Source organism: Lissotriton vulgaris, chromosome 3_1, assembly GCF_964263255.1.
Source record: "Lissotriton vulgaris chromosome 3_1, aLisVul1.2, whole genome shotgun sequence".
Taxonomy (NCBI): domain Eukaryota; kingdom Metazoa; phylum Chordata; class Amphibia; order Caudata; family Salamandridae; genus Lissotriton; species Lissotriton vulgaris.
The window spans coordinates 690,847,777-690,919,865 of record NC_141689.1 but is presented as its reverse complement, the minus strand read 5'-3'; positions in this window follow the sequence as shown (position 1 = coordinate 690,919,865).

Genomic DNA, 72,089 nt, shown 5'->3' with positions numbered 1-72,089 from the left:
CTTGTATACACGGTTTTTAACTAACGGTAGGGAATTCTCGACTAACTTTGATACAAAAAGATGCGGGTACGACTCGCTACTTGGTTTGAGGCCACTATTGATAATAAAACATTTCTCAAATCTTGAATAGAAGTCACTAGTATCTTCATCATGTTTTTGTTTACAGGACGAGATGGCGTCCCAATCTTCCTTTCTAGTCGTCAATAATCTGGGCAGGACCTGTACTATCAAACCTGGTAATGCTTTAGTTTTGTCCCCAAGGCCTACCCCCGGGACCCGTTTTCTTTCTTCGTCCTCTATTTCTGCCCATGCAATCTTTGTGTCCCCCACCTCCCATTCCTTTTCCTTCAATTTCTCGAAGATACCCGTGCGCAACAGTACTTTTAACATTTTCATGATGTCATCATATGTGTAATCCCCCATTAGTAACATGTCTTTAAGCTCTCTGTGAAAACCTGCAGGGTCTTTATCATGACACGGGACTAGTTTCTTCATTTCTAATAGTTCTAGCTTGGTCAATGGCGTGTGTACATATACACGTTTCAAGGTATTATCTGTACCGATAACTGGGTGTACTTCTCGTAAGGGGTTCTGACTTTCAACGCCACTCAGGCGTTGCATGTGATACATTTTCCTTTCTGGGGGCGGGGCGGGAACATATTCAGAGCTGATGAACGTGTCATATCTACGACGTTGTTCTAGAATTATTTGTATTAACTTGGTACTTAAGCCTCTCCATCTATCCATGAGTAGCGCTTCTAGTGTTTCGTGTAAGGGACCTGGATCAGAATAATGTTTTCTATATTTGATGAGGAGGTGCTGAATCATGTATACACCTGCTAATTTCTGTTCGTCGGGAGAGAGGTTCTGAAATGTCTGTGCTACCGTGTCATCATTATATATGTCTGCATTTTCGGCCCATGATACAGCTGATCGGGCTAGTTCTTGTTCATCCATAGAATTGAGTACGTGGTACCCAACTCGATCTCGAAGCCTTTTATCAGTTTCCTGGAACTGATGTTCAGCAGAATTCGGATTTGTTAAGGCAGAGAAGAAAACTCTCTTGCTTTCTGGACGGATGCCTTTCCTAAGGTAATTTCCCTTACCTACATATGCTATAGTATCTGCAGCTTTTGCTGGTTCTTCAGATTCTTCTTCCTCCTCGGAGGGAGCTTTGTCTTTCTCTTTTTCGTGTATCTCTATTACTGTCTTTCTTATTTTCTTGTACATGCTAGCTATGCAATTCTGTCTGTCATGTTTTCCTTCCGATATATTTTGACCCCACTTGTGGAGTGCCTCTATTTCATCCTGATCTGTCTCAGGCCTGTCTCGTTCTCTTATTAGGCAATTTATGAAGAAACGTAATATATATGCTTGAGTGTCAACTTTCTGATGCTCCAAGGCATCTTTAATGCTTTCGGGATCTTTTCCAGTCTGTATAAACCGGTAGATTCTGTCTAGGTGCTCTTTCATACCTGGGAACATTAACAGAAAATCAGTAGCGGCACGTAACCGTAATGATGCCATCATCATTCTATCCTCTTTTCCGGGTACTGGATCATATCTGCAAACTGTAAGTTGTCCTTTGAGTATATCAAGACGGGGTGATTTGTACATGGTGGGACTCCGCAAGTCCCCTAGTGATAATCTATGCATTAAGGGCGGGGTCCGAGGACCCGCGGTCGCACCTCCTGAAGCGGAAGCTTGGGCATCATCTCTGTGTGGAGTCTGTATTTGAATTTGTCTTTTAGTAGGATCTGGTAGACGTGGTTTCGGTAGGTCAATTTTAGGTGCGGGAAGTGGCGGGGCTGGCGGAACAGGAGAAGTCGGTCGTGGTACTGGCGGGGTATGACCTGGGGGTGGAGTGCCACCCCCGTCCCTGTCAGTAGGCAGGGCACGAACAGGCATATTGGTGTAAGCTGGGGCTACATCTTCTAGGTAGGAATTCAGGAATATATCTTTAGTGGCCCTATGAGTTACTTTAGTTGGAACCAATGGTGACGGTAAGTTTTTCGGTATTTCTGATAGGGCCTCAGGTGTACCCTCGGCCATAAGATACATGCCGTTTACTTGGCTATTTCGGATGCGATCTATTTGTTCTGTTTTTACTCGTATTCCTTCAGTAACTAATTCGTTTTCTTGAGCTTTATCTGATTCTTTAAGTCTGTCTTCTCTACGGAGTGCTTTTTCAGTACGTTTATGTGATTCCTTACGCCAGAATTCTATGGCGTCTTTCTGAGATTGTCTGGCTTTCTTTTTCCATAATGCCTCTTCTACCTTCATGATGCACTCGGCATCCCATGTTCCATTAACTGGCCATCTGTGTCTCTCGTCTAGATGTTTCGTATAATCGGCCCATAATTCTAGATACAATATGGCATCTATGCCATGCTTGTTATACATAAAGTTACCTGGAGTGTCCCTAGGGGGGATAGGAATTTCTTCCTCTAGTATCCCTTTCCTAGTTCCTATCTGCTTTAACTTGTTGAAAAACGGCATTTTGCTTACTTAATACTGAATGCTCGATCCTTGATACTCAATTCTGAATATAACTAGTTATACAAGAAAAATACACAATAATGCACAAAAAACGGTCACATTCATACCACAACATTAATCACATGGAAAGACATTGGAGACATAGATGACTACCCCCTATACCGGATGTACTGCTAAACAGTACAGATACACTGCTGTAACAGTGCAGAAATTCAGAAATTCAGAATACTAGATATACTGCTAAACAGTACAGATACACTGCCTAAAAACAGTGCAGACCGGACTTGTGTACCCAAACCCGTCTAGATACGTCCCAGCAATGGTACTCACCGGGAAGCACGGAAAACAGAAGGCCTCGGAAAACTCGACTGGACTCGACTCGAAACTTCGGAAAACTTCAGGAAACTTCGGAAAACTTCGGAAACCTGGTGGGCCTCTTGACACCTCGGACCTTGTTTCTTTCGGCTAGGCTCTGGTCGGGATCCTCCGCACTCCTCACCGCCTCGTCTGGGCACTGATCGCAGTCTTCGTCACCTCCGTGGGTCAGAGGGAGATGCAGGAAATCCTGCCGGTACGCGTATGGTCCATCTAACTGATGGCAGGGGACAGAGCTTGCAATGCGCCAACCGGCGCGTGAGGTGGGGGAGGGGTCCCTATTCGGGCGCCAAAATGACGTAAATAATTAATTTACTCTCTTAATTTCTATGCAGGTAAGTACTTAATCAATAATAACTCAGATCGGAAGAAAAAGACAGAGTCCGTGGTGTTAGAGTTCTAAGGGGTTTTATTCCTTAAAAAGGAATGGTCGTGACCAGGATATCGTGTTCTGACCACCACAGGGGTGTCAGAAGGGATAGAGCGCTACATTTTATTAACAGTACATAGCTTATATACTTAATTCATGCCATAAGCAACAGTGCAGGAGGCGTAACAGCCGAGAGAAGACAAGATAACAGTATACACGTGTTACAAGTGCGTAATCAAGAGGCGTGAACTAGAGGTGTATGCTAGAAACGTCACAGGTAGGTGTCACAGAAGGGGTGGCACTAACAGAAATGTTGCAATGTCAGCAGAAATCGGAAGCTTGGATGCGCGCGCAGCTGCATGACGTGTGATTGACGTGAAGCTGGAGGGTGCAGGGGACTTGACATTTACACTGACGGAAAGAGACAGAAGTCTGGCATGTCAGATCAACTTGTGCTTCTATCATATCTGGTATCTGATGTTTAGGAACTAAGCTATCTGGACGGAAAGGTCTCTAGGGCAGAAGCTATTCTATACTTGCTGTGAGTGCGCGTATAAGCGCCTGAGTGTCTGTATGAGAAGCGTGGGGGCATGGGCCTTCCATGGGAGCATGGCAACAAGGGCTATGAATTACTTGAATTACTTGCACAGAGACAGGCCGGCCCTTTGGCTCTGCAGCTGAGGGGAATGTTTACTGAAACTAGCAGGCAGGAATGTATTTTCGGGGAGCGGAACAGATAACTCGAAGGTTATAGTCAATCTTGGCAGGCAGCAGGCTGAGCTGAGCGCGAGGGGCCGCGCTAGAAGTAAGTCAGAGTTCACTGGTACAGAGGCAGCCTGGGCAGAGGCCCTTGGAGTCAGAAGCCAGAAAAGAGGCTCGGTGGCAGAAATTCAGGGGCCTACTCAGCTAGAGCTGAAAAAACGTAGAAGTACACTACAAAAAGACGTTGGCATAGCATACTTAGGAACGGACCATTCAACCCATTCATGGTGGGTCTGAAAGAGGACATGTTAACGTTGGACGCAAATGTATTTGCGTCTTCATAGCTGATACAGGAGGGAAGTTACATGCACTTTAACTCGTACATGGAGACGGTGGGGTACGCGCTAGGGAACACATCTTGACCATAAAATTTATATTTCCTCAAACTGACCCTGAACCCTAAAAATGCCCCTTTACCCAAAAACTGAAAACTGACCCTGAACCCTAAAAATACCCCTTTACCCTAAAACTGAAAACTGACCCTGAACCCAAAAAATGCTCCTTTACCCAAAATGTATCAATATTATTTAATTACCAATTAATTATTAATTAACAATAACAATAAAGTAAATATATTAGCACATTAGCTGTAATTATTTTAATAATTAATATTATTTTTTCCCAATTAATTACTTAAAAATAACACAACATTATATATATTAAAAATTTACTCTAATTAATGTAATTAACTAATTACAATTACTTAATTACCAATTAATTACTAATACAAAATATGTTCAAAATTATATTAATTATTTAACTAATTAATATTAATTAATTATCAATTAATTATTAATTAAAAATATTAACAAACATATATTAATTAATTAATTATTATTAAATTACTTCCCACCCTATTCCCCTATAAACCCACAACCCGCTACAGAATTACATTACGCAATTATTATAAAAACAAAATTCATTTAATAAAATATTTTATAACATTAATACACACTTTTCACACATATTATTACATAAAAATACACTATAAAATATTATATATTATTAAAAATTCGATATTTTTGCTATCTATATTTTATACAGTCGATATTACTTCACTTACCTGAAAAACGATATTTTTGTAGTCGATATTATGTCCAGTCGATATTTTGTCCAGTCTATATTTAAAACTCGATATTATGTCCAGTCGATATTTTGGAGTCGATATTTTGTCTGTACACCCACTGTATCCTGATGATATGGTTCTCTATACACAATAGCCAGATCACAATTTAAACTCACTAATTAGAGAATACATAAGATTTGAACATTACTGAGGACTCAGCATCAATTGGGACAAATCAGTAGTAATACTACTTACACCAGCCACAACACAGCCCAATCTGAAATTCCCATTACAATGGCAGACTGAACCGGTAAAATACCTTGGCATATGGATACACCGCAATCCAGAGACGGTGATTAGAGAGAACTATGGTAGAGCAATAACAAAAGTAGAGGTCCAGATTGATAGGTGGGTCAAACTACCACTTTCACTGGCTGACAGGATAGCCATACAAAAAATGGTTGTATTGCCAACATTTTTGTACTTGTTTATGATCATCCCGACCTGGCTCACACAATCGGTGTTTGCTAAACTGCGTTCAGCCATGCTGAGATTAACATGGGCGGGGAAGCAGACGAGAGTGGGATGGAAAGTTCTGACCAGACCTTATCACCAAGGGGGCTTTGGAGCAACAGACCTCCAATTATATTTTTATTGCGCGCAAGCACAACATGCCCATTACTGGCGACATCCACATGATCATATACTGCACATAGCAGTGGAACATTATAGCGTGCAGCCGACCCCACTGATCACTTTCATATCCGACCCGAGGAGGAACACTCCGAGGGATGTAATACATCCAGTAAATTGCACATCGAGAGCATGGTATACTTTAGCACAACATGCACAGAAACTCTCAATATATGCTCCAGCGCTGCCCATCTCCCTTCACCCACAGATTTCTATCTTTATGTTTATGTTTAAGGATTTCTAGAGCGTCTGGCTGCCCGTGAGCGTCCCAGCGCTGATGATGAGAACAGGCGTGGACAAATGAGGAGAGTTAAGGGAACAGCCAAGTCTTTAGGAGTTTAACAGCGATTGTTGGTGCCTATGAGGAGCCGGGCCGCAGTGTTTTGCACAACCTGCAGTTTAGCTGTCACTTTCTTCGGTACCCCAAGGTAGAGGGCGTTCCCATAATCCAATCTGGACAATATCAATCCCTGAACCAGGAGTTTCCTGGACTGAAAGGGCAGGAGTGGTAGGATTTTGCAGAGGAGACCATAACAAGCTCCGACTGTTTTCCTTGCTTGAGTACTAAGTATAAGATCTTGGCCCAGCCAGATCCCAAGGCTTTTGATGTCAGACTTTGGTATGGGAGGTGTACCCATACAAGGGGGCCACAGAGTCTCTGGACAATAATGGGACTGATTGCCCATGACCAGGATCTCTGTTTTGTCACTATTCAATTTTAGCTGGGACCTGTCCATCCAGCTAGTTATATGCCCAAGGCAGGAATACAAATCGGTGGCAGTGTTGACCTTTTGTTTTAGGGATATGACGAGCTGAGTGTCGTCAGCGTAGGTCAACAGTTTAATTCCATAGGGAGCGACAATTTTTTCAAGGGGAGACATATACACGTTGAAGAGCGTAGGGCTCAATGAAGAGCCCTGCGGGTCTCCGCAGTGTATTGGGGTCACTTTGGAGATGTAGTTAACTTTACTGAAGGGAATGGGTTTAGGCACTATGGGAAACACATTTCCGCAGTACCAATTTATACCACAGGACGACGCGTCCCTCTGTGCGCACCCCACGCCATTAAAGATATTTGCATAGTTGTGACTGCGTATGTCAGTTAGGGACTTATATCAATCATTCCCAGATGACCCGACAGAGCTAAATGCACTAAAAATCCTGTTGACAGCATCCACATGCCAATGTTTAGTAACACGTTTGTACAATGCAACTCAGGGCGAACAGAGCCAGGCCTTAAATAAATCCCTTCAAAGGTGGGAGCAGGCAGTAGGCAGCCCTATTGCTAATGAGGATTGGGATTATAACTGTGCGCAAACGCAGATGCTCCACTGAATTACAACTTGTGAATCATCCACTTAAAATGTATACACCAAACGTATTACACTCCGACAAAATTGCACAAATATGGACTGCGACTAGAGGACAAGTGCCACAGATCGCGCTACTAATGCTACTAATGCGGATTTTCAACACATGGTGTGGTCATGCCCCCAGCTACAACCATACTGACAAGACGTCACTAGCACACTTACGCTCATGTTGTCAAAGCAGGTACCTAACGATCCACTGGTTTGCCTGCTGGGAACACACAGGACCTGACTGGCTAGGAGAAAAAAGCTTCTGGCTGTGGCACTACTCCTGGCTAAACGCTGCATAGCTTTACGATGGGGTAGTAAGCGCCCACCACGATACAAGGACTGGGTCACAGACATGACCTACTGTAAAGAGACACTAGAGACATATGCAGAAGAACTACCGCAGGCCTCTAGGCCTAGGGATTTTTGGGAACCCTTTGTACAATACCTTAAGTCTACACAAATCAACGGCTGAATATACAACATAGTACATCCATAATGCTTTAGTTAAGTGGGCCTTCTCAGAATAGTTGAGATGATGACATTTTAGCAAAATTGATGGGGCGGTGCAGTATGGGTGCAGATAGTGTGCAACATGGATATAACGTAATATGCAATAAAGATGATGTTCGGTAACGACTACATAAAATAATAATCATCATACAGGCTGTACATGTCAATGAATGCAAGGTCTTTGTAATATGCAGTTGTGTGTACACTAAAAATATGTATGCTGTGCAACTCTGTATTTTCTTTTTGCTGACCAGTATAAATAAAATAAATTTGAAAAAACTATTTGTGCAACACTTAAATCCTGGTTGCGGAGTGTTGCATGAATCTGCGTCAAAGCACGTCGCACAGCAGAGGCAAAGCGTTAATTACGAGGTGCAACGAGGCTACAGTACAAGGCCCTGATGCATCGCTGTCGAGGACCCTGTCAACGGAGTTTGCGATGCTAAGCTCGGGGTCAAGGATGTGAGGGGCTGCAGAGGTGGTATGTCGATTCCAAATTGAAGTGAAGCTGTCAGTGTCATCGTCGAGGCTGCCGTCAATGAGGGATGCAAGGACCTTGCCCCGGGGAGAGTGTCTCACAGCAGCAGTTCTGAAGGCAGTACATCAGTCCCATGATGCAGGAGGAGGTGGCATTGTGAGTGCTTTTTTAGTTCGGTCCAATACACGCAGCTGCAGAGATGCATCGGTTCTGCTCCGGGATGCGCTCCGTAGCCAAGGAGCTACATCAGTCCTGCTTAGGGATAAGTTGCTTAGGCCCACTTCCAAGGGTCCATGACTGGGGTGGCACCACATGATGTGGTAGACTCAAAGATGGCAGAGTCCAGGTGCTGGTGATTGAAGCCTGTTATGTCCCTCAGACGTCAGATCAGGAAGTCAGCCAGGAACCCCTTGGGTTTTGAGGTCCAGTGATGCAACTCTCTTCCTTCTTACCAAGGCAGGAGGGCAGCAGCCATAAGACTAGCACAGCAGAGCAAGAGTCCAGCAGAGTTTCAGCCCATCAGCAGCCAAGCAGTCCTTTTTCCTGGCAGAGTATTCTCAGGTACAAAAGTGTACTGACTTGGTGGTGTCCGAAGTCCTGTACTTAAACCCAGTGGTGCCTTTGAAGTGGGGGAGACTTAAAATACATGATTTTGAAGCCCACTGAGGTCCTCCCTTCCAGTCCCAGCTCCGGACCCATTACAGGGGGATATTCTTACTTTTGTGTGTGGACAGGACACAGCCCATTCAGGTGTAAGTAAGGCTGTGCCCAGCTCCACCCTCATATCGTGCCAGAGATGGCCTGTTGAGACACACCTAAGCTCCCAATGAGTGTGGCTATCTAGAAGTAATACACAAAGCCCAACTACCTTAGTCATGTGATCAGAGATAGGAGACAGGCTCCAAATGGCTAAAGCAAGAAAATGCCAAATTTCAAAAAGTGGTATTTCAGAATTGTAATTTAAAACACTTCACCATAATTTAGGAGTTTAAATTAAGATACCAGAAACACCAGACTTGAAGGGTTTATCTCTTCCCATTTGAAAATTAAACTTATAAAATGTAAAAGAGTAATTACAATGTTATCCTAGGGGAGGGATAGGCCTTGCAGTAGTGAAAAACACATTTGAGAGTTTTTCACTACCAGGACATGCAAAGCTTAAAAGTACATGTCCTACCTTCAAAATACATTGCACTCTGCCCTCTGGGTTGTCCATTGCCCACCTTAGGGGTGGCTTATGTGTGTAAAAAGGGAAGGTTTGGGCTTTAACAAAAGGTTTATTTTGCCAGGTTGACATGGCAGTGTAAACTTCACACATTGGCTCAAAAATGGCAGGCCTGAGATATGTTTAAAGGGCTACTTAAGTGGGTGGCACAGTCAGTGCCGAAGGCATACTCGTAGCATTTAATTTACAAGCCCTTGCGACATGTACTGCACTTGACTAGGGACTTATAAGTAAATTGCATATGCCAATTGTGTATAAGCCAATTCTACCATGTTTTAAGGGGAGAACAATTTAGCACTGGTTAGCATTGGTCAGGTGCACAAAGTCCTAAAGCTAATAAACATTAATTCCGCAAAATGTAGCCAGTAACAGCAACAGGTTGGAGGGTGACCCTGCAGAAAGAGCCATTTTCAACAGTGATTATAGGACTGGGTTGTTGACATTGCATAATCTGTAAAACAATTCGGACCAGGTACCTTATAAGGAGGCCACTGCAGCAGCCACAGCAGCTTGCACCATCTATTGCCCACAATGACTTTACCAACACAACTACCAGCCATCACACTCCTACAAATGTGAGAGTTCTGAAAATGTCATGCCCCCAAAGCTGCAAGAATGGCTTGGGCAGCAAGTATTAATAATTTTTAATGTATGTTGTGCTCTTATCTAAATTAGACAAACAGAGCCACCATGTGGTAGACTATCATAAGTGTCGGTGTTGACAATTAAGTGCTGGTGCCAAGCACCAGAAACCACATGCTCAAATTAAGCATTGGTTGTTTCGGCAACAAGAGGACGGTGAGGATCAGCCAGGGAGACAGGAGGTCACATCGCAGGCTGGGAGAAGTAGGACATCGGGCAAACTATGGCCCCTCAAAGGTTGCAGAGGAGGAGAGGAGAGGCTATGCTTCAGAAAGGCACTGAACCCCTGAAGGAGGAGGCAAAAGTGGAAAGCCAGCCCTGCAATATGGACAAGATCAAGGAGAAGATGATAAAGCATCTAGAGTAGGGCCAAGAAGAGGAGACAGAAGAAGATGAATAGTAGCACCCACACCTCCACTAGCAAAAACCTCAGCACCCTCTTACACGATCAAACGACAGGTCGTGGGCAGGTAAGTTGTTTGGACAAGGGCTTTGGGAGAAAGTGGGCATGCCACTTAGAAAAGTGGACATCCAATGCTTCATTGAAAAAAGGTGAGAGTCAGTACTTCATTAAAATAACGGAGAGAAGGGGCACTTTAAAGAAAGGGGGAAGAAACCAGCATCCTATGGAATAAAAGAGAAGGAATGGTTAAGCGAATGTAGACTATGTTAAGTTAGGTTACGTTATGTCTATTTGTATAGGACACTAATCACCCATGAGAGTACCCAGGCGCTAAGTGAGGTGTGTAGGTTGTGTGGTCTCTTTGGTGTTTTATTTAATCACTAGGTCCTCAGTTTGTTGTGCAACTCAAGAAGTGATGAGGAGGTTCTGGTGTGTTGAAGGAGGTTGCTCCCTATTTTTGGTGTGATGTAGGAGAAAAAGCAACCTCCTGCTCTGCTTTTACAAATGCAAGGGTTGTGTGCAAGTAAGAGTGAGGCAGAGCATAGTTGTCCAGTGGGCAATGTTCCCTCTCATTTTGTTCCTTGGTGTGCGACAAAGAAGGGTGTCTATGCATCACAGCTAAGACTGCGTGCACCGACATGCAGGACATCTCTGGGCAAGAAAATGCTTTGTATAAGCTACCATGTACTCAATGCGTGCTTTGATTTGATTCTAATTACCCTCTCAGAAGCCACAGAGAGGCAAAAATATTTGAATTCATTTGCTGTCTGGTCTGTCACTTCTAGTGGTCTCTGAACTTGAACAATGGATTATTTAAGATCCCCCAATGTGAAATCCATTTGAGAAATATGATAGCTTCATTACTTGCTCAACTTTAGAGAATCTCAAGCTCTGGTACACTATCCTGACACAAATAAGGAAAATCAACAATTGTCAAGATCACCAAAAAGTAAAAGAAGAGCTAACTGCTCCTTCACAAAATGGTCCATTGGGTGCAGGTGACAGAGTATAACAGGAGGCATGAGCAACTGGATGTGCTATTTCTCACTCATATTCACTTCCACGCATAAATGCTCCTATAAACTAACTGCGTCTCAATTGTAGCGCACATTCAACCTTATTTATGACACCAAACATATCACATTCAAGTCACTGCAAACAATCACTCACTAGAACAAAGGTATTTTCTCAAACAACCAGAAAACTCTTTGGAGCCTTCCTTAGGGTTATCGATCATTGTACAAATGCTACAGTACAATAATATATAATAAAATACTTATGTCTTCAGTTCTATCAATTTAATGAGATCACTTGAGAACTAAGGTGTATTTCTGTGGAAGAAATTGAGGATAGGGAATTAAATATCCATGAGTGCCTAGACTATTTAAGGAGACACTGATTTTGGCTATAAATATCAGTGCAAACCTTAACTAGGAGACAATGTCCATCTTTATCAAGCCCTTAACTGATATTCTGTCCTACATGTATGAAGTCATAGCTGTATGAGACAAATAACTGTTATTCTATTGGAAGTAGTGTCTTAGGTCCTCAGAGATAAGCAATACGCAACACTATCAAGCACAGATTCAGAGAGTAACCACTGACAGATTTGGTTTCCAAATTTCAATGTTCTGTCATTATTCCTTTGTCTCCAACAGAAAAAGTTATTTGTCATTGGCTCAATTTGGGTACCATATGCTGTAAAACAACCTTCACTGGAGTCCTCAAAATTTTAGCAGCACAGTGGTGTTGACATATAACCCCCTGACAATATAGGCCTCCCCATTTTGCTAAATGATATGCTCTTGGGTAATCACTTCTTCTGTTCCCATTTTGCAAAGTTTTGTGGTACTTAAAATCAGCCTAAAAGTTGCTAGTCAGTTTATAATAAAAGCTACTATGTACTGCCGTAGTTCTACTGTAACAAACTCTGTTCCCTAATCTGCAAATATGTGGGATCTTTGAACTAAGTTTAATAGATTAAATGCTAAAAGCTATGTGCGGATTTTGATAAACACTTACATGTTCCCGGGAAATGCTATGGGATATTTGAAAATCCATTTTGATATGTTTGTTCAAACCATGTACCAGTGACATCACATTAATTGGGACTATTAATTCCTACTTCATGCTATTTTGCACAAATCGATTTTATTTAATTGTTTAATCTTTTAGAGTTGTTTTTAATTCTTTTCATCTGTAGAGTTTTTTGACAAAACGTCGAATAAAGCATTCTTCGACTTGACTTAAGAATGAATTAGTGATATGATTTATTGCCAGGACATATTCCAAGCACAGTTTATGTTCATGCATCTTTATGATTTTATCACATTTTCGTGGCTAAATAGGTGTAGTTCACAGACAGTAACTACCTTGTCTGTCACTGTAGCCGATCAAACATCACTGTAGCTAATCAAACACTAGTTGGCCTCATGTTTGGCCATTGATCTAACATGATTGCAATAAAGATTGGTGAAAACAAAAATCTTCCGATACATCCCAATTGATTACAAAGATTCCTGAAACCACGAAATTGTGTTTCTTTTTTATATATATATATTCACTGAAAAAAACATTGGTTATAGACCATATATAGTTAGGGATTAGCATTTACAAAACCTTATTTTACTCGCATATATAGTTAGTTGCACTAACTATATATCGCGCACCCGCAATCCACTGCTGATGATGTCACATATTACATTATTCATGACATGGTCAGTGACATTACTGATGACATCACTGATAACAACATCCAGTTACTGTATGTTTCTGTAAAGTTAAAATATGTCTTACATATTGAAGAATGAGTGGATGTATAAGTGTCTGGATGAAGGATTTAGTAGGTGCATGACTGACTGTATGAGTGAGTGATTAAATGTGTCTCACTGAGTGCATGGGTTAGTGACTAAACTGTCTTAATTTGTGCATCATTATGTCTGTTGTTCTGTAAACTGCTGCATGTGTTGATCAGTAGCTATATGAGTAACTATATGGGTTATCGATTGGTTGCCCAAGTATTTGTATGGGAGACTGAGTGTGTGTGTGGGTGGCTGGGAGGTGTATGACTATGTGCATAGATGTGTGAGCAGTTGATTCACTAGATGTATGGGTTCAAAAGTGCATGTGGAAACAGCTGTATGGGCGGTTGACTGTGTGCATGAGTGTATTGGTGAGTGAATGGATTTGTAAAACACAGTACATGTGAGAGTTGACATATATAAATAACTGTGCATAAGAGCCAGTGAATGTGTGAGTGGCTGTAAGGATCATTGTGAACATGTATCAGGGATTGTATAAGAGAGTAAATATGTGTTAGTATATGTTTGAATAAGTAAGGTGTGTATAACTGTATAGTTGAGAAAATGGAGGTGTGATTGATTTTTTGCATGACTGACTAGGTGTGTGAGTAACTCCATGGATAAGTGACAGTCTGTGAGTGTCTGTTTATACTGAATGTATCTAAGGTTATATTAGAGTCTGAAAATGTTCATTGTATTATCACATAAATGATATCATCAGTGATGTGATCAGTAATGTCAAATGAGATGTCATCAGTGATGTCATCAGTGATATCATTTGAGATGTCATCAGTGATGTCATCAGTGATGTCATTTGAGATGTCATCAGTGATGTCATCAGTGATGTCACTGACCATGTCATGAATTATGTAATATGTGACATCATCAGCAGTGGATTGCGGGTGCACGATATATAGATAGTCCAACTAACTATATATGCGAATTTCAATGGTTTTGTGCGAGTAAATTAAGGTTTTGTAAATGCTAATCCCTAACTATATATGGTCCGTAACCTATGGTTTTTTCAGTGAATTTTCAAGGTTTTGTAAATGCTATTTCCTAACTATATATGGTCTATAACCTATGGTTTTTTCAGTGAATTTCAATGGTTTTTTAATAGCAAATATCAAAAGCTGTAAAATGTCAAATACGTGGTAGGTAAAAACATTTTCGTATTTATGCACGCTGATGTACTTTGAACGCTGCCCCCCCCCTCCTCTTTTCTTTTAGGAATATTCTCTCTTTACAGATAGTGAAGGGTAGGTAACACAGGCCTTTGCCCCCGTTGTAATCCGTCGTGCCTGCTTCCCTCTCCATTTGATTGATTGTTATCCTAGCATTTATTGTTTTGGAATTGGTTCTCTTTGGTTCATTCTCTATTTACAAACAAGCACAGAGTCGCAATACTCTGTTTAGTCTTTGCAGATAGTGAAAAATCGTTAAAAAACAAAAGGAATCAAGCAAAATCAGTAGGCCACTAATGGGATCTCTTTTTGACCTCGCTAAAATAGAAACACTATGAACAACCCCTCATGACAAATACGAAACTAGTGAGAGGAACTGAGCTCGACACCATGATGGCTGCAAGACAGCTCGGCTCCGCCGCCCACCCCACCCAAAATAACGACAAACACTATGCAAATATTATAAATATATACAACACACCAGCAAAGTAACAGGGTAAAACTTTTATTAAATAACTATTTACATGGCAGCCTGCTGCAACATCGATCCAAACAAGCCTTTGTATTTTGGGCTCAAAATAAACCATCAATAGTAAGATTTTCATAGGTGAGTGTAGGTTCATGGTTTTCCATCCACAGACTAAAAGCCTGGAGTGGGAGTGAAAGAACAATAACTAGGTAAGAAGGAAGGCAGAGGTTGTGGGAAAGACTCTGGACTTGGTATGTTGCTTGGTCCCTGAGATGCTTCGATGTCACTGCCTTGCACAAATGGCATAAGTCCTGGATGTTGGGTGCCATAGTTGAGGGTTCGGAGCAGCGCTTGTAACACTGCCTGAAGCTTATTTGCACCTGCTGCAGCTTCACTATTCTCAAAGTAAGTGGGGCCTGATTGTGGACCTGACTGCATTGGAAAACAATGTGATGCGGTGCCTCCCTGAACCGCTTGACGGAGGCCCCCAAGATAATTGCGCCTGCTCCACACCTTGTCCCACAATCCGTTTGACCTGAAGACACGTCCTGCGGTGCCCTGGTCCGACCATCACATATACCTGCGCCAGGAGACGGCGTGGGGTGCACTAGAAGGGAGAGGCGGCACGAACGAGCCTCCCCCACCTCCCCAGGTGGAGGTTTCTCAGCTACACCCCAGCGCGTCACTCGACCAGCTGACTTGCGCCCGCTCTTGCGACACAGTGCCTCGCTCGGCCAGCTGAATTGCGCCTGCTCTTGCTATTACAACGTCTCACCCGCCATCCAACGGAATTGCACCCAATCTTGCGGTACAGCGACAGGCGGCTGCTACGGAGCTCACGAAATGGCGGTCGGCTCCACAGACTTGGGCCTGGCCTGCAAAGATGGCTCTGGGCAACCGTGGAACTCGGACGCTTCTCTGCTAGGGCATGGGCCCCATTCCCAAAAGAGTCCCCTCAGCCTTGAAGATTCTACAACTGTCACCAGGACCCCCGACTCCCGTAGACTACCGATGGGGAGCGACTGCCATGATTGCTCGCGGAATGGCCACAACGTAGCCACGAGATGGTGGTGCTCTCATGCTAACGCCAGCTTCAGTCTGAAACTTCCAGAAACACTGTAGACTACCAATTCGATCAGTTCCGGTGGAGCCCCAACGTGACCCGGTAGAGAAGAACTTGCCCTCCCCTCTTTGATTGATAGTTCTTGTTGCCTGTCCCTTCTCTTGTCATTTAACAGAACTTTTTGGACTGCTGAAAGGGGTTGTGTTCCGACCGCTGGTTGGTGACATTTTGACTATATTCTGGACCTGCGTTGTCGCGTAATGCGTCATGTGACGCGCCGCGTTAGCGCACCCGGAAGTGCTCCGGTGCGCGAGGCGAAGCTTCCCGGAAACGATCCAGAGCGCGGCGGGCAGCGCGTAACGTAAGCATAACAGGTCATGTGACTTGTTGATAAAACTTTTCATTGGTTCATTTTACTTTTGTTATTCTAATGATGAAAGGCTTGGTCATATGACCTAAAAATAACACTTTTCATTGCTTTCGAACATTTTTTTTTCCCAACTGATGAAAGCCCCACCTTTTTTTTCTCACTCTGACTTGTAAAGCAAAGGACCCAGATGCATTTACAGTTTATCACTAACAATGTTCCAGGCTAATGTATTTTCCCGGGAAATTTACAACTGTCCTGTAAGTAAAATATTCCTATTTCGAGAAAATGGCGGTTCTTCGTCCCATGAGGGAGCCGTTGAGCAAAAGAGGCTCGGCCTGCTGTCTTAGTCGCTGATAGGCATGAATATCGGATTCTTATCGATCACTTTATGTTGCAGGAGTGGAAAACACAACAGCCCTTGACCATTTATCTTTACTGCGTTCCTGCGTATTATACCTTTTAACCGTCATGTAATCGGGCTGCTTTATTTCACTTGCCTTTTACTGATTCGAAAACAGTGGCTATTATTCAAAACTTTACCAAAAAAGGTACTACTACCATGTTTTGTTTTAAAAACCTTTATTGTGAAAATGTCAGTATACAAATACGGGCCTATAACCACGTGGGCCGGCCACGGAGCAAACTGGAATCGTATATGATGAGGGGACATTTACACTGTAGAAGAACGTAACGGGCGGGCCATTAGGTTGCAAGAACTAAGGTGTCTAACAGTTGCGGAATCGGTGGACGTACATTTTATAATTAAAGTACGACAGGGCCAGTTACAATAAAATTAACGAGATATACATTTGCGGGCAAGTACCATGAGTGACGTTAATTCGATCTTTCAATAGTGCAGTAATCAATAACACATCAGAACTTAATATCAATAGGGATGTCCAAATGTTCAATCAGTACTCGTCCCCGCCCGCCATGTGCTTCAAAACTGCATACGTATCTCGTGATATCAAGGTTGGGCAACCAGTACACAACAAGGAGTTACGAGTCCCATTTATACCGGCGCCATTTTGGGCAAGGCCGGGCAGGTCCAGGATATAGTCAAAATGTCTCCACCAACAAGCGGTCGGACCAGAACCCCTTTCGGCAGTCCAAAAAGATTCCGTTAAATGACAACAGAAGAGACAGGCAACAAGAACAATCAGTCAAAAGAGGGGACGCTTTCGTGAATGGGGCCCATGCCCTAGCAGGCAAGCGTCCGAGTTCCAAGGTGTCCCAGGGCCATTTTAGTGGACCAGGCCCAAATCCAAAGAGCCGGCCGCCATTTTGAAAGTCTTGTTGCAGCCGCCTTTCGCTGCACCGCAAGAGTAAGCGCAAATCTCGGCGCGTTGTGCTGCCTTCGGCCTACTGTAGCAGCAAGTGCGGGCGCAACTCTGCTGGATGGCGAGTGAAACGATAAGGGGCGCCGCACTGCACATGAGATGCCTCCACCTGGGGAGGCGGGAGAGGCCCGTTTAAGCCGCCCCCCCGCCCCCCCCGGGCACCCCCCGCCATCTTTCGGTGCAGCATTGTAGGATAGCCACACCAGTGCGGCAACTTGCTGGACACCACCTCGGTGCCATCTGGATCTCGACGCGTTGTGCTGTTTTCGGCCTACTGTAGCAGCAAGTGCGGCCGCAACTCTGCTGAACGGCGAGTGAAACGGCGTGGGGGGACAGGCCAGTTCGCGCCGCCTCCCGTCCCCGTCCCCCCCCCCCCCCGGGCACCCCACGCCGTCTTTCGGCTCAGCATTGTAGGATAGCCACACTAGTGCGGCAACTTGCTGGACACCACCTCGGTGCCATCCGGATCTCGATGCGTTTTGCTGCCTTCGGCCTATTCGCACATCGGTCTGCTACTGATGCCGCCTCACAGGCCAACGGATTTTGTAGGCTTTTTATAGCCCAAAGCCGCATAACAGGTCATGTGACTTGTTTATAAAACTTTTCATTGGTTCATTTTACTTTTGGTTTCCTAATGATGAAATGCTTGATCATATGACCTAAAAATAACACTTTTCATTGGATTGAAACATTTTTTTTTCCCAAACGATGAAAGCCCCACCTTTTTTTTCTCACTCGGCAATCCAAAAAGGTTCCGTTAGATGACAACAGAGGGGACAGGCAACAAGAACCATCAGTCAAAAGAGGGGAGGTTAAGTTCTTCCCTACCGGGTCACGTTAAGGCTCCACCGGAAGTCATCGAATTGATACTCTACAGTGTTTCTGGATGTTTCAGACTGAAGCTGGCGTCAGCATGAGAGCACCACCATCTCGTAGCTCCGTCGTGGCCATTCCGCAAGCAATCATGGCATCCGCTCCCCACCGGAAGCCTGCGGGAGTCGGGGCGCCCCCAAGACTTTTGTAGAATCTTCAAGGCTGAGGGGACGCTTTCGAGAATGGGGCCCAAGCCCTAGCAGACAAGCGTCCGAGTTCCAAGGTGTCCCAGGGCCATTTTAGTGGACCAGGCCCAAATCCGAAGAGCCGGCCGCCATTTTAAGAGTCCTGTGGCAGCCGCCTATCGCTGCACTGCAAGAGTGGGCACAATTCAACTAGATGGTGAGCGAGATGCTGTAGCCGCAAGAGTGGGCGGTAAGCAGCTGAATGGCGGATGAGGCACAGTGCAGCAAAAGCGGGCGGAAAACCGCTGAATGGCAAGTGAAACGCTAAAGGGGCGCCCCACTACAGCAGACGAGCCTCCACCTGGGGAGGCCCGTTCACGCCGCCTCCCCCCCACCCCCCAGGGGCGCTCCACGCTGTTTTTCGGCGCAGCATTGTTGGATGCCAAGACCAGTGCGGCAAGTAAAGGACATCACCTGGGTGCCGTCCAGATCTCAGCGCGTTTTGCTGCCTTCGGACTATTCGCACAACAGACCACTACTGACGAGACACAGTGCAGCAAAAGCGGGTGGAAAACCGCTGAATGGCAAGTGAAAAGCTAAAGGGGCGCCCCACTACGGCAGACGAGCCTTCACCTGGGGAGGCCCGTTCACGCCGCCTCCCCCCCCCCCCCCCCCCCCCCCGGGGCGCCCCACGCCGTTTTTCGGTGCAGCATTGTAGAATGCCAAGACTAGTGCGGCAAGTAAAGGACATCACCTGGGTGCCGTCCAGATCTCAGTGCGTTGTGCTGCCTTCGGACTATTCGCACAACAGACCGCTACTGACCATTGTTGCTTTTGTTTAATTTTTTTTTTTTTACGTGTTTACTGTTTTTGGTGCGTTGTATATATTTATAAGTTATTAAAGTGTAATAATCCTACTACTTTGTTGGAGTGCTATATATTTTTAATGTGACACACAATTGTGAAGACTTTGATGTACAAAAAGGCATCCCTGGAATCTTCCGCTTCAGGCTCGGTCCCACACACCCTCACAGTGAGAATCCCCTCCCCAATCACAATACAGGATCGTTATCAGATAGTAGGAACGCGTGTGGTGTGACGGATCTCATGGGGTGGGGGCCTTGATCTACTGTAACTCCTTTGAAGAGGGGTGATTCTTTACAGTTGGGGCCATAAACTACATACACAGGGCTAGGTGATAGCCTGGGACCGGCCTGGACAATCAGACACAGAGGAAGAGGAGTGTCAGAGGGTGCGGTAGTGAATAGGGTGAAAGGGAGGTGTCAGGCGGGCACAGGGTGTGATTCTCAGGGAAGAGCAGCGCAGATGGGGGGAGGTTTATGGCCCATGCATAAGACAGAGAGCGGGGGTGACCAGTGCGTGGGGGAGATGCTTGCGAGGGTGGGGAGCCATGCTGAGGATCGGCGGCGTGCAGAGAGTGGGTCTGGTCAAGGCATCTAAAATGGCTGCCGTGCACGACAAAAGTGTGGCATTGGAAAAAAAGCAAGATGGCGCAGACAATGTTTATCAATACGGATTAATTTATAACAATTATTTTTAACAATATATTTACTCGCAGTGTCAAAGTGGCGGTCAACACTTCCTGATTTCCTTCGAATCGAACGTTAACAGACGTCACGCAGCAAAAAAAAAAAGAAAAACGCTCACGTGCAGCCGCTGGAAGACAAGTATCAACATATATGAGCATCCTCAGCCACCCTCAGAAAACATAGAGGGTCAGGGTACATCTCCCATACCCCCTTATACCCATTTCTCACATTGTTTTTCCTCCATCTTGTAATTTAATTAAAACGAAACACAAAATGGCGAATTCCCGTTTCACATCCCGGTTCGCTACCCGGTTCGCGAACCGGAAAGCGCTTCTACCGCAAAAAAACAATTTTTTTTTATTTGCCCCACGGGACCCTTTAATAACCCCAACATCATTCCTAGGGGGTCAAGAAGGGTCTACCTTGCCCCCTTTCATTAAATTCCCCCTTCGTTTTTCTCCTCTTCTTGTCTCTCGATCCTACCGAGAGACAAGATGGCGGCCGCTCTGGACTGTTTAGAATGTTGACAGACACCGGAGAGCCAATCAGCTTCGCTTCGCAAAGTTCCGTTACGCGAAAAGTTCGCGAACCGGAGCGCTATCCGGGACGCTGTCACAGATATATCTGTTTTTTAAAACGTTAATTTCTCAAAATCCACTGGAGCACATATATTGAGACCCAGCAAAGGCACATCGGGCTAACAGTCCCTACAATTTTGCCAAGTTTGGTGCAAATCCATTCAGCCGTTCGAGCTAAAAGTGAGGCCAAACGCCCTATGGAAATATGAATGGGAAAAACGCGTTTTGGGACCCCCCTTTTTTCTCGGCCCCCCCTTGACGAAACCCCCCCAAATTTTCAGGGGCTGCTCAGAAACAAAATGTGGCATTTTCCTGACAAGTTCAGCCGATTCCGTCCACAAACGCCAAAGTTATTAGACATAGAATTTTCAAAAGTCCCATAGAGAAAAAATCCTAACTATATATACCTATGCATATATGGATATATATATATATATATTCACTGAAAAAACCATAGGTTATAGACCATATATAGTTAGGAATTCGCATTTACAAAACCTTATTTTACTCACACAAAACCATTGAAATTCCATATATAGTTAGTTGCACTAACTATATATCGCGCACCCGCAATCCACTGCTGATGATGTCACATATTACATCATTCATGACATGTTCAGTGACATCACTGATGACATCACTGATGACATCTCAAATGACATCACTGATGACATCTCAAATGACATCACTGATGACATCACTGATGACATCTCATTTGACATTACTGATCACATCACTGATGATATCATTCATGTGATAATACGATGAACCTCTTCAGACTTTAATATAACCTTAGATACAATCAGTGTAAACAGACACTCACAGACTGTCACTCATCCATGGAGTTACTCACACACCTAGTCAGTCATGCAAAGAATCAATCACACCTCCATTTCCTCAACTATACAGTTATACAAACTTTACTTATTCAAACATATACTAACACATATTTACTCTCTTATACAATCCCTGATACAAGTTCACAATGATCCATACAGCCACTCACACATTCACTGGCTCTTATGCACAGTTATTTATATATGTCAACTCTCACATGTACTGTGTTTTACATATGTACTTACTTTGACATGTAGCACTGAGATATCCATTCACTCACCAATACACTCATGCACACAGTCAACCGCCCATACGGCTGTTTCCACATGCACTTTTGAAACCATACATCTAGTGAATCAACTGCTCACACATCTATGCACAGTCATGCACCTCCCAGCCACCCACACACACACTCAGTCTCCCATACAAATACTTGGGCAACCAATCAATAACCCATATAGTTACTCATATAGCTACTTATCAACACATGCAACAGTTTACAGAACAACAGACATAATGATGCACAAATTAAGACAGTTCAGTCACTAACCCATGCACTGATTGAGACACATTTAATCACTCACTCATACAGTCAGTCATGCACCTACTAAATCCTTCATCCAGACACTTATACATCCACTCATTCTTCAATATGTAAGACATATTTTAACTTTACAGAAACATACAGTCGCTGGATGTTGTCATCAGTGATGTCATCAGTGATGTCATTTGAGATGTCATCAGTGATGTCATCAGTGATGTCACTGACCATGTCATGAATGATGTAATATGTGACATCATCAGCAGTGGATTGCGGGTGCGCGATATATAGTTAGTGCAACTAACTATATATGGAATTTCAATGGTTTTGTGTGAGTAAAATAAGGTTTTGTAAATGCGAATTCCTAACTATATATGGTCTATAACCTATGGTTTTTTCAGTGAATTTTCAAGGTTTTGTAAATGCTAATTCCTAACTATATATGGTCTATAACCTATGGTTTTTTCAGTGAATTTTCAAGGTTTTGTAAATGCTAATTCCTAACTATATATGGTCTATAGCCTATGGTTTTTTTAGTGAATATATATATATACATACATATATAAACATATATCATCTGTATATCTATATAAATACAAACATAAATGCATGCATACATATACTTATATGCATACAGATGCATGTTATTTACATGAAAGTTGAAAAAACACTAATAAAAGCAAAGCTAAAAAGCCACCTCATTACAAACAGAATGGCTTTAACTTAAACGAGGGCGAGATCTATTGCATTTTCAATGCTTGTTTACTTTGGTTCCATCAAGAAGGCATTCAGATGTGTCACACATTTGCCATGAATTCTGAATGTTAGCACTCTAGTTGCACATTAGATCACTGTAGTAAAGCTACTGCTCACCAGGGACGTCTGCTGCTGGTATTCAAAGTGCATGTTTCAGTCTGCATGTCAGAATTTTTTTAATGAAATAGAAGAGGATTTGAGAAGTCACTCAAAATGATCCCTAATTTTTCTTTCTGAAGCACTAATCATACTTTCTATGGCAAAATTAACCCCCTCATGTTGTTCCTTTTTAAATTGAGTGTTTTCAGACTTACCACTTCATTCCAAACAAGATGGCTTCTGGTGTGCCATACTTTTGTCATAAGTAAGACTGTTAGCGCACTAGTTGTTCTTTAGAACACTCTGGGACATTCTGTCATTGGGCTATACTTGGGCTACATCTGGGTGATATTTGGGCTACATTTGGGCTCTTTTGTCTCTGGTGGCCATCTTGGGAGACTGTATGTCAGAATTTTTTAATGAAATTGAAGAGGGTTTGAGAAGTCACTCAAAATGTGCCCTAATTTTTCTTTCTGCAGCACTAATCATAATTCAAATGGCAAAATATACCCCCTCATTTTGTTCCTTTTTAAATTAGATGTTTTAAGAGTTACCACTTTATTCCAATCAAGATGGCTTCAGGTGTGCCATACCTTTATAATAAGTAGGACTGTTAGCGCTCTAGTTGTTCTTTAGAACACTCTGGGACATTCTGTCATTGGGCTATACTTGGGCTACATCTGGGTGCTATTTGGGCTACATTTGGGCTCTTTTGTCTCTGGTGGCCATTTTGGGAGACTGCATGTCAGATTTTTTTAATGAAATAGAAGAGGATTTGAAAAGTCACTCAAAATGTGCCCTAATTTTTCTTTCTGCAGCACTAATAATACCTTCTATTGCATAATATACCCCCTCATTTTGTTCCTTTTTAAATTAAATGTTTTAAGAGTTACCACTTTATTCCCATCACGATGGCTCCAGGTGTGCTATACCTTTGTAATAAGTAGGACTGTTAGTGCTCTAGTTGTTCTTTAGAACACTCTGGGACATTCTGTCATTGGGCTATACTTGGGCTACATCTGGGTGATATTTGGGCTACATTTGGGCTCTTTTGTCTCTGGTGGCCATTTTGGGAGACTGCATGTCAGAATGTTTTAATGAAATAGAAAAGGATTTGAGAAGTCACTCAAAATGTGCCCTAATTTTTCATTCTGCAGCACTAATCATACTTTCTATTGCAAAATATACCCCCTCATGTTGTTTCTTTTTAAATTAAATGTTTTAAGAGTTACCACTTTATTCCAATCAAGATGGCTTCAGGTGTGCCATACCTTTGTAATAAGTAGGACTGTTAGCGCTCTAGTTGTTCTTTAGAACACTCTAGGAGGCTGCAGTAGAACACAAAGGAATCAACTGACAGTCTCTGTCCTTGTTGGATGTACATGTTTTACTGAGAATGTCAGACTTCATTTTCACATGACTGAGAAAGATAATGTGAATTTACAGAAAATATGCTTTCAGTTTAGCTTATAGATCCCCTTCCAAACCACTGTGGGAAAATCATGAGATATTAGTTTTCTTTCAAACAATATTCATGATATCACAGCAGAAGGTTTTTTCACATGGTAAAATCACCTTAGAACCCACCACAATTCCTAAAACGAGTATGGTACCATCAACAAATGATTTATAATGTAACTAAAGTCCTAAAACCCTCTATTAACTACAATGCTTTGTAATGAGGTGCTATCATGTATATTGGTCCCAAGATGGCTGCCAACACTTCTTGGATGAAGTGCTGACAGCCAATCAGATCAGATGTGTGGTTAGGCTCCGCCCAGATATATATCTTTTTTTGAACCTAAATTACTCAAAATCCACTGGAGCACATATATTGAGACCTAGCAAAGGCACATCGGGCTAACAGTCCCTACAATTTTGCCAAGTTTCGTGCAAATCCATTCAGCCGTTCGAGCTAAAAGTGAGGCCAACTGCCCTATGGAAATTAACATGGGAAAACGCGTTTTGGGACCCCCCTTTTTTCTCGGCCCCCCCTTTACGAAACCCCCCCAAATTGTCAGGGGCTGCTCAGAAACAAAATGTGCCATTTTCCTGAAGATTTCAGCCGATTCCGTCCACAAACGCCAAAGTTATTAGACATAGAATTTTCAAAAATCCCATAGAGAAAAAATCCTAACTATATATACCTACTGGCGACCGCCAGTAGGTAATATATATATATATATATATATATATATATATATATATATATATATATATATATATTGTGGGTGAAGTGTTCTCAGATTATTGTTGTTTCCAAAATATCACTCACTGTTACCCCACACTGTTTAATACTCAAGACCTTGCCAAAATGCCAGGAGTAGCAAAAGTAACATTTAGCACTGTTTCACCGAAATTATATCATACAAAGAGATATTACTTAAGTTACAAATTAACAATTAGGTCAACAAAACAACAATGGTTAAGGTAAAAGGGTTGTAGGAGGTATAGTTCTAAGATAAAGTTACATGGTTAAGCTTGATACTGAACTTCTAGCTTGAAAAAGGATATAAATTAACATCTTGCAAAAATTAAAAACAAACACTTTCCAGACACACTTATTTGAAGCACTGTGTTTGTTTCTGAAGCATATGTGCTACCGGCTGAGTACACTGATGGAGCATCAGATCCCTTCCAACTCCTTCATAGTGTATAATTTATTGTTAAACAGACACACAGCAACAGCCCCTCTCAGAACCGGTGAAATGTCCAAACAAATGACCTTTACATTAATATTTCTATCTCTGTATAATACACAATCAACAATACAAACAGACATGCAGCTGGTGCACAGCTAGTAATGACATTACCAATTTGCTTGCACATCCTGCTTAGAGCTTTGAACATGATAATGTATGGCTCCACAAGCAAAGGGTGATCTTGAATTTTCCAATAAAATGGACATAGAACTTCCTGCATTTACAAGAGTAACTAGGATTGGCCTGGCCTATAGGGCAATCAGGAAGTGCCCGATGGACTGGCCTGACAGGTCAGTGTTTAAGCCAGTTTTTTGGCTGTTTTTGGGCCTGCTTTATGGTGTGGTGGGTCGAATATTACTATTTATTTCCCTGATATCAAAAACCATTGCCTGCAGCAAGTTCACACCCATAGAGTCTTCTATACTTTGCAAAACAGTTTTACAGCATGATCTAAAAAGTTAAAAACTGCCTCAATGTTTATGTTTATGGACCACAGTTTTAGCTATCTAATTTAACCTATTTTCTGTCCCAGTCCGACCCTGAAAGGAAACACCTTTGGTAACAGAAACAAAAATGGCTTTCATTTGAAACTCAGAACAATGCTGCTTGAAGGACAAATATAATTTTCCTGCTTCATTAACTGCCACAAAAATCTCACAAAACTCAAACCCTTTGCTCCCATGCTGTTCTCATGCTTTCTAATGGTTTTGTAATAAAATACCTTTGGTTATCTTGCAAGTAGTCCCTCAGTCAGGAAACACAATTATATATTTCAAATAAATTACTGTTTGTTTTCCAAAAAGTTAACAATATAAACACATACAGTTAAAAAAATAAGAGGGAGTATGATTCTAAACGCTAAATAGATGGTCTGCATTCAGAGGAATTATTGGGAAGGGAGGCAGTGATAAAGTAAAACAGGGAAGTTCTGTCAGTGAATAATTTAGGTTGTCACCTGTTTCAAATTAACATCTCACCAGCTGACAAGAGCGCTCGGTGCAGTGCCTACTCTCTGTAATGGGTGCTGGTCACTGACCTAGAAGTCAATGACAGGGCAACTGGAATTGTCCGGCTGCAGCTTTTTCGCATAATCATGGATTTACTGCAGTCATCACAATCCATCATCTGCTGCATAATCTGCAAATGTTAACATAACAAATTAGTTTCTAGCTCAAACTGTTCAAATGATACTGAACACGCAGCAACATGTTTTACTTGTAGTGGAAGGCCCTTTCCAAAGGTTGAATGGTCAATTTTCTGTTGCTGGTTGCCAAATGTGTTAAACCGCTACAAATGAGGTGCTGAAGTACCGAAAATTATTTACAAACCCCTCATTATAGTCTTTACCATGAGCAATCCCATTCCCATTACCAATCATCAGTCAGTTGGCAGTGTAGAAGGTCCAAGCATTTATTAGAACAAACAAAACTCTGCCAGAGGAGCTCCTTGCGACCTAACCCACGAGGTCCGCCAAGAAGACTGCTGGCACATTGTCAGAACATCACATATATACAGTTGCATTGGCGAAGCCATGGCCCAACATGGAAAAGTACAAGCTGGTACAGGTTGGTTCAAGGAGGAAAAGACCATATATGGCACAGAAAGAACTCATGGTTTAGCTCATCTTAGTTTAGCAAGGTCGAATGGGTGACTCCCTTCTGCCGGCTCCGACACAGCCCACCCCGCTCCCTTCTGGAATGTGCTTATCGGGCCCTCCTCGGCTACCTACAACCTTGACAGGCCAAACGAGCTGAAACAGCATTTCTGCAACAGTTGGGTTATTTCTCAGGAGAACACCGACAAGGCAGAAAGGGATGAGTGCGGTCTGTTAGTGTAAGGCTTCCAGCAAGGCCACAAAATGGCGCGGGTCAAGCTATAAAAGTGCAAAATGTGAGGAGTGGTGCAGGACGGAGTTTCTAAAATATGGCAGACGGTTTTATGCTAATGTTTGCGTGTATGTAAGGTGACATTTAGGTACATCATGCTAATTATAAAATATTGATTATGCACATGGTACAGAGAAAATAATTGCAAATTCCTCAAACCCTCCTTTTAGCGTGGTGTAGCTAAATACAATAGTCAGGCTTGCTAGTCTTCAAAAACATCAGCATTAATGGCCATCAATTCGTGAATCTCTGCAGCATCTGAGTTTTGGGTGGAACTGGGGCAGGTACACAAATAGTGGTGATCCGGGAAGCACAATAAGAGCAACACGCCGGACCACATTGTATCAGAAGGCAGCAAGTAAAAATAATACCTGCTGCCCCTGCCAGAATTAACAATAACTTCCAACCCCAGGTGGATAAGAGCCCCCAGAACCACCCAGACAATGACCAGGACCCATTATCAGTATGCATTTCAGATGCAATACGATGCAACTTTTGGATTGCCAGATGGACGGAGGGGGCGGAGTCTGGAATATACACGCAGCAAGAGCTGCCGATCACGCGGCATGCTCCACCGCGATCAGCTAAGACGGCATCTAAAACCATACGATTTTGGAGCGCAACGAGTCTCGTCGCCTGAAGCTCAACCGTTAGGTTAGTTAAAATGTCAGTAGTTATATTAATGACATTTTCTACTATCCGGGACAACCTCCTTATTTCTCTGTCATTAAAAATGGGGCCCCAGAACGGCACTTAACCTTTGCTAAAATCTGTAAATTGCTGTAAAGAGGTGTCAGTTTGGTCAACCTCAGTATTAATGAGCTGCCTGCGCGACCTTTTAGGCACCGCTGAAGGGAAGGGACCCACAGGGCGTAATCGATGTGTTCGGTGATAATCGGAAGGTGCTATGTACACAGGTGGATAGAGGAAGGACATGTAACATCGTCCCGCCCAATTACGAGGTAACCAGGCATATGCATTTTCGCCACACACGAAATAGACATTGGGTGGGGTGACCAATGGAGGGCTAATGAGTTTCTGTAGATGATAGGTGTAATTGCAGATACTTACTCCAACCTGTATACGACCTTTACCTTGCACACAGAATACTGAGGAAACATTCAAAATAGAAATGGGTACCACACGGTCTCTTGTAACATTGCGTTCAATAAAAAGCTGAAAATATCTGGAAGCATTGAAATTCTTAAAATCATCAAGTTCTTCCTCTATCCAAGCTTCGTCCCTGATTGCCAAATATCGCTGCATACAGGCCTGTGGGTCTATTGTTCCTCGCCCCCCATTACCCGATCTATTGAAACCATAGTGTGTATCGATATAATCCATAACCATGTTGTGCTCGTGGTACTCGAAATCCCTGCGCTGTTCACCCCAATGACGATATATGGCCGAAAACAGCCTAAACCATGCTTCACAGCTTCCTAAGTAAGTCAGAGGCAATGGGATGAATAAATCATGGTTATGAACCACAGAGGGTAGGAGCCCACATACCCAACAGTCAGTGGTATTAGCAACACTGTGTGTTTGGTGCAGCATTTCAACAAAAGCATTTTTAGCATAAGTCTGGCGATGTCGCTCTTTGTGGGGTGCTAACGTATACAACAAATGTTCAGATGGGGCAACAGTAGTTGGTAGGAAATTTTGCAGAGGGTACTTATGTTCCAAATATACAAATAATCCCATAAACACAGTTATTATGACAGCTATAACCACTACAAATCTTACTTTGACCTTCGTGGTCCATGTGGAAAACATTGGCTCATAAAACGGTATAAATCGTGGTGCAATAGGAATTTCTTTGTCTCGAATAATGCGGCCAAAAGGGTACATTCCTAGCTAAAGGTTCAAAAATAAACTCGGGCCTAGCAGTCCGTCCTGCCAGAGGGTTCTTCTCCCTGTGTCCGTCAGAGCCTCACAGGCAGACTCCTATCGTTCATCCAAGCAACAAAGTATTGGCAATCAAACCTTTATCCCGTTGTACAACCTGGCCTTTTCCCCTATCTGGTCTTCTTTCTGAACAGAGCACAATGATCAAAGTTCCAGCTCTCCACCTGTTCAGTCCAGTGTCTCGCTCAGTACCCCAGACCAACTAGCAAGCCCTATCTATGCAATCAAGTCTTTCCTTATCTCCTGATGTTGGGGTCTGAGGCACCTTTTTTCTGCTTTCTTGGCCGCAGGTTGTATCGCACATTACCCGGCACTTCTTGATCAGGGAATAGTACACAAGGTACCTTTTGCACATGAAAATCTTCATTTGCAGGGGTACTGAGAACAGGATTCAAAGCGCTTGCAGATTTATTTATTTATTTATTTATTTGCTGGTTTGTATAGCGCTATGAATAAACTCCCGGAGGAGTATCTCCGCGCTTGTGACAGCCAGTCCGGGGGAGCTGTAGCAGTAGCAAAGAAATTTAAAATATAAATGTACAGGACAGATGGGGAGAAAGGAAAAAATGGCTAAATTTGGCTAAACAGGAACGTTTTCAGGTTCTTTCTAAAGCAGAGATGGTTAGAACATTGTCTCAAAGGCAGAGGGAGCATGTTCCCGTAGGTGGGACCTACTACCGACAAGGCCCTCCCGCCAAGCCTGGCCTTGCTGATTTTGGGTACATTTAATAACAGCTGGTCACTGGATCTAAGGGTACGAATAGGAATGTACGGAACAAATTTGTTAGACAGGTATTCAGGTCCCAAATCATGAAGTCTTTTATGAATAGTACAGCAGGTCTTGAATTTTACTCGTAAGCGTATGGGCAGCCAATGAAGTTTACGTAGCAGAGGTTTAGATGGGGATCTGGGGGGGCATTAAGCACCAGCCTGGCCGCAGTGTTCTGTACTACCTGCAGACGATCTAAAACCTCTTCATTAGCTCCTGCTAAAAGACCGTTACAATAGTCTAGACGGCTGATCACCAAAGCCTGAACTAGAGTTCTTCTGAGAGAATCAGGAAGAAAAGGAAATATCCTGCGGAGGAGACCTATCACGTGAAAACAGGATCCCACTGTGACATTAACATGCTGTTTCATGGTCAGCTCCGGTTCCAGGCGTACCCCCAGATTCTTAATTATTGATTTGGGTTCAGGGACTGGGCCTAAGTCTAGAGGCCACCAATCAGGAGACCATTGGATCCTAGCTTTACCAAAGAGCATCACCTCTGTCTTCCCAACATTGCATTGGAGATAATGACAAGACATCCATCGCGCTACTGCCTTTATCCCATCCGAGAAAGATTGTATAATCTCAGGGGTAAGATGTTTAAAAGGGAAAAGTAGCTGCGTATCATCCACGTAGGACACTGGACGGAAGCCAAAGGCTCTGGTTATTTTTGCCAAGGGGGCCACATAGGTATTAAATAGGGTCGGGCTTAGACACGATCCTTGCGGGACCCCCTTGGTGATCTCAACCTCTTCAGATCTAAAGTCACCCATGGTGACACGTTGGGTGCGATTAGAGAGGAAGCTCTTGATCCAGTCCAGTGCCCTAACACCAATTCCACTCACAGACAGTCATTCGATCAGAATGTTATGAGAAATGGTATCGAACGCTGCCGATAAGTCAAGTAGCACCAGGACAACTGAGAACCATTGTCCTGGTACATACGTAGATCGTCCGTCATCGACAGCAAGGCCGTTTCGGTGCTATATTTTGGCCTAAAACCTGACTGTGATGAGTCAAGGCTATTTGAATGCTCGAGGTAGTTGGAGAGATGTTTGTTGGTATGTTTCTCAATAATTTTCCCTAAAAAAGGTAGCAAGGAAATTGGTCTCAGATTGGACATATTAGTCCAAGGAAGAGATGTATTTTTCCGGATAGGTCTAACTAAGGCCATTTTCCATTGCTGAGGGACCTTAGCTGTGTTAAGTGAAAGATTCACTAGTTTCTGAATATCAGGACCCAGAGTTGTCCCCAAAGGACCCATAAGCCTGGCTGGGAGTAGATCTAACGGACTCCCGCTTTTGATATCCATGGACAGCTTCTGAACCTCTTGTAAGGTAATTTCAGGGAAATCATTAAATGAATGCAAATTGGTAGGCGCAGTAGGTGCCAAAGTTATACGGTCTGAACCAGTCATGACAGGGGTGAGTGCCTTTTTTTTATCATAAATGGCCTCAATTTTTTCAGTGAAAAAGTGCGATATATTATCACAAAGATGTTGTGACGCCATGTCTGCACTTTCACATGCTGTGGGTTTTAAAAAAGTGTTAACGATCTGATATAGAACTTTAGAGTCGTTACCAGCTGCCTCCAGCTGGGTGGTAATATGGTTCTTGCGTGCAGTTCGTATAGCTTTATGATATACGCTTAAGGCCTTATGATAATTAGTTTTATCATCATCCAGATGAGATTTCCTCCATGTTTTTTCTGTCTTTCGAGCCCTTTGTTTGAGGCTGCGTAGTTCTTCCGAGAACCAAACCTCTTGTTTCCTTGCTAAACACTTTTAAAAAAATTTTAACGGGGCAATATGTTGTACCACCGTATTAATGGCTAAATTCCATTTAGTAAGAGCAGAATTTATATCATCTGTAGATTGAATGAGAGGGGGGAGGTATTTCTGTTCAAAATTGGTATTAGAAATTTTATGCCATTGCCTACGTTTGGATGGTATTTGTATCGGGGGGGATGGAGCAAACACCCTTCTCAGGCATAGAGAATTCGAGCACAAAGTGATCTGTCCAGATGCACTGCATAGAAGCATGACATTTGACCCCAGGAAAATTAGATATTATCATATCTAATGTATGCCCTGCTTGATGGGTCGGGCCAGAATTACATTGTTTTAGCCCCATTAGGGAAAGATCGGCCAAAAAGGACTGTACCTCACTATTATTTGTTTCTTCACTATAAATGTTAAAGTCTCCAACCAGCAAACAATCTTTTTCTGGGCGTACATGAGGAGCCAGTGCTTCCAATAACAGTTTAGAGACATTTTTTTATAGGGCCTGGGGGGCGATATACCAGAGCACCATTCCTACAGTGTTTGGCTGATGCGCCGAACCTAAAGATCATCATTTCAAAAGCCGTATTACAGCATTGATCAAGGACCGAGACTGTGATATTATCCTTAAATACAATAACTATACCTCCACCGACCTTTAGGGGTCTATCCAGTCTAATTATTATATAGCCCTCCAGAATGCCAAGGGTAAAAGCTGGAGTGGAGTGAGGTTTGAGCCATGTCTCCGTTAGGAAGCACATGTCTGCTTTATGAGTGAAGATAAGGTCCCAAACTTCAGTATAGTGTTTAGCCAAAGATCTTATATTACATAACAAGTTCTTTCCTCCCTGTACTGTATCAGTATGAGTAATAGCGGTATATTGTTGGGGAGATGTGTCTTTTTCTATCGTAAAATGATAATGGCAGTATCTACATGAGAAAGGTCCTTCAGGATTACAATGGTAGATTTTTTGACAGGTAGGAACGCATGAATTATCACGCAATTCCGTAAGGGCCCGTGAGGTATAAGTTAGTCTAGGTACCTTATGTTTTCGAACAGGGTCTGCCATGGCCCCTGGTCCCGTCCAGTCGCGGACGGGCACAGACGGGCTTCTCTCTGGCGCGTCTCAGGCGCTTCGCTGCGCGCGACCGCTGCGTGCTTCCTGTGACGAGGGGGCTAAATACTCCTCAGCGTGGATCAAGTAGAGCGCTGACCGTTCGATGTAGGAAGTGACCTGGCTCTGCCTGACCCGCCCTCCGCTCAACGGCACTGGTTGCCGAGTCGGACCGGGGCAGGCAGGACGGATGATCGAGCCCAATCTAAGATGTTTTAGATTTGCCTTGAGGCGCGTTATCCCTAACAGCAGCGCTATAACACAGAGCCAATATCTGTGAACAAAGTTAAAATTCGGCGCTTATAAAATCAGTACACAACATCAATTTTAAAAATCATGTGCTTTCAGATACTCGCTCGCAGCTTGAGGCGTCAGCGGGTCGGGGAGACACTGCCACCGTCCTCCTTACCGCAATTCCCGCCTGCTCCTCGCTGCCTAAATACTCCTCAGCGTGGATCAACTAGAGCACTGACCGCTCGATGTAGGAAGTGACCTGGCTCTGCCTGACCCGCCCTCCGCTCAACGGCACTGGTTGCCGAGTCGGACCGGGGCGGGCAGGACGGATGATCGAGCCCAATCTAAGATGTTTTAGATTTGCCTTGAGGCGCGTTATCCCTAACAGCAGCGCTATAACACAGAGCCAATATCTGTGAACAAAGTTAAAATTCGGCGCTTATAAAATCAGTACCCAACATCAATTTTAAAAATCATGTGCTTTCAGATACTCGCTCGCAGCTTGAGGCGTCAGCGGGTCGGGGAGACACTGCCACCGTCCTCCCTACCGCAATTCCCGCCTGCTCCTCGCTGCCTAAATACTCCTCAGCGTGGATCAACTAGAGATTCAGTAGAGACCAAGTTGTCTTGTCTCCCCACTCCCTCCTCTAGCCTTGTTTCGATCTCACAGGCGTCAGAAAGGGCACAAATGCAGCAGCTCTCTCACTTTCCTGCGTCAGAATTCCCCCCGCTTGGTGCTGATCATAAGGAAGTGGGAACGGCGCTTCTTCAGATGGGAGACATGTATCCAATGCTTTCTCCCATCCACTTTAACCGCCGTCCGGGTAGCAAGGAGGATCTGCCGGGGCTCGGACCACCTTGGAGCCAGGCTGGTGTCTCGCTCAAACTTCTTCACCAGTACCCACTGGCCGGGCTGTAGCCGATGTCCGGGTCCCTCTGGCAGTGGCTGCAGTACGGAGGCTACCTGCTGATGAACAGAACGAAGGTCTTTAGTCAGAGCATAGAGGTAATCGATCAACATTGGATATTCAATATCAGAAAAGGATCGAGGCTGTCGTACCCCCCACACATTGGCCGGCCTACCAAAGATAATTTCATATGGTGAAAGGCTGGATCAGGAATGTGGGGTAACGCGTAATGACATAAGGGCTAGAGGCAAGGTGTCAGGCCATTTTAACCCTGTGCTTTCCTGTATTTTGGCCATTTTTAGCTTGAGGATACCATTATATTTTTCCACGAGCCCTGCTGATTGTGGATGTCAGGCAGCGTGGAACTTCTGCTTAATCTGCAGGCCCTCACAGATATGCTTGACGAGGGCCCCATGGAAGTGCCCCCCGTTATCCGACCAGATCAAGCGGGGCAAACCGAAGCGGGGCACAAATTCCTTGAGAAGGGCTTTAGCTGTGGCCATGGCAGTATTTTCCTTAGTGGGGTAGGCCTCAACCCATTTGCTAAAAGCACAAACCACCACCAAAACATATTTTAAGTTGTTGACGTGCTCCATATGGATGTAGTCCATTTGGAGTACTTCAAAAGGCAGCGTCGGAGGTGCAAAATTCCCACTCAAAACATTCTCTCCCTTCCCTGGATTGTGCTGTAAACAGACCATGCAGTATTGTACCAACCAGACAGCCGTCCTTTGGATGTTAGGGTTGTTCCAAACTGGGTCCAGAAGCCCACAAATACCTTTTGCTCCTATGTGTGCAGGGCCGTGTGCCATAGTTACAACGGCCTGGACAAGGGCATTGGGCAGTAGCCATCGCTGCTTCTCTGTCAGATCAACCCAACAATTATTCTCATCCAATTTCCTACCTCCTTTTCCCATCTCTCTAACTCTGAGGGTGTAGCTTCTTTCTGTAGCACTCGCACACTCTCCATGGTGTTATCAAATAATTCAGATTCCTCCACCCATCTGGCGGAAGAGTTCACAAACATCGTTGACATTGGGGATTGTGCTTTCTGTTTGGCCACCTGGTCTGCGAAGGCATTTCCTTCCCCCACCTCGTCTACTATTGCTTTGTGCGCACTGCATTTAATGATGGCTAATTTCTTCGGTAAAGTGAGGGCGTCCAGCAGCCGCAAAACCAGGGGACCGTTCTGTATCTTTTGACCATGGGAAGTAAGAAAACCCCTCCCCCTCCACGGCCGCCCAAAGCTTTGGGCCACGCCAAAGGCGTACTGGCTGTCTGTGTATATGTTGACTTCGAGCCCTTCACTCAGCTCACAGGCTCGCAATAAAGCCATAAATTCACAGCTTGGGCTGACCGGTGAGGGACTCGGAATGTTTTGACCACTGTTTTCAAGGTCGTAATTGCATATGCAGCTGTTGTTGTTCCATCTGCTAGTTTAAAACAAGACCCATCTACATATAACTCCCCTTGGGGTTCAGCTAGAGGGGTGTCTGTGAGATCGATCCTGCCCTTAGTCTCTTCCTCAGTGCGATAAATGCAATCATGTATGTCATCATTAAGTTCACTCGTAGGGAGTGGTAACAACGTGGCAGGATTCAATGTTGCACATCGGGTGATCGTAATATGTGGTGCAAATAATGTTAGCTCATATCCAGTAAGACGTGCACTTGTGAGATGCTGCGTTTTCGTTTTGTTTAGCAATGTGTCCACAGCATGCGGCACCATCAATGTCAAATTAGAATTTAGGACGAGCCCTTCTGACTGCCGGATGGCCACTTCAACATCTGCTGTGGCCCTCAGGCAGCTTGGAAGTGCTCTTGCAACATTATCCAATGTGGCTGATAGATACGCGCAGGGTCTTTGCTTACCACCAAAGTCCTGCGTTAACACTGAAAGCGAGCAACCGTCGACCTCATGCACATATAGTACAAAAGGTTTACGGTAGTCAGGAGTGCCCAAGACAGGAGCGGAACATAAAGCAGTTTTCAAAGAATCAAAAGAGTGCTGGCATTCATCCGTCCAGGGGAGGGGTTCATGCACATCCTTAGTAGTCAGATGCAACAAGGGTTTAGCAAGAAGTGAAAAATTAGGTATCTATTGGCGACAGTAAGAGGTTATGCCAAGAAAAGCGCGAACTTCGCGTTGCGTGCAAAGAACAGACATTTTAGCAATAGTAGTAATACGTTCAGGTGTTAGTCGTCTACCCTCCTTCGATAGTAGATGACCGAGGTGGGTCACCTCCTGTCGACAGTATTGGAATTTGGACAAGGATACCTTATTTCCTTTTGCAGCTAAATGGTGCAGTAGTTTAACGGTTGCAGTTTTGCAACCGTCTTCTGTGTCCGAGGCAATCAGTAAGTCATCCACGTATTGCAAGAGGACGTTGCCCTCCGGCAATTCCAGGTCATCCAACAGGGCCTTAAGGGCTTGACTATATATGCTCGGACTTTCAGTATAGCCTTGAGGTGCGCGACAGAAGCGGAAACTGCGCCCAGATAATGAGAATCCGAAAATCTGTCTGCTATCGGGATGAATGGGGATACTGAAGAAAGCATTCTTCAGATCGATGACCGAAAAGTATTTGGCAGTCGGCGGAATCATGGTAAGGATCGTGGTGATATCTGTTACCACGGGATACTGTGGTACCACAATTTTGTTGACAGCTCTTAGGCCAATCACAAAACGATAAGCAGCACCCTGACCCTTTTCACCAGAATCAGGACTTCTTTTCAAAATCGGGAGAATCGGGCTATTACAAACGTTAGCAGCTGTTTCTTCCACCACTCCCTTGTCGATCAGATCCTGAATAATTGACAACAAAGCCTGTTCCCCTGCGGGTGCTATTTTGTACTGCGGGATGTGCGGCATTTTCGCACCCTGCTTCAGCGTGATGTGAACCGGGGGGATATCCAACTTACCCACATCAGCATCCCCCGTCGCCCAAAGCGTGGCTGGGACGCCATCAAACTCTGGGGGAAGGGGTTCATTTTTGGCAAAGCACTGTTTCATGTGGGCAGTGCTAGGTTGAATCGTCAAATAAACCCCATCAGCAGAACAGTGTATTGTCGCATTTAATTTTTTCAACATATCCAAACCCAGTAAGTTCTCTCCACAATGTGAGGTCAGCAAAAGAGGGGTGTCAATAGTGGCGGGACTGATCGAGAAGGGGAGAGGTCTGGAGATGGGGCTGACAACTGGGACTCCTGAGAATCCCACTGAGACATTATTTTGGCCGGACAGAGCCGCCCCTGGAACCAATGATCGAGCAACAGAACTATTAATTGCTCCCGTGTCAATTAGGAAATTCTCAGAAGTCCCCATCACTTCCCCTTTTACATAGGGTCCCTTTTGATTGACCGGGATTGACACTTGGCCCCTACTCTGTCCCTGGCTGTCCTATGCTTGTACATAGGTATCCTGATCTTCATATTCATAATCGTCGTGATAGTACTGTTTGCTCTGATTATTATCGAAATGATTACGTTCAGACTTTCCTGACCTCTCGTCTCTGCGCATATCATTCTGGTCGGTGCCTCCTCGTCCACGTCCTCGCCCTCGGGCTGCTCCGTTCTGGGCAAGCAACAACGGACACTGGGCTTTCCAGTGCCCCTCCTCTTTACAATACGAGCACTGATCAAACCCACAGTCGGAGCCCCGCCCTTGCCCCGGCCTGCACCCGCCCCTATGGACATGGATCCTCTAGCTCCTCTCCATCCACCTTGTCCCCGGACTACCTGTTGTTACAATACTCGTGTTTTAAGGTCTTTGGCCTTTTTGTCCACCTTTTCCTTACATTCATTTTCCCTATGTTCATAATACTGAGCCATGCTTAAAATTACGGAAGGGGTAGAGGTAGTCCAGGTACTTTCGGTTGCTTGTAAACGTGCAGAAATTTCCGGAGCCAAGTTCGTAACAAATCTATTCACGAACAGCCTAATTCCACCTTCCGTAGCCAAATCCTGCCCACTGAAGTCAATAAAGACTCCCTCAAACCTAGTGAAGAAGTCGGACACACTTTCGTCTTTCTTCTGTCGGCACGCAGTCAGTTTGTCCCAATCAACCTTCCTTGGAGGTATCAAAGTATGCATGAAGGCAATAATCCTTGCAGGCAGGGATGTTATCTCATTCCTAGGCTTGTCTCCTGGTTTACGATCTCGATCCCACCCTCGCAACTCGTCCCATGCCCCGCCCAGTTCAGCGTGGTCAGAGTAATGCACCTGCCGCCATATATCAACGGGCACAAGCAGGCCAAAGAAGAGTTCGACATCCGCCAATATCATCACAGCAGATGCCGCAGCTTCGGTCAGCTCCTTGTAATAGGCGGTAGGGTTCTTTCTGGGGTCGGGCAACTGGGATTTCAGGGAATGGACCTCACTCCTTTTCCATGGAGTGTACACCCACTGCTCCTGGAATTGGGCATCTATTCGTGCCTGGGTAACTTGTTGTTGGTCATCACGCAGTTCTGGAACTTTGGGATGATAAATAGGATGGACCTCGCGCATGGGGTGCTGCGAAGTGCACTGGGGCAGGGCGTTCTCCGTGGTCCACTGAGGACTTTTCAAGAACAACCTGCCTCGAAACTGGACTAGAGTGACTACATTTTTGTACACCTCCTGCAGGGTCAAATTACATTTATAAGCCGAGTCCCGAATCTCGTACAAAATTTGTGGAGCGCTGCCATTATGGAAGCTGGCTTCCCAAGACCAAATGAGGGAATTGGACATTTGGTAAATCACATGTTGCTGCATTGCTGGCTCTAAATCCTTCACGGTACTCCATATGTCCTCTATCGTATAGACATCGCTTCTGATCCATTAAACAGCCTGATCTACTAAGACTTCCTTCTCACCATATGCCACGGATGATCTAGTGAATAAGTTATTTCTATCTATCCCTCCAGCCGCCCCCTTTGGGGTCTGTTCTACCATAATGGGCGTAGTACTGGTTGACTGAGAGACCCCTACGGGACTCGGGAGGGTCAACTGTACGCGAGGGGATGGCAGGACCTGTCTAGGATCAACGACAAGGGTAGCCAGATCCCCCGGAGAGGGAGAAAGGATGCCAGCGTCATGTGTAGGGGCTACAGAGGCACGGTCCTCCGGCGCGGATGCTTGGGGTGCAGCCGCCGCCTGGACAGGGACCGCAGGATATATGCGCTGCGGGGCATACGGGGGAGGAGGTCTTTGATCTAACAGTTCCTCAATCTCATCTTCGGCTTCATTCCGTGTTACATAACTTTTATCCACCTGTAGCCGAAATCGCCTATTTTCCTTTTCAATATTCTTTTCTGTCTTATTCTTGTCATGGGCAATAGCTTTCTGTGCAAGTGTTTGCCCTTGCTGTATTTTAAGCAATTTCTCTGATCTAATACGTCTTCTCTTGGCCTATTTCTGCCACTGGTTAAGAGTGTCAAACATGGCCTGCCGGCTGCGCTTGATAAAGAGGCGCTCTTGTAAATATTGAATCTTTTTCTCTTCAAAGGATCCAGTTTTCGGCCACTGTAATTCTTTATTATCCTTTGTGTACTTACGCCACAAGGAATTAAAGAGAAGGGGGCCAATGCCGTGTTTGCAATACATATCGTGACTGGGTGTTCCCTCCGGAGGGGCAGGCTGGCTCTCATCCAGTCTCGGGCCCCCTCAGTGAAAACAGCCAAAGCATAATTTTCTGAAGCACGGCATATTTCTTTACGATTCTATCCTACTTGAGCTGGAAAGAAATCCGGCGTTATTAAAAACAACAATTTCCAATTTCGGCGATAACAGTTCTGTCAGACACATGGCCATGTTTCCATTCAGAATCATCCTTACGCCGCAAACAAACCACAGAACATAAAACACCAATGATACAGAAACCGCACAAACAATGAACAAAAAATGCAAAGAATAAGGTGGAGCCCGTCGACTCCCACCTTGGAGAACTCTATATGTAAATATCCGAAACTGCAAACGAACTCACAGTCTTGTCCTTAGACTGCCTGGAGATAACTTTACACAGGTTGTAAACCACAGACCAGCCTACGGGTCATCCAACAGTATTCATGGTTCACCTCCCGGATTTTGCTGGCCCAGCCCGCTTTTTCAAGCGCCGCTCCAGGTCTGTCCGAGTGCTACCCAATCTCAACCATCGGCATTCCCGAGAACAGTCCGGCCGAGTGAGAACCGCAGTTCCCCAAAGGCGTATAATCCTTATCTCCAGTATTTCTACACCAAACAAACAAGAGGCATCTGCACGTGAAATCTCACTATTGCCCCGTCAGATCCCCTATTCAGAGTTTCTCCGTGACCGCAGGCCACCAAATGCTAAGTACCAAATCCAGATCTGTAGACGTAATCCAACACAGAACAGGACAAAACACTCACCTGGTGCACACAGGTTTGATTGCACGTTCTTCACTGCCAACTTCTGGTAGGGCCAATGTGGCCGGTTCTCGGGTCACACCCGAAGGACTCCGGCGTGGGGCCACTAGCAGCTGAGGTTCTCGCGACCGGGAGGGCAGAGCAAAACTCGAAATCTTTGTTGGTCTATTCTGCAAACCCCCCCCCCCCGATCTAGAGCACCCCTTTCAATGTCCCGATTGATCTGTAGTACAGAGGGACGACCCCAACGCGGAGTCCCGGCGGAGTCGCCAACTGAAGTACCGAAAATTATTTACAAACCCCTCATTATAGTCTTTACCATGAGCAATCCCATTCCCATTACCAATAATCAGTCAGTTGGCAGTGCAGAAGGTCCAAGCATGTATTAGAACAAACAAAACTCTGCCAGAGGAGCTCCTTGCGACCTAACCCCACGAGGTCCGCCAAGAAGACTGCTGGCACATTGTCAGAACATCACATATATACAGTTGCATTGGAGAAGCCATGGCCCAACATGGAAAAATACAAGCTGGTACAGGTTGGTGCAAGGAGGAAAAGACCATATATGGCACACAAAGAACTCATGGTTTAGCTCATCTCAGTTTAGCAAGGTCGAATGGGTGACTCCCTTCTGCTGGCTCCGACACAGCCCACCTCGCTCCCTTCTGGAATGTGCTTATCGGACCCTCCTCGGCTACCTACAACCTTGACAGGCCTAACGAGCTGAAACAGCATTTCTGCAACAGTTGGGTTATTTCTCAGGAGAACGCCGACAAGGCAGAAAGGGATGAGTGCGGTCTGTTAGTGTAAGGCTTCCAGCAAGGCCACAAAATGGCGCGGGTCAAGCTAAGAAAGTGCAAAATGTGAGGAGTGGTGCAGGACGGAGTTTCTAAAATATGGCAGATGGTTTTATGCTAATGTTTGCGTGTATGTAAGGTGACATTTAAGTACATCATGCTAATTATAAAATATCGATTATGCACATGGCACAGAGAAAATAATTGCAAATTCCTCAGTGCAGCCTATGTTCAATCATTTTTAACAAGTGGAAAAGTGGAAAAAAAATGAGGTAATACTATCACAAAATTTGCAGCAGCATCCAAATATTTTGATTTTTTGTGCAGCATAATTTAGTCAACCCTGCAGCATAGTATGGCCCTCTCCGGATGCATAATTCCAGTGGCCCTCGCCATGGGTTTCCAATAACTCTTCACTCAGTCTGACCCATTTAGTAAAGCTGTTTATATTCCACAGTAGAATCTATGGGCCCAATTCACAGAATGAACTTAAGACTCAATCCTAAATTTACTAATATTTTGGTATTCACAGAATGCACTTACTACTTTTGGCATTCACAGAATGCACTTACTACTTTTGGCATTCACAGAATGAACTTACTACTTTTGGTATTCACAGAAGTTAGGATTTTGTCCTAAGTTTGTCTTAAGACAGACTTAAGACAGACTTAAGACAGACTTAAGACAAAATCCTAACTTCTGTGAATACCAAAAGTAGTAAGTTCATTCTGTGAATACCAAAAGTATTAAGTGCATTCTGTGAATGCCAAAAGTAGTAAGTGCATTCTGTGAATACCAAAATAGTAGTAAGTTTAGGATTGAGTCTTAAGTTCATTCTGTGAATCGGGCCCTAAGAGTTTAATGACTCGTCGGCCTTTGGGTTGGCTTCGTAAATACTGTACCATATGACTTTCAAGTGATGTACTTTCTTTGTGCAGGATGCATGATAGACTGCTGCAAGCGTAGCCACTTGGTTGGATTTCTACCAGCACCATCACTATTTTAATGTCCGGGTCAGAACAAATGCCAATATTTTTAGCCCTCATCTGTATAACTTCATTCAGGAATTATAAATAGAAAACACTTTCAAATGTGTTCCAGAGCAGAGTTAATAATCCCTTTACAAATAATTAAGGTATACAAAGGCGGAAAAGTCATGTTACTAATGAGCACATTCTATTTTGTTTACAGTCCTATTTAGTATCATGTCCTTGCAGGCTCTTAAACAGCAGCAAATGGCTGGTATTTTTCTGCTACAAAGGTGGTGACCTTAACTGCAGGTCCTTCTTGCCAAGAGTCCTATGAAAAAACACTGCCACTTCACAGCTCTTTCTCTTTTAATGTGTTTTAGAAACACGAGATTTTGTGCTCCATGCCACACAGATATGGCTGGAGGCAGACCTTGCAAAAGCCCCCCTCTGCAGATCTCACCCCCAGGCTAGTAGTGAAAAAGGGGTTTAAGTTAAAGCCTCTTGCTTGGGCCCTCAATAGCCCCTGTGTGCTCTGCACACCCAGGCTATTGTGCAGCTTTATCCCTACACAGGGGTCCGTTACCTTTGATTCCCTTCCCAGCTGGGATGCATAATCTTCCTTGCAGAATGCAAAGGAAGACACTACCTGCACACTGCTCGTCGTTCTAAAATACTATTTGCTAGCAATAAGCAGGCTCTCTCCTAATGCCTCGAATGATCTGTACACTTTCAGATTAATTCTGAGCGCTTGGTGAAGGCTGTGTGAGAGTGCGCACTTTCAGATTAATTCTGAGCGCTTGGTGAAGGCTGTGTGAGAGTGCGCAACTTAGAGGGAACAGCTAGCGGGCTGGTGAAAGTGTGAGACATCTAAATTGGCTGGCTTTTGAATGGGGCGCAGTGAAGCTTTTTGAGGTGTTGTGTGATGTGGGTGAGGTGTGGGAGTTTGAGCATGAGTCTTGTAGCAGCATTCTGGATGGCCTGGAGTCTAAGATTTAGGTGTAGAGAGTGTTGCTGTAGTCCAGCCCACTGGTGATGAAATCTTGGGTGAAATCCGTCTGGTATCGCAACCATTTGAAGATCTTTTGCAGCATGAGTACGATGTGAAATCAGGAGTTGCTCACTTCTTTGACTTATGCTGTCATGGTGAGTGTGTCATTTAGGAGGTTCCCTAGATTTCTTTCCTGGACTATGAATGTGGGTTCTTGGTCCTAGCTCCGACGGCCACTAGGTGGAGTTTCTTGGGGACATATTGCTGTTAAAGACCAGTACTTCCATCTTGTTGGAGGTGAGCTTCAGGTTGTTGGTTCGAATCAAGTCTGCTATCATGGACATGCAGTTGTTGGTCGTCTTGTCCAGGAGGGAGAGGTTAAGTTGGGTGTCATCAGCGAGATGACTGTGATGTTTAGTGATCAGATGATGTTGACGAGTGATGTCAGGTATATGTTGAAAAGGGTGGGGCTGAGAAGCGATCTATCTGGGACTCCGCATATCAGGTTCTTGGTCTCTGATGTTAAGGAAGGCAGTCTGGCTCTTGGGTTCTTCCCGTGAGGAAGGAGCAGCTCCATTTGAGTACGGATCCTTGTATTCTTATCTCGTAGAGTCTTCTGATAAGGGTGTTGTGGGAGAGAGTGTCAAAGGTGGAGAGGTCGGGCAGGATGAAGGCTGCTCTTTCTGTTTGTTCCAGGATGGTGCAGATGTTGTCCATGATGAGCATTGTTTCAGTGTTGTAGCTCTACCTGAATCCTGATTGGATGTTGCCTAGAAGCTGGTGCAGATCAAGGTGGATTATGAGTTACTTGTTGATGGCCTTCTCAATCACTTTAACCGGATAGGGCAGCAGGGAGATGGTTCAGATGTTTTTCAGTTGATTTAGGTTGGCTGTTGGCTTCTCGAGTTGGGCATTGATTACAGCAAGTTTTCATTCATTGGGAAAGCGACGGACCTGATGGCGGTGTTGATAATGTGGGTCAGGGTGGTGCTGATTGGTGAAGTTCCCTAGTTGTAAATGTGGTGGGGCCAAAGGCCCATCGTGCCCCTGACTGGATGGCCTGCTTGATTGCCGCTGTGTCATCTCTGATGAGGTTTTATCATTCAGTCAAGCCATCTTGGTAGGGGATGGTTAGAATGGCAATGAGTTCTCTGGGGTTGGCTTGGGGTGTGTAGTTGCTGTAAATGTTTGCAAGTTTGTTGTGGAAGAAGTTGGATAGGTTGTATGCAGTGGTGACTGGCATGTACGAGGTTGGTGGGGCACAACATAAAAAAAAAATGTACCGTCCTTTTTTTGCCGCTTGATGTCCTCCTCCCTCTGGCATCTTCTGCACGCCCCTGAAGCAGGAACGGCACTACCCAATCCTGGTGCTCTTTCAAAGCATGAACACAGTGCCCGGATTGGAGAGAGTGGCCTCTGTCAGGGCTCCCAAGAGCAATGGAGGCTTACACTTTCTGTAACCCAGCTGTCTTAGCATCTGGTTTTATTGATGGATCTGCCTGCTATGTTCTTGTTTGTGAGGATGTCTTTGATCAGGTGTTCTAGTACTAGTAAGAACAGCAGTGGGGATAGCGGGCAGCCTTGTCTGGTCCCTCTTTGGAGGTCAAATGGGACTGAGGTTGTGCCATTAATGGCGATCTGCGCTTTTGGGTTTTTGTACATGGCCATGACTCTCCTGGCGAACGTGTCCCCTAGGTTGTATGCGTGCAGGCATTCCCTTAGGAAGTGCCATGACACTCTGTCGAAGGCTTTTTCTGCGTCTAGCATGATTGTGACTGCTGGATTTTGTGAGTTTGAGCAGTGTTCTATGACTTGGCAGAGGAGTCTGGTGTTGTCGCTGGACATTCGTCCTTTCATGTACCCTACTTGTATGTTGCTTATCAGCTGTAGGAGCACACTGCTGAGCCTTGTTGCTAATATTTTGGCGTATAGTTTGCAATCTAGGTTAATGAGTGATATTGGTCGGTAGTTTTTTCGCCATTGTGGGTCTTTACCCTCCTTTGGAATAACTATGATGTTGGCTTGTGCCATTGTTGTGGTTACTTCTCTTAACATTCCGCAATAGTTGAAGGCTTTCGTTAGAGTCGGTATTAGTTGCTCTTGAAATGATTTGTAGAATGGCGCTGTGTAACCATCCGGCCCTGGGGCCTTGTTATCTTTTAGTGCTTTGATGGCTGTCCTAACCTCCAGGGGCTTGAAGTCTTGGCCTAGCGCTTACGCTTCATCTTCTGTAATTTTTGTCAGTTTTAAGTTCTCTAGGTAGGCTTTCGTGCCCTTTATGTCTAGTCACTCATCTTTGTTCTATAGCTCCTTATAGAATTCCTTGAAGGTGTTTACAATGTATTCGGGTCCGGTGTGTGATTTGCTTGTGGTGTCTGCGATTGCTGTGATGTTGTGCTGTCTTTGTTTGCGTTTGAGGTATGATGCCAATGATTTCCCTGCTCTGTTTGCTTCGCACAGGTTGATCTCTTTATACTTTTTTACCCAGAGACCTGCTTGTTCGCTGAGTAATCTATTGAATTCGTATTTCTTTTTTGTGAGTTCTGTTAGCGCGTTTTGGTTAGTGGTGTCTCCCATGTGTTGTATTTCTAGCCATTTGATGTCTATTTCTAGCTGAGCTAGCTGTACTTTTGCATCTTTGTCTCTTCTTGCTTTTATTTCTATTAGTACTCCTCTGATGGTTGCTTTGAGTGCCTCCCTCAGCGTGCTTGGATCTATATCTGGTGTTTCACTTTCTGCGATGTATTCTGCGATGGCTTTCTGAATTTTGACTCTGTCTTCTTGCTTAGCGAGGGTTATTGGATTGAGACGCCATCTGCGTGTTAAGTGTTCATTATGTCTTCCGGCTAAGTGTAGGCTAATGCAGGCGTGGTCTGATATTGTTCTGGCCGCGATGTCTGTGTGTTCGGTTAGGTGTGTGTGAGTCCGGATATGAGGATGTAATCTATTCTGCTGTAGGACTTGTGTGGGTGCGAGTAGAAGGTGTAATCTCTGGTATCGGGGTGTTGCAAGCGCCACGGGTCGGCTAGGTCTAGTTTGTTGCATAGGTTCATTAGTGTCTTTTGCGAGGTTGGCGTTCGAGTCTTGTTTTTGGCCTGTCTGTCTAGTGTCTGGTCTATCGACATGTTGAAATCTCCCGCCACTACCATCATGCTGTGTGAGGCGCTGGATTCTAGGTCTTTGGTTACCTTCTCCGCGAATGGGGTGTCGTCTGTGTTGGGTGAATAGATGTTCCCCACTAGTATTGTCCCTTCTCCTCTTTTCAACTGCGTGATCAGTAGTCTGCCTTCCTCGTCTTGCTGTACGTTCTCTATGGTTATGTTGGATTTGCTACTGATCAGAGTGATGACTCCTCTTTTTTTTCCCACCGCTGGTGAGCAAGCACCTTGGTCTATTCACCTGGCTCTGAGTTTGTCTGATTCCTCTGTGGATAGTTTGTCTCTTGCAATAAGATAATGTCTCCCTTCGTTTTGGCTAGGTAGTCTAGTGTTTTTTTTCCTTTTGACTGGGTGATTAAGACCCTTGACATTAAGTGAGATGATTTTGAGGTCTGTTAGTAGAGAATTGCTACTCAACTGTGTCATCATTGGAAGTGCATTGGGTTAGATGCGTTATGGCACTGGATGACCCGTGTATGGCTATAAGGTGCTGTACAGTATCACTGTGGTTAAGGATTGATTGTACTGATGCCAAAGGCGATCTGTTTAGAGTGTTGGCTACTCTGCTGACAAAGACATGAACAAGAACAACGCGACAAACATGACGTACACAACTTACCAGACAAACTACTCTACTCCCTGCTGTCCCCCCGTCACCCTCCTCTCCCCGCCCCCTCTCCTTATCCAATGTTCCTTCACGCTGTGCGCGTGCAACAGCAAGATCCTCCTGCTTCTGCCAAGACCCCAGGAAATTGAACCCCTTATCTCGAGCTAGCTTATAAATGATGTGCGGACATATAAAGGATATTAGGTTATAACATGTGTGTCTCTGAGGTAGAATTGTTGTTGTAGAGTTCCTGTTCCGTCTTGTACAGTCTTTCTTTAAGTTGGCATCGCTTTCCCCTTCATGGCGAGGTAGAGTTGTTGTACTTTTCGAGTGTTTCTTGGCTTCTTTTTTCGGATATCATGTGGTAACATTTGAGTCTCTGAGGTAGAATTGTCGTATTTTGCATGTAACTAATTTTCCTTGTATAGTCTTTGTGTGAGGTAGTTGCTCATTTGAATTGTCTGGTGCTTGGCGCTTGGCCACTATCGGTTGCGTTGCTGGGTGAGGCGCTTCTTTTTCCCGTAGGTGTCGAATCCTCCATTTCCTGTGTTGGTCGTCCTTGTAGATAGCGTGAGAGTTCGGCTGGGTCCTCGAATGTCATGGCGATTCCTTTGTTGTGTATTCTGAATTTTGCAGAGCCCGTGAATGAGAAGGTAATGTTTTCTTTTCTTAGCCTGTCTCTCAGGGCTAGGAAAGCTTTACAGTATTTTAAAATAGTGTAGATATACTCCAGCCAGGGTATCTTCCTACTCTGATCGAGTGCTGGACAATCCATGATTAATTCTTTTGAGATTTTCGTTTCATCCTTCGACCAGGCACCGTACCAAAGGGTGAGACCGGCAACATTTATTGTATCACTAATATACGGAGCTGATAGTTCTTTATGGATTATGTAATTTGCAGTCGTACTAGGGACTGCCAATAATCTTTTTAAGAAGTTATTTTCTTGGGTCTGTAGGGAGGCAATGTTTGAGCTACCCCAGATGGCAGGTTCATAACAGGCCCCTCAACTGAACTTGTCATCCTTCTAATAATGATTACATGATTACAGTTGACTGGGAACATTAGCCAGCACTAATAACAACAAGAAGACAAAACTGTTTGTTTGTGACTGTTATCTGTATTTCATTACATTTATGATTGGTATATAGAAACAAGAACGCTGTCTATCAATGGTTATTTAAACATAGAGCAATATTAGATTGCCTTGCAGTCTCAAAACAGTTAACAAAGGTGCATGGGAACCTGTACTTTACTGAGGTTCTTGAGACATTTGTTCGTGAGTGCGTCAGGCTAGCTCTTGTATTTTTAATTAGCTGCTGGGATGCTGAGCTGTGGTCTTGAGGGCAAGGTTGTGTACTGCCAGCAGGGGTTTTCCTTTCACAGAAGACGCGGAGGCCTCTATTGATGGTAGGAGTTAACATATGCAGAGCACGTGCTCGGTGTAAAGCCCGCGCGCACAGCGACAATGGTAGAGCTCGTGCCACAAACAAAAGACTCATTGTCGAGGCATCTTTTTTTTTCCAAATCACCTCACAAGGCCGAACAAGATGTGTACGTGTGTACTCTCCAGTTTATAAAAGGTCCCTGATTGCTTTATGCGAAATAATTGCTTGCACTGAAATACACCAGTTTCTATTTTCTATTGTTTTGCCACTTCTTAAGTAGAAGTAGTCTATTGTAAAGCAATAAATGTATGCATGTTTCTTATATATATGAGAAAAAATCCAGGAGACTGTCCTCTCCTTCCGACTACTCTGTGTATGATTTTTGTTCTGACCTTCATATTTCGTCACCTTCAATCGAAAATCCACCCGCGTTTAAAAACAATCCCTCTGCCACATTTATTATAGGTTTCCAATTTGTTTTATCGGTGCTCCGTTATTATTTTCCGCCTTTAGGGTCATTGTTGGGTTGTAAGTGTGTTTGCATTTCAACCATCATTGTTTACATCCCTGCAGAGAACAACAACTATGAACAGTGAAAAAGATTTCATTCCAATCTGTATTTTTTGTGTTTATCTCAAAACAAAAGGAGGACTTTAGAAAATGATAAAAGTAAATCATTTTCCACAAAGGAAGTAGGCAACAGAAATTCTCACACCTTCAGAAAGCCCACTTCATCCGACAGCCCCTCGTGATGAGGTCACACTTCCGCTCCACCTCAGACAGACACCATCCCAAGAAAGCTCAAAACCTGGCTCTTCAACAGACCCCCCCTCCATGATGGACTGGAACCTGCAACCCCCCCCCCATCCCCCAGCACCCTTCCCCCCCCCCCCTCCTCCCCCAGTGGCTTGGGATCCTCACGGATGAGTAGTCACGCTTTACAAACACATGCTTGATTGATTGAGTCAAGGCACAAGGTAGAGCTACAAGTTCCTACGTGTTTTTATATGGGAAAGGTGTGCACTTATTCACAGAAAGTGCTGCACTGAGCAAGAAATCCTCTCCAGGCTGCCTGGCTCCACTCGGGTCTCCTGCTGCAGAAGATCAATGACCTCCATTTCGGCAATATTTTATATATGCTCGTTCTCTGGTTAAGAATTAAATGTGAGATTTGTGCAATACTGAAAATACGCCTTACAATAAAGCTTTAGATGGAAAAAAAATGATAAATATAACGACTGCTAATCAACCACGTCAACCACACGACAGCAGCAATAATGGTTAGTACAGAAGACATCATTATAAATAATTAATAAATACATCATAATCAATAATAATTGTAAATATTAATGTACAATAAATACATAATTATAAATAATAATACAGAATAAATGCCTTTAATTCTAGAAATCGGTGCTGCTTCTTTTACATGAATCGGTGGTGTCATGGCACTTTGTAACTTTTGAGGAACCCTAACTAACATCACTATAAAATGGCTTGGAGATAATGGGCCAGATTCGAGCACCCTTTTGCACACCTGACTGGTAGTTATGAGCATAAAAAGCACTTTATGAAGATAAACTTCAGATTCTGATTCACAGCATGAGGACTAGTGGAACTGAATGATCGTAATAGGAACTAAGGAATGCAGAAGGCTGGATACTTTTAAATCGTGCCAGGGAATATCGGATCCAAATCCACGGGTTCCCTCTTCTGAGTGAGACAACTGGTCCAAACCTGCACCCATTTATTAGCACCTGCTTAGAGTTGTAAAGTCGTGAAGGCTGCTGTGCTTGTGGGCATGATGGAGGTTAGAGCAGGCCAGAGAAGTGCTGGGGGAGCGTGTGCTGTGTGTCAGCCAATACTGTGGTGAGAGGGCAGGAGAGGGCCAGGTGTATCAGCTGCCCACAGCCCTCTTAACTCCGCGCAAGGCTCCGAGTGCAGTGTCTTGGCACGGTATTGTTGAGTCTTTGTAAACATGTTCATTCCGACCCCCAGAGACACCAGCCATGTCAAAATGACTATCAGGCACATGCATCAATATTGCTTTTTGCGATCCCTTAATTGCGAAAAATAAGGAATCGCAATTAAGGAATCGCAAAATGCAATGCATCAAGAAATCCCTAAAAAAATTGCGATTTCTTAATGTTCCTTAATTGCGACTCGAAAATTGCGAGTCACAATTAAGGAATACCTCCCCATTCATTCCTATGGGCCTAGAGTAAGAGTGGGCGGCCAGCTACGCTCCGTGCACGGAGTTTGCGTAGTGCCGCCTACTCCGCATTTTGCGTAGCGGGCGTAGCCAGGCGGCACTACGCAAGCTCCGCAGACGGAGCGTAGCTGGCCGCCACCCGCCTCCCTCCCGCCCTCCCTAAATACGTTAAATTAAAAGTATTAAATAATTAAAAAGGCACTTACCTTGCCCGCCGCTGCCCGCCGCGTCCCCGGGGCTCGATATCTTCTTTGTTGCCGTCTTGTTTAATAATGCGCATGCGCGGGCGGCCGCGCATGCGCATTTCTCACGAGAAAATGCGCATGCGCGGCCGCCCGCGCATGCGCATTAGTAAACAAGACGGCAACAAAGAAGATAGCGAGCCCCGGGGACGCGGCGGGCAGCGGCGGGCAAGGTAAGTGCCTTTTCAATTATTTAATACTTTTAATTTAACGTATTTAGGGAGGGCGGGAGGGAGGCCTGTGGTGCGTAGTGGGGCTACGCGGAGTGCGGAGGTGGGCGTAGTTTCTCGCCCACTTCGCGTAGCTCCGCGAAGCCCCACTACGCCCACTCCGCCCAGGGTTAGCCTAGAGTCCCATAGGAATGAATGGGAAGACATTCTCAATTTGCGATTAGCAATTAGCGAATCGGAAATTGAAAATGCGATTTCAAGGGTGCAGGGGTGTCCAAAGGACACCCTGTTGCACCCCTGAAATCAATCTGTGCACATATGTTGTGCACACACATGCCCTAAGGGCATGTGTGTGCACAACATGAAACTTTGAAAAATGCACAAAAGTGCATTTTTCAAAGTTTTCTCAAATTACCATGAGGTTCAACCTCATGGTAATTTGCTCCCCCTTATTGCGAAATCGCAATTTTTTAAAGTTTCATGCATTGCATTTAAGGAATCGCAAAATGCGATTCCTTAACCCCTTCGATGCTCATGACGGAACGGTTCCGTCATGACCATCGGTTGGGCTGTGCTCATGACGGAACCGTTCCGTCAAGACCACACCCATCGACACATTCACAAACTCTAGAGACGTGCAGTGATTTCCTTCAGGGCAGGCACATCAGGTTTCGTGAACATACCAAGATGATACTTAACATGGTGAAGTACTGTTTACAGAACAACATATTTTTATTTAACAGCAAATTGTTTTGTCAGGTCAGTGGTTCAGCTATGGGCTCGTGTTTCTCTCTTAGCTTCACGGATCTGCTTTTGGGAGCTGGGAGAGAAACATACGAGCTGATCCCACTCTAAAACAAGAGTTTGTGAATGTGTTGATGTGCCTTCGCTACATCGACAATTTATTCATTGTGTGGAAGGGTACGGCAGAAGAAGAAGCTGACAATTTCATTACCAAACTCAATCAGAATGACCGTAATATTGTCCTTAGCGGAATCAAGAGGAAAACCAGCATCGAGTATCCCGAGCGTCTGCAGCGAGAGCACCGACGGAGAGAGCGGGGCCTCATACTCCCGAGCAGTTGCCGGGTGAGGTGAGGTCATCACCCACACAAAGCTGGGAAGAAGACACTTCTCCTTCCCTCCAGTGGACTCTTAAGTATACTAGTTCCTGTTATATATGTAACTCTGGTTGAGTACATTATTTTTCACCTATACATATCACATGTAGTTGCAGTAGCTGTTTTTCTGTTTAAAGGTCCTGAAGAAAGCTGAGCTACTTTGCTCTTACAGCTGAAACATGTCGACCGTACTGCACAGCGCCTTTGAGTAGTCTTACTACTTGGCGTGTTTTTAATCTTTGACACTTGGACCCCTATTGTAATGTTCTTCGGTGTCCTGGTAGCCAATTTTATTTTACACATTTTCCTAAGCACTGCACTTTGTCCATTCACAACACTTCTTGGTGTCACAACAGGACTATATTTCTTTGACAACCCTTCCCGGATCGACACTATATGGTCAGATTCGGGTTGGTATGATCATTGATTCCCATATGACGCAACTCCACCACATGGGTGGTCTGATGGGAATTATTCTAGTCCTTTTGGTGACAAACAGTTTCCAACTTTTGCAACCCTTTATCTCATGCGCTCGCCACTAGTGCCTCATGGTCGCTATTGCAGTTACACACCACTGATAGACCTTGCCTGCTCTTTTGTGTGTTGTTTGAATTGTAATACTGTCCAGGCTTATCCTGTTGAAAGTAACACCATCCTAGGCAGATTCAAGAGAGAGAGGTTATCCCAACTGGGTGCTCAGGACGGCCAGGGAGAAAGCTAACAAGATAGAGAGGGAAGAGACCATTACGGAAAAAGACACTGTCAGTGCAAACAAAAATGATAACACCAGTTTGATACTGACATACAGTTCAGATGCCCAGGCCATCAAGAAAATAATCACCAAGAACTGGGGGGTACTCAAAACCGATACTGTCATTGGTGACAGTTTACCAGCAAGACCATGTATTACGTATCGTCGGGATAGAAGTATCCGTGACATGCTGGTACACAGTTATATCACTTCTTATCCTCCAAACAATATGCAGGGCCTTGGTGGATTCTTTGCTTGTGAACACTGCAAAGCCTGTGCCAGCAGTAAATCTTGCAAACAGGTCAAGTACAATGGGATTACGAAAAATATTGTACAATTCCTCACGTGCAGCTCAACATTTGTTGTATATGCAATCATGTGCACTTGCAACAAATGGTAAATATGCAGCACCACATGCATGGCCAAGAAACGCATCCTAGAACATACCAGGGCCATCATAAACTTCGATCCTAAATACCCAGTGGCCCGACATTTTAGGAAACAACATTATTCAAATGTTAAAGATCTTAGCTATGTAATCTTGGAACAGGTGACACAAAACCCCAGGGGAGGTAACAGGGTCCTCACGCTGAGACAGAGGGAGTCCAAGCTCATCATAGACTTCCAAACCAAAGCCCCTTGAGGTTTAAACCAAGATGAGGAATTGTCAATACATTTAAAGAATTAGTACTTTCCTGGCGCGTATGTTCCTCATGATCCTTTCTCCCTCTGTATTATCTGTATTATCTGTTCTGTGCCATTGTACAAAGATTGCTTCAAATGTATTCTCAGTATGCATTATTGAGTGACAGATCATTTTACTCTGCTTTTTAATTGTAACTTTATTTCTTTTTTCGGTTCTTTTAGGAGGACAAGAAGGGGTCCACGACACCGACACTCACCTTGCACGGGACCTCTTTCCTTCTTTTTCTCCTTCATCACGAGCACCAGAACATTCGTGCACCTCCTGAACTCTTTAACACTTGGGTAACTTACATTATAGGACTGTGTAGTACCTGGTTGTTCATGCTCCAATTTCCCCACTTCTGTGACATTCAGATAACTCTTGACGCGGTGGGCACTTGCCATTACCGTTATTTGTTGTCAATGCGACATTCATTTATCCTTAATTTCCCTACACTTCTGTGACACACAAGTGTACAATTCTTTTACCTAAGCTGATGTGACTGTTTAGTGTCACAATTAACTGTGTATATTTTCACCTACTTACACACAGGCTGTTAGTGGGCACTAGCCGAGTTTTCTTTATGTTACTTTTCTTATTTGATTAGACACTCATTCAGCCAGTTATACCGAGCATCCTCATACCATATGGGTTTTTACATATCCACGGTGTGAAAATGCGGCTTGAATATAACTTTATTGAGAAGCCGTATTTTGACATTAACATGCACGCGGGGGGCGGCACCAGAAGCGTACTACACCAGGTACTGGGAGTAACTCTCCCATGTATCTTGCACTATAGCTTTCCATTCTCTTACATGTAACTTGTGTCAGGCTGTGGGTTACGCTACTTCCCATATGTACTTGGGGAATAATATAGAGCATGAAGCATTAGTAAGCGCAAGCTGTTTGCTGAATCTATATTTTGTCTGACCAGGCATGCAAATTGATTGTTTATGTACTTTATCAGTTCTGAATTTCATTTTGCAGGTTTTACTCCATTGTTTATTTACTTTCAATGGTGTTTTGGGAAAAAATTATAGAAACGAGATATGGACAGCACGAGTCCTACGTTTATGTTCATGATTCCCTTGCGATATCTAGCCAATGTCTGGTGCGTTTTTTTTTCTGCACGTGAGAAAGCCAGTGTCATGGCGAAACGCGTTGTGAATTAAATCAACATAAACTAAGATTGGGAAGCTGCCTTTTTTATCCTGAGAGCGTGCTGCACTGTTTGTTATATTTATGGGAATATATATATATATATATATGTATAAATATATATATCTTTAACAATTTTACCACATGCAACTACCGAACTCAGGACAGGTGCATCCGAATCGCGAGGGTGGCACTCACGTTCCCCACAACAACTCCACAGAAAGGTATAAGGAGGACTCACTGGGTTGTCCTGAAATGATTTATTTCAAACAATTATCCGCAGACATTCAGTATTTAGCCTTCATCTGTACTTTTAAATTTGCTAATACAAAGGTACACAGTCATTTATTGGTTTAAAACATCATCCTCATTGATTGATTCTTGGCCAATGGTAGGGCTGCAGAGGATTAGATTTTGTAGTTTCACTCTCCATGCTGTTTGGATGTTGTAACCTCAACAGCGTTCAAATGGATCTTAATGATGGCCCAGATGTCCCAATCCAGCTTCTCTCCACGATGGGCTGACTCTGATAGCGGTCACGGTACCTTCAGCATGTGATTGGCCACCTTTAGATCTGGTGTGGTGCTTACTCGACGGCCTGAATGCCGCCATTATGATGTCAAACACTGGTATTTCGTTTTGAGCAGCACTCTTAGGGTAACAAGGTTACCAGCCTTCCTCTAGGGTAGGAACATTGTTCAGTCGACAGGTTTAATTGCGCAGCCTGTTCTTAGCGTGACGCGTTTCGATTAACATCTTTATTAAAGGCTATTAGGAAAGAGGAACATGCTGCACTCACCCCCCTTGCTACATTTATACTGTTGACACGTACCCAATGGGACCGCTTCAATAAGGCAATGTCCAGTTGCATATTGGGGATTGTAGTGCCTTTATTAAATACATACATACATATCTATATATTCAGCATCACAAGGTTGCCCCCAAGGAAGAGCCATGACAGGTGGGTAATATTCCCAATTTATTCATGAAGGCTGCAGTCCAGAATTTCCAAAGACCGACATCGCAGTTCTTAGCTGCCAGATGCGTTTCGAGTATTCTCAACTCTTAATCATGGGAATTTTTCCGTGATGAGAGACGGAAATGTGCAACTATTTAATATAACGCCCCAGTGGTGTGGTCCAAAGCATGGCCTGTGGTGAGCGAGACTGTTCATCTCTCCACTGTGGTTATTATTTAATTTTATTTGCAGTACTTGTAGATGGACTCACTTGAGTGTAACTAATGTGTGACTACGAATACCACAAGGCCATGCTTTGGACCACACCCACTGTGGAGTTATATTAAATGGTTGCGCATTTCCGTCTCTTATCACGGAGAAATGCCAATGATTAAGAGTTGAGAATACTCGAAACGCGTCTGGCAGCTTAGAACTGTGATGTCGGTCGTTGCAAATTCTGGACTGCAGCCTTCATGAATAAATTGGGAATATTACCTACCTGTCGTGGCTCTTCCTTGGGGGCAACCTTGTGATGTCGAACTATATATATATATTCGAAACTCCTTACGCCAAGCATCCGCCGAGCAGCGCCATGCTCCCGCCACTTCACGACAGCGGTTCGTGTATAGGTGGCGAACCTCAAAATACACTCCAATTACTGTCACCTCCAAGTAGCAGTAAATACACGAACTCCAACTTGCATATAGGTAGCCTTTTAATTAGCAAAATTCATCGGCAAAAATCCACTCTACGTGTTTCGGGAATGCTTTCCCTTGCTTGACTCGTGAAGGTGACGGTAATTGGAATGTGTATATATATATATATATATATATATATATATATATATATATATATATATATATATTCACTGAAAAAAACATAGGTTTCATTGACGTTATATTTAGTTGGATGTTTTACTCATACAAAACCATTGAAATTCCACCGTTATAGTTAGTTGTGCTAACTATAACTAGGGCCCCTTCAATGCACTGCTGATGACGTCACATATTACATCATTAATGACATGGTCAGTGACATCACTGATAACATCTCAAATGGCATCACTGATGACATCATCCAGTGACTGTGTGTTTCTGTAAAGTTTAAATATATTTTATATTTATGTCAAGTTGTATTGAAGAATGAGTGGGTGTATAAGTGTCTGGATGGAGGATTTAGTAGGTGTGTGACTGACTGTACAAGTGAGTGATTACATTTATTTTTGTAAATGCATGGGTTAGTGACTAATCTGTGTAAATGTCTGTATCAGTCTATCTATTGCTGTGTAAGCTGCTGCATTGGTTGGTGAATATCTACATGGGTGTCTATATGAATTATTGTTTGGTTGTGTGAGTATTTGTATGTGGGTGAATGAGAGGTATGTGACACTGTGCAGAGATATGTGAGTGCTTTATTCACTGGGTGTATGGGTTCAAGAGTACATGTGGAAACAACTGTATGAGTCGGTGAGTGTGGGGGGCGTGGCTTGGACGCCGATGGCGATGGTCGCCTGAGAGCTCGGCTCCGGGACTGAGCCCGCATTGATCCTGCAGATCGGAGACCGCGGGGCACCCCGACCCCCACATACCGAAGATCGGGTCTGAGGGGACCTGCTGGGACGCCCGGTGACACTCGAAAACTGGTTGTTCCGACGAAAAAGCGAAGTTGCGGAGACCGCGGAGCGGAACCCAAGATGGCGCCCGGACCTTCTTGATGGCTTTGCCGAGACCCCAAACCCGTGGAAGCCTAGCAGAGCTCCGCGCATCTTCTCTACATCCTATCTCCCCGAGAAACATTAGTCTGGTTGATGGTTTGGAAGGATCTGAACACTGTGGTCAACCCCAGACGGACTGTTGGTCGAATTGTCGTCGAGAGCAGCTCACGGATGACCGGAGGCCCTGAGTGGGAAGACGATGCCACAAGACACACCCGGCTGCCCCCCATTGAGTGCCTGAACTCGCCGAAGCCCAGTGCACTTCATGGGTAGCACAGTGACCTGGCGCCACAGAATTTCCGGCAGCTCTGGTGTTTCTCGTTCCAGGTCTTCATCGGCCAGGCGGACCTACCCGGACTGGCGCCGATCGTCCCCGCCTCCCCCCCGTTGGCCTCCGGTGACACGGCGGTGGCAAGGTCCGAAGAGTCGGAGGAGTGGTGGGCCCTGGCGACGACGATCGAAGGCCCCCTGCACATCGACTGCGTGCCAGGAGCGCCATAGTCAACGTCCGCACTTGGTAGTGCCTCTGACGAACTTTCCTCCACGGGATTCAACCGCCATGGGGAAACCGAGGGGACCCAAAGGGACCACCCCGGCCGCCTCGGACATGGAGGCGCCGGATAAGGAGGAACGAGGTGACCTGGAGAGCTCTGGTGGCCCCCACCTACAACAACAATTTGACCGGGTCCTGGAGGCGATCGCAACCACCCGATCGGCTCTACAGCAAGACATCGCCCAGGTTGCGACGAGCTTGGGCCTCCTCAGGGCAGACCACGGCAAGCTCTCGGACAGAGTTAAGGAGGTAGAGAGCTCAGTGAAGGGTCTGGAGCCGGCGCAGAAAACCCTGGCCGCGACAATGAAGGATGCCCTGTCCCAGATCGAGGCCTTGGAAAAACGGGCGGAGGACGCTGAAGGGCGTAACAGGCGGAACAATATTCGGGTGGTGGGCCTACCGGAAAAGATCGAGAATGGCGACATGGTGGCCTACTTGGAAGCTTGGCTCCGGGATGCGGTGGCTCCGGAGGGTCTGTCCTCCTTCTACACCCTGGAACGGGCACATAGGGTGCCGGCGAGGCCGCCGCAACAGGGCCGCGCCCCGCGCCCGGTGGTGGTGCGTTTATTGCATTTTCGGGACAGAGACCTTATCCTCAATGCCGCCAGGCATAACGGACCTTATCAGGTGGAGAATAGCCAGGTGAACATTTTCCCGGACTACACGTACGAGACCCAACGTAAACGGACCTCTTTCCTGGCGATCAAGCGCGAGCTCCGGAGCGAGGGTATCCAGTACTCACTCCTTTTTCCTGCAAGGCTCCGTATTATCATTGACGACAAAACCCAGTTCTTTGATTCTCCGGAGGAAGTCTGTAATTGGCTCGAACTCTATAGAGCCGGGAAAGATGGGTTTGGCTCGTCATCCCAGCTGGCTGTGGAACCTGGTCAACAACGTCGTTCCAAAAGACTCCGCAGCCGCCGTGGCAAACCAGGCAAACCTTCGACTGTGGAGACAATGGCGGAGCGACGAGGAGTACTGGAGATGGTGTCTAATCTTTCTGGTTCGCAAAGCGGCCCCATTGTCGAAGAATCGGAACCCGGTGGCGAGGGGGCGCAAACGGACACAGAGGAATCAGAGACCGATAGTGTTCACCTGCCTGAGGTTACTCCAGACTCGGCTGAGGGCATGCTGGATGGGCAGGGATGACTGGGTGAGCTACTTCCATTTGGGTGGGGGTTCACGGCGGAGGTGGTAGGGGAGGCGATTGGTGATGATCCGATGGGGGGGTTGGGGGGGCCCCGGTCGGGCTGTCCCTTTTGTTTTGACTTGGGCTCAAATTAGTCTCGGTAGTCCGAGACTCGAAGGCCCATTACTGGCGCCCAGCCCACACCTAGCCCTTAAGGCTCCCTGCGGTGGCGACCGCAGGATTAGTCGGGGATTGGGGGGTTGTTGGAGACACGGTTTGGATGGGAACTAGATGGAGCTATTTGGGTCCTGTTCTGGGGTGGGTGGGAGGGGGTTTGTTTCAGACGGGTGTTGGGTTTTTGTTGGGGAAGATGGCCACCATCAGTGTTGACTTGACTCTCGCTTGTTCTTTGTTTGAGCCTTGGTGGGAAAGCCCGGGACAGACAATATGGGACAATGGCTGAAATCGCTAATGTGAAATGCATCACTTGGAATGTACGAGGGCTTCACACAATGTCTAGACGTCACAAGGTTCACGCTTATCTAGTGCGTAGAGGGGTGCAGATAGCGCTGCTGCAGGAGACTCATCTCACCAGGGCGGAAGGGGCGGCGCTACAGCGTAGATGGAGAGGGCAGGTCTTCTACACCTCATACTCAGCTTATGCAAGGGGGGCGCTGATATGGATCAGGGCTGGGATTCCCTTTCAGGTTGCGAAATCTGTGGTGGATCCGGAGGGTCGCTATGTGGCTATCTCAGGCACGCTGGGGGGCAGGGACTTGAATATTTGCTGTATATATGCGCCCAATGTGAACCAGCTTGCCTTCCTGGTTATCGGGTTCATTGGCCCACTTTCTCTCGGGAACCCTCTTGCTAGGTGGTAATTTTAATTCAGTGGTAGATGTGGAGACCGACCGATCGCACCCCCCCCCTCCCGGACTCTCTGGTCCGCCAAGTGGCTAAAGGGAGGAAGGAATGGCAGACGCACTGGGGGCTCATGGATATCTGGAGCGCGCAGCACCCGACTATAGGGACTACTCCTATTATTCTGGCCTACATGAATTACACGTGCGACTGGATGGGTTTCTGGGATCAGCGGAGTTGGTGTCCACAGCGGTGTGCTCTGAATACTTGACCAGGACCATCTCGGACCACAATCCCCTCCTAGTGGACTTACGTTGGTTTCCCGGGGTCCCTAGTGTGCACACCTGGAAATTGCGCCCGGAGATCTTGGAGGACATAGTCTTTAAGGCGGACCTGGGGGACAAAATCTTGGATTATTTTGCGTCCAATGGGGGCACCGCTGGATCGAGGGCGTCAGAGTGGGACGCCTTTAAGGTAGTGGTCAGGGGCTACTGTATTTCTAAAAAAGTGGGCATGCGATGAGTCATTCTTGATGACTTGGCCACGGCCGACCGGAAGTCCAGGAGCGTACGGCGGCGGCAAGAGAGGCGGACGTCGAAAGACTGCGCTGCTTCGATTATAAGGCCTACACCACTAGGTCGCTCACGGAGGGGGATAGGTCGGGCGCGCTGTTAGCGTGGCTGGCCAATCCCACACGCCGGACCTCTCTAACGACGTCCATGCGCACGGCGGAGGGGTCTGAGGTGCACACCCAGCCGGAGATTTTAGGCTGCTACCAGCGCTACTATGAACAGCTGTACCGCGGTAACCCGGCCAGAGACCCCGCCTTGATTGATGAGTATTTGCAGCCCTTAGAGATGCCAACGCTGGAGCCCGACGTGGCGAAGGCTCTGGGCTCCGACATCGAACTAGGAGAAATCCGTAGTGCCATTAAAGGGATGGCGAGGAATAAGACCCCGGGCCTGGATGGCCTTCCGGTTGAATTCTACTCCACTTATGTTGACCTCTTGGCGCCCCGACTGTTGATAGTCTACAGAGAGCGAAGCGCTTGGGTCGCCTCCCAGGCTCGATGTGTGAGGCCTTAGTAGTTCCCCTCCTCAAACCGGGTAGAGAGTCGACTGACCCGGCGTCCTACCGACCATTATCGATGCTGACGGTCGATTATAAGATCCTAAGCAGCATATTGGCATCGAGGCTGCTTGGGCACATGCGCTCTTTAGTGCCCGAGGACCAGGCAGGATTCATTCCCAAGCGGAACACGACCATGAACATTCGCAGGCTGTTTCGCTTACTGGGGGAACCGCACATAGAGGCCCCGTGCCCGGTGGTTCTTTCGGTTGATCTTGAAAAGGCCTTCGATAGTTTGGAATGGGACTACCTGCGCAGAGTGCAGACTAGGGGAGGGCTTTGTCGGGTGGACCGCGGTGCAATATGCCTCGGCATCGGCCAGGGTGAGAGCAGGCCCGCTGATTTCCCAACAATATCCGGTAGAGCGGGGCACAAGACAGGGCTGTTCACTGTCCCCACTGCTCTTCGCGCTAGCGGTGGAGCCACTGGCGATGTTGATCAGGTCCGGGGTCTCTTTCAGCGGTTTGCGGACACCATCCGGCCCGCATTATATCTCGCTGTATGCGGATGACCTGCTGCTCTTCCTCAAGGACCCGAATGCCGCTTTGAAAGGGGCTGCGACGGCACTAACGTCTTTCGGGGAGGTCTCGGGCCTTCGGGTGAATTGGGCCAAGACTTGTCTGTTCCCGGTTCGCAGGGGAACGCCCAAACCTGACATCAGTGGGGAAATTAGGTGGGAACCCAGCTGTTTCAAGTACCTGGGGGTATATATATACCACGACCCCACCGACCTCCTGGATGGGAACATAGCCCGCTGTACTCGCGCGTTGCGCGGTAGTATGGACTTTTGGGCTACCCTGCCGCTTTCAGTGGCAGGGCGGATTGCTTTATTGAAAATGGTGGCACTCCCCCGGTTGCTCTACTACTTTCGAGCGCTTCCAATTTGGATCCCGCCGGCCACCTTTAGGCTATTCCGATCCATGGTGGTGGGATTCCTCTGGGGTTCGGGCCGCCGGAGAGTGGCTCTCAAGACCCTGATGAGGCCAAAGTCTGAGGGAGGACTTGCGGTGCCGGATTTTGAGAAATATTACCTGGCGGCGCAATTGCAGACCTTTACCCAGGCGGTCGCGAGGGAGTTTTGTGGCCCGGAGATTGGGAGGGGCACGGGGATGCCCAGGCACATTATCTCCTTCATCACACTACGGCAACGCTTGGCCCTGCAGGACCTGACGCTCGAAGAAAAGACCATTCGATTATGCTGGAATCGAGCCCAAGCCCGGGGTCAGTTAAAGCTTCCATATTCACCAGAAATACCGCTGGGGATGTTGACGGCCCTGCCTCACGGGGGAGACTGGTCAAGCCTAGGGCAGTGGGAGGACGCGGGATTGCAACTGGTGGGGGACCTCTATGAGGACGGGGTGTTACTGCCCTTTCAGGAGATCCTAGACCGTTTTGATGTTCCCCGAGGCGACTTCCTCTTACACACGGCTCTGGTCCGAGCGATTCAGGCGCACTGGAAAAGTGGGTTAGAGGAACCGCCTACGTCTCCGGTGTGCCAATATGTTATGATGTCCGCGGGGACGGTCAAGACAGTCACGTGCCTGTATAGCAGACTGGTTAACGAGGGCTTGCCCCCCCTCACCACTCTGCGGACTCGTTGGGAGGCCGACATAGGGAAAGAGATACCGGAGACGACCTGGTCACAACTCATGCGCCGAGCCTGGAAGGGCGTACGTCATGCCCGATTCCAACTAGTTCATTTTTACATACTCCACAGAGCCTATTTGACCCCGGCGAAGATTCAGCAGTACTTCGCCACAGATTCAGCAGAGTGCCCCAGATGCAGAGCACCGGAGGCGGATTTCCTTCATATGTTGTGGTCCTGCCCGGCGCTGTCCTCATATTGGCTTGTGATAGAAGAGACTCTGAATAGGGTAACAGGGAGATCTTTATCGGTCGACGCGGCGGTGGGGCTTTTACACTGGTTCCCGCATACCCCTAAAAATAAGATTTCGAGTAAATTTATTGATTTGGGGCTTGCCCTTGCCAAACGGGAGGTGACCAGGAATTGGAAGGCAAGAGCTGGTCCGACGGGAGTTAGGTGGCACAGCGAGCTTCTGAAATGGGCTGCGGGGGAGAGCACTCTGCGATATCAATTGGCTAGGCGGCAGCACGACGAGAGAGCGCTAGAATCAGCACTGGAATGGGAGACGTTAGTGCAGGCCCTTAGAGATTATTGCGCTTCCAGCGATTCCGAGGGTGAAGATGCAGCACAATCTGAGTCCCGATGACCGTTCAAGAAACGGATATGAATGTAGTCATCTGGGGTTTTTCCCATAGGCTCTTCCTACACACACTACTACACACTGATGGCGGGGTTGGGGGGGGGAATAAGTTGAATCATTGGGTTGTTGGGGGGGAGTTTCTTTTGCCCTTTTGTTAGGTTGATCTAGAAAAGCAGACGAAGCCCGTGGAATTATCCGGACCAGCTTCGACCTTCTATCAGATCCCCACTTGTGTTCGCCGCCCGACCCTTGGGTTGTGGGCTGAATGGCTGTGTACCCATGACGTTTTCTAACTGGGGATCGGATACACCTACTATTTTATTCCTGTAACTATATTGCTGGTCCGACATGTAATTTTGGCTAATTCCTGCAATAAAAATATATAAAAAAAAAAAAAATTGAGTCGGTGAGTGTGTGCATGGGTGCTTCGTGAGTGAATACATATCTGAGTGCTGCATGTCCACATTACTACATATGTAGAACACAGTGCATGTGAGAGCTGGAGTATATAAACGTCTATACAAAACAGCCAGTGATTGTGAGTGGCTGTATTTGATCAGTGTGTACTTGTATCAGTGATTGTATAAGAGAGTAAGTATATATTAGAATCTGTATGAATAAGTGAGGTTGTGTGTGTATAACTGTATAGGTGAGTAAATAGAAGTGTGATTGATTCTTTGCATGACTGACTAGGTGTTTGAGTAACTCTGGATGAGTGGTGCTGTGTGACTGTTTGTATAGGTGTATGAGTGCCTGTTATAGTGATTTATTGATGAGTCACTGCATCTATGACTAACTGTATGGATGAATGAGATGATGTGTGCGTTGACCTAGGAATCCGTGAATGTGTACGTGGTAACCGGTATTGGAGCCTCTATTCTTTAAAAAATGTAGTCTGTATTTTAGAATGTGTGTATCAAAGGTTTTATTAAGTTATGAGGAGGTGCATCAGATTTTTACGTGGATGAAGTCATCTGTGATGTCATCGGTGATGTCATTTGAGATGTCATCAGTGATGTCATCAGTTATGTCACTGACCATTTCATGAATGATGTAATATGTGCCGCCATCAGCAGTGCATTGCGGGGGTGCGAGTTATAGTTAGCTCAACTAACTATAATTGCGGAATTTCAATGGTTTTGTATGAGTGAAATGTCCAGCTAACTATAACGTCAATGAAACCTATGTTTTTTTCAGTGAATTTCAAAGGTTTTTTTAAATGCTAATTTGTAACTATAACGTCCCTGAAACCTATGTTTTTTTCAGTGAATTTCAAAGGTTTTTTTAAAATGCTAATTTCTAATTATAATGTTCATGGAACAAATGGTTTTTTCAGTGATTTTAAATTATCATTCCATTCTCAACCTAGTGAAAACAGCTGATATCCCCAGTTTTCCAGCAATAGCTACCACACAAAAAAAATCGCCATAAATGAGAGCAACAACTAACAGTAAAAATATGAAGAGTAGATGTTCCTGTGCAAAAATAACACAAAAACACCACTACCCGAAATTTTCAACGAGCAGCCAAGTCTGGGGTGCGATCCAAAAACAGGCAATAAGCTGGGTTAGCAGTAGGAATCTAACATTTGCCTTTTACTGGTGTAAACCAGGACGACTACCTACAGTGTGAAAGGGAGTCCAACCCAGAATCACATCTGAAGACCAACACATGTTATAGAGTTACTAATCATCAAGCTCAGACACCCATGAAGGCCACAACACCCACTGCCACCAGCCTCAGGATGTCCCCCCCAGACGACCCCCCACCCTAATACCACTGAGGCAGCGCAAAACAGGACAGCGGACCTTTCAAAAATGGCATGGTCCCTCAGTCACACAATAATTGAATGTAGGCTGGTATGGCAACCAAGTATGTTTAAAGGACGCAAGTCACCCATCAACAATAATGCACACAATACCAAGTGTAGCGGTGATGTGCTGGACAGACCTCACTATGCAGAGCGCAGACCTCTCCATGTGGACATATACTGCAGGTGCTTGTAGTGTTGTGGACAATAGACACAACCATGTTACCTCAGGCAGTGGGGCAGATCTCAGACATGTAGCTGTGTTGTCCTCCCCTGGAAGTGGAAGCGCAGTGGGCTGGTCCTACGTACGCCACTCCAGCATAGGAGTATGAATAAATAAGGCAGGGCTCTGGGCAAGGTTCAATTGTGAACTGTAATGGCCAAAAAGTGTGCCAGAGCACAGGCCTCACCCTGCCACATGGCTGCTGCCGTGACCGACGAGGGCCTCCTCGACACAGGCCCCATGCGAACCCAGTGGCACTGTACCACAGACTTATATCTGAACAGAGTTCTGCCTTCGATCTACACTGCAGACAGCAGGCCTTCCAATTCAGATGGAGCAGAAATTGCAGATGACGCAGTCCAGTATGCAAGACACATTGCTCCCCGTGCGGCCCTCTCGGACCACTCATCATCGCAGGGTGCGCACGCGCTGAGTGCTTCAAGTGCCACTAACTCAGTGCATCACAAGTCATTGCCACATAGCCTTATTAAGGCAGGATTCAATAGACAAAAGACATTGCTCGGAGTGTGGCCCACTTGGACCACACATCATCCCAGGGTATGTACACGCTGAGCGCCAAAGGTACTACTAACTCAGTGCACCATAAGTCATCACCATGTGGCCTTATTAAGGCAGAATTCCATGGACAAATGACATTGCTCCTAGTGCGGCACCCCGGACCACGCATCATCGCAGGGTATGTACACGCTGAGCGCCAAGGGTACTACTAACTCAGTGCACCATAAGTCATTGCGTCATGGCCTTATTAGGGCAGAATTCAATAGACGAAAGACATTGTTCCGAATGCGGCCCCCCGGACCATGCATCATCGCAGGGTACGTACACGCTGAGCGCCAAAGGTACTACTAACTCAGTGCACCACAAGTCATCGCCACGTGGCCTTAATAAGTCAGAATTCAATAGACAAAAGAGATTGCTCCGAGTGCAGCTCCCACGGACCACGCATCATTGCAGCGTATGTACAAGCTGAGCACCAAAAATACTACTAACACAGTGCACCATAAGTCATCGCCATGTAGCCTTATTAAGGTAGAATTCAATAGACAAAAGACATTGCTCCGAGTGCGGCCCCCCCAGACCACGCATCATAACAGGGTACGTATACGCTGAGCGCCAAAAGTACTACTAAGTGCACCATAAGTCTTCGCCACGTGGCCTTATTAAGGCAGAATTTAATAAACAAAAGACATTGCTCTGAGTGCGGACCCCCCGGACCACGCATCATGGTAGGGTACCGTGCTCACTGAGCGCCAAAGGTACTACTAACTAAGTGCACCATAAGTCATTGCCATGTGGCCTTATTAAGGCAGAATTTATATAAACAAAAGACATTGTTCCGAGTGCGGCCCCCCGGACCACGCAACATCGCAGGGTACGTACATGTACACGCTGAGCACCAAAGGTATTACTAACTTAGTGCACGGCCACGTGGCCTTATTGAGGCAAATTTCAATAGACAAAAGACATTCTTCCGAGTGCGGCCCCACCAGACCATGCATCATTGCAGGGTACGTACACGCTGAACGCCAAAGGTACTACTAACTCAGTGCACCACAAGTCATCGCCATGTGGCCTTATTGGGGCAGAATTCAATAGACAAAAGACATTGCTCCGAGTGTGGCTCCCCAGACCACACATCATCGCAGGGTACGTACACGCTGACCGCCATAGGTACTACTAACTCAGTGCACCATAAGTCATTGCAAGGAAGAGTTTTATGTCAGCAGTGAGGTATATTATCACTCAAAAATCACCCAAAAATAGTTATATAATAAATGGAACAGAAGAATAGAAGTACATTAATGATTACAATCCGGTGATTTTGAAGAGCTGGACATACAATATGTTGCAGATAACTCAATTGCTGGTGCTCGCTATGTTACGTCATATATATTACCAAATCTGAGAAGACAGAATTGAAAGAAATGCGAATTTGACAGGAGAAGACACTTATCAAAAAATTGTACAGCTTCAACTTGAAGATGCTTACACATCGAGAAATTGGATCCTAAGAACGTTCCTGAAACCTACATATTTCGACAGAGTATTCCATAAATGTATCATCTTTTGTTCCATACACCTACACTGCGGTCAGAAGAGCTCACAATTTAAATTGAGACATGTTTTATTTATTACAGAGAGAATTGTACTCTATGTCCTCGAACTTTGTCAAGATGAAGTGACTAAAAACATTCCTCAATGTCTATGCTGAATATTGCACCCGAGAGGTGGAGAACTTTACAATGCCAGATGTGATGTGGCAGAGATTGTACTTCTACCTTTCTTAATAGCTGGATGAAGTTACCAATAAATTATCACTGAAATTACAAATATGTCTGTGGAGTGGTCACTACAACCCTTTATGATACAAATTTTGTGTATAATTTCACATCTGCTGTCCTACCTCAGTGTACCACAAGTCATGAACCCTTTGCAATAGAATCTTTTCTGTATTATTTGATATCTGGTGCCCGTACCATAGTTCAGCACAAATCATTGACCCTTTATGATTGAATCTATGTGTCTGATCCAATGATTACTGTTGTACTTGTTGTCTGCACCAACCATTCCTGGAAGGTTGGCTTACAATCACCCCACACGCATCCACCAAAGATGTCACTGGACATGTGACCCAGGTAATAAAAAGGCGTTGAGGAGACATGCCGTACCCAGTTCCACTATCTATCTGTGTCTGTGTGTTCATTATGTATGCAACATGCTGCCCCTGGGCCCTACCACATTACATAGTGCTCTGGACAGCGCTTGCAACCATCTTTGACAGTGGGGGAAAACTTTAGTTATGTAACTTTGTCTCGGTCATTGTACAAGTACATACTTAGAGACTGCATCATTAGAGTACTGCAAGGAGAGCGTATAGGGAATTTTTTAAGTGCATGAGGATCGTCGGAGTGATTGTATTAGTAGATATGTTGGCGCAGCCTAACTCCGCCAATGAGCTTGCCTCTAATTTGTTTCCCCTTATGTACCAAAAACTGAAACTTCAACTTTCCATGGCCCTGTATTGCTACAGGTGCAACACTGCACCTAATGTGCAATAAACATTCATATCCGCACAGATGTGTCACGTCCACCATCTTTCATGTGTAGAAGTATGGATGAATGTAGGGTCAGTGATTCCCAGTACCTTCCATGTTGACCAGGTTGTGGGATTTGGCTCACAGAGTGACACTTTGACTTTTGAAACCTGGATGACGGCAGCACTCAACACGGACACCCGCATCCAGTGTGTCAGATTTTTTAATCTTTCTATAGGCCAAAGCCAACCAAATAGTAGCCCAAAGTAGCCCAATATTGCTACTTTAACCCCTTCGCTGCGGCGGCAATTCTGCCGCAGCGCTAGGGGGTAGGGGGGGCCGCGCTGTGCTCTCCTTCTGGTGATGGAATTGCTCCGTCATCAGCCTCGGTAGCGCTATGCTCATGATGGAGCGGTTCCGTCATGGCCCCGCCCGCTCAATAGAATGCCCAGCGCAGGCGCAGAATCCACGCCACAAAGGCGCGGCGAGCGGGCCATGACGGAACCGCTCCGTCATCAGCACAGCGCTACCGAGGCTGATGGCGGAGCGGTTCTGTCATCAGCGCAGAACGGGTTAAAGAAGGAAGGGCAGGGACAGCGTCAAGCAGGTGGTGAATGCATTTGAATGGGTGTTGCAGCAGGCTGCCAAGTAAATATTTGTGTAATAAAGCGCTTTAACATACTACTTTGCTGGAGCGTTGTATATTATTTATAATCTGGCAACTATCACAAACCAAAATTTTACTGCACCACCGGAATGAATATAACCCAATTGTGCGTGATCTACCCAATCTGGCAACGCTGCCCGCTTCAGTTGATTCCTCATAGAACTCATGACGGAGCAACGCCCATAGCACTGCAGTCATTCTCCACAGCCTCAAGCTGGACTGGCATATTCCAGGCCAGGCCACTCCGCTTTTCTTACAGAGAAGGACAACAGCGCTACATGTCCCAGATTTTCATTGTAGTGATCTGCTGCTGACAGGTCTAGTTGTTAGTATGCCACTGACACTTCCTCATGGCTGGTATACACCCACACCACACCCATCCAGCACAGGCGACACAGGACACATGACCCTGCTAAAAACAAAGACCTGGAGCACGTGCTCTACGTCATTTTAGAGTTGCTCACAATGCATGCACTACGACTGGATCAGTTACACCGCCACTGTGATGGCCCATCACCTCATATTTTGTGTGCTCTGCTGCACCACAGTGCAGGCTCAAGCTCAACAGCATGGGCCAACTACCACATGTGTGGCCTCACTTGTCACTGAGTTAGTAGTACCGCAAGCACTGAGCAGGACTGGTGTACAACCTGAGATGATGATAGGTGCACTAGTATGTCCTCTGCCATGGCGATATCAAGACGCAGTACCAAATCTGAAACCTGTTAGCTTGCAGAGTGGAGCTGCATGATATGGAGGGTGCAGTGACAACAAAAATGTGAGCAGTGAGGCCTTGGTGTGCAGCGTTGGGCAGATATCTCTGGGCAGCGGGAGTGGATGGGATACAGCAGCCTGGGTGCAGAAAGACGGCAGAGGGATTTAGATGTAAGCAGTCGTATATACTCTGCCATTACTAATTCTGTACTATCTTTCAGATGTGGGAGCTTGAGGGTTTCACTAGGTCTCGGCACGTGGTTGGAGACATAGCGTTGGCGTAAAGGTGAGCTGTGACGGGTTTGTACACAGTGTGGGCACTCAGTGTCCCTCCTCATCTCTTCCTTTCTCTCCTTCACACTCTTTCTATCTTTCTCTTACACTGTTTGTCTCTTTCTCTTTCTTCCACTCTTCCTCTGTTTCTCTGTTCCTCTTTCTCACACTCTTTCCCTCTTTCTCTCTCTCTTCCTCTCTTTCACTGTTTCTCTCTCTCTTCCTCTCATTCACTGTTTCTCTCTCTCTCTTCATCTTTCTCACTCTTTTTCTCTGTTTTCCTCTCACTTTCTTTCTTTTTCGCTCTCTCTTTCTCTCACTCTCACTGGTTCTCTCTTTCTCTCTGTGTTCTGCTCACTCTTTCTTTATCTCTCTCTCTTACTCTCTCTTTTGATGGACACATGACGCACAATCTTATCTTGCTTTTTATCTAACAGGCTGTGAATCATGAATAGATGTTCACCCCCACAACACCAACAGAGCTGAGAGCACGTACAATCTGCGATGATGCGTGGCCATCCTCAACGCACGACAAAGTTACTTTGGCACGTGGTGCACCCTCTTACACACATGCCGGTGGCAGAAGTTGAGCAGAGAGACTTCTTTCCGCAGTAGCGGGCAGTCACCTCTGGGCAGTGGGAGTGGATAGTGTGAAGCAGGCTTTGCGCACAACAGTACACAGACACCTCTGAACAGTAGGAGTGCATTTGGTACAGCAGCCTCATTGTGCATTGGCGAAACAGAGAATAACGTGTGTACAGTTGTATGTACTCTGTAATTACTAATTCTATGCTATCTTTCAGATCACTAAACTTGAGAGTGTGCTATGCCCCAGCACGTGGTTGGAGACACACTGGTGGCACAAAAGCGAGCTGCGAAGATTTTCTTCAGTGTCAACACTCCCTCTCCATCTCTTCCTTTCTCTCTCATACTTTTTCTCTTTCTCTTCCTCTGTCTCTTCCTCTCTCTCATTCTTCTTTCTCTATTCCTCTCTTTCTCTCTTTCTATCTCTCTATCCCTCTCTCTCCCTCTTTCTCTCTCTCTCTTGCTCTCTCTCACACTGTGTCTCTCTTCCTTTTATCTTACTCTTTCTCTCTCACTCTTTTTCTCTTTGTCTTCCTCTTTCCCTCACTCTTTCTCTCTTTGTCTGTCTTCCTCTCTCTCACTCTTTCTCTCTTCCTCTCTCACTCTTTCTCAATCCTCCTGTCTCTCATTTTTTCTCTCTCGCTCTTCCTTGTATCTCACTCTTTCTCTCTTGCTCTGTCTTCTTCTCTCTCACACTGTTTCTCTCTTCCTTGTATCTCACTCTTTCTCTCTTCCTCTCTCTCACTCTTTTTCTCTCTCTGTCTTCCTCTCTCTTACACTGTTTCTCTCTTTCTCTCTTCCTTGTATTGTACTCTTTATCTCTTTCTCTCTTTCTCTGTCTTCCTCCCTCTCTCACTCTTTCTCTGTCTTCCTCTCTCTCTCACTCTTTCTCTCTTCTTCTCTCTCACCCTTTCTCTCTCTCTCACTCTTGCTCTCTCTCTCTTTCTCACTCACACTGTTTCTCTCTTTCTGTCTTCCTTGTATCTCACGTTCTCTCTTTCATTTTTTCTCTCTTTCTCTGTCATCCTCTTTCTCTCACTCTTTCTTTATTTCTCTCTCTCTTCCTCTCTTTCAATCTTTCTCTCTTTCTCTATCTCCTTTGCTGGACACATGACGCACTATCTTATATTTCTTTTTGTCTTGCAGGCTGTGATTCACAAATGGTCCAGCGATGACACGCCACAGCTGTACATAGTTTTATTTGTTGTTGTTTTGTTTTAATAAAATGTTTAATTTTGTTTGTTGTTGTTTTGTTTTAATCACATGTTTTATTTATAATTCTATACATGACTAAGATTCTTATTTGTCCAACCT